General features: G+C 30.2%; 1 protein-coding gene across 1 annotated transcript; it reads right to left on the bottom strand.

The window, feature by feature from the left end:
- Nucleotides 1-21,899: 21,899 nt before the first annotated feature.
- On the bottom strand, nucleotides 21,900-57,482 carry Cap-G (Chromosome associated protein G). The gene is made up of 11 exons (XM_065510615.1): nucleotides 57,196-57,482; nucleotides 56,956-57,132; nucleotides 56,279-56,895; nucleotides 53,678-54,119; nucleotides 53,181-53,606; nucleotides 52,613-53,105; nucleotides 52,169-52,551; nucleotides 28,056-28,958; nucleotides 27,840-27,986; nucleotides 27,181-27,325; nucleotides 21,900-22,776 (listed from the first exon to the last, which is right to left on the bottom strand). Exons 1-11 carry the CDS (start codon nucleotides 57,388-57,390, stop codon nucleotides 22,109-22,111), a joined length of 4,596 nt encoding a protein of 1,531 aa, XP_065366687.1. The 5' UTR covers nucleotides 57,391-57,482; the 3' UTR covers nucleotides 21,900-22,108.
- Nucleotides 57,483-63,764: the final 6,282 nt, after the last annotated feature.

Genomic DNA, 63,764 nt, shown 5'->3' on the forward strand with positions numbered 1-63,764 from the left:
CTTCAGAAATGCTATTTGATTTTAGTGGATTGTAGTTTCCTATTTGCTTAGCATTTGCAGTGACAATTGATAAAGCTCAAGGTAAGTCTTTGCAAGTTTGTGGACTAAATCTAGAAAATCCATGTTTTTCACATAGACAGCTTTCATTTGCATTTTCGGGAGTGGGAAAACAAATAAACAATACAAAATTGTATATAGTAAACATCAGAAAATAAGAAATAAATAATATACTTTTTATTATATTAGAAACTAATTTTAGATAGACTAATGCCCTAATTTTGTAAGACGTAACGAAACGTTTTTTCCAAAAAATGTCTCATTTTTGAATTTTCATATTTTTCAAAACGTATTTTTCGGTTCTGTATATAAAACTGAACTTTATAAAACAGAACAAAACGTTCCCAAGCACTTGAAACATCAAAATCAAACGATGAAAATTTTCTTTCGTTTCAATACATTTTTCATTGATTTTTCAATTTTCAAAGAAAAAAACATTTTTTGAGAAGGTTTTTTTTTTCTTTGCATACATAAAAAATAAAACAAAAAAATGTGTTTTCCAAATAATTGTTTCAACAATGGGGATCAAAACTTGTCCTGATAAAATAGAACCCATAGAAAATTACCCAATACCGTCATCTTCATTTCTTGGCTTATGTGGATATTATAGGAGATTTGTAAGGGATTACGCGGCTATAGCGAAGCCGTTGACGAAATATCTCAGAGGCGAATATGGACACATAGGGGCTAGACAGTCGAAATATTAAAATCACTTTAGATAATGAAGCCATGGAAGCTTTTAATAAAATTAAGAAAATACTTGCCTCAGAAGAAGTTTTACTGCTCTATCCGGATTTTGAGAAGCCGTTTGATCTTACCACTGACGCGTCTGCATATGCTATTGGTGCTGTGTTATCACAGGGAGGTCGCCCAATTACAATGATATCCAGAACCTTGTCCCCTACGGAGGAAAGTTATGCAGTAAACAAAAGGGAGTTACTGGCAATTGTTTGGGCTTTAAAGAGCCTCCGAAACTATCTTACGGTGTCGATAAACTGAACATTTTCACTGACCATCAGCCGTTAATATTTTCTATATCGGAAATAAACCCTAACTCGAAATTGAAAAGATGGAAAGCATTTATTGAAGAATATGCACCGACGTTCCATTATAAACCTGGCATAGATAACGTGGTCGCGGACGCTCTTTCCAGGCAATACAACAATATGATTTTTAATCTTTCATCAAGCTCGTCTTTAACTGCTCAAAACAGCGAGGAATCTTACACCGAGGTAATACCGACCGTTAAGAATCCACTGAATTGTTTCCGAAACCAAATAATTCTTACACAAGGAATTGAAGAAAGGAAACAGACTAAAATAATTTTCAAAGATCGCGTTCGTCATAGCATAACATTTTCTAATATTGAGGATGTTTTTAGAAATTTAAAACAGGTGGTAAACTCTAATGTTGTGAATGCTATTTACTGCGAATTACCAATTCTGGCCCAGATTCAACATTTTATAGTTACAGCGTACCCATCTGTCAAATTTTTACACACGGATAAATTTGTGACAGGCGTGTTTAACACCGATGATCAGTTGGAAATCTTAAATAATGAGCATAATAGGGCCCACCGTGCGCTAAGTGAGAACGTTAAACAAATTTTACGGGACTATTTCTTCCCAAATATTCGTAAGAAATTGAAGGAACTTATTCGGAATTGTAAAATTTGTCATCAGGCTAAATATAATCGACATCCTAAGAAACATGTAATATCTGAAACCCCCATTCCGTCTTATACAGGCCAGATATTGCATATAGATATTTACTCCACGGATGGGAAGTCCTTTTTGACTTGCGTGGACAAATTTTCAAAATTTGCCATGGCCAGGCCAATAGCCTCTAGATCCATAGTCGATATTAAACCTGCTCTACAGGAAATTTTGAATACATTTAATAATACTAAGACTATAATTTGTGATAACGAAGCAGAGATTGTGGCAGTCCCACCCTTACACAGTACATCGAACGGACAGGTGGAGAAATTTCATAGCACACTTTCAGAAATAGCCAGATGCATTAAATTGGAATACTCAATGGATGATACTACAGACCTTATTCTTATAGCTGTTTTGAAATATAATGAAACCATACATTCTGTTGATAATCTCAGACCAATAGACATATTTCACGCAATACCAGACAGTCTAAAAATCTTTGTAAGGGACCAACTGATCGATAAGCAAAAAAAAGATTTAGAATTTCACAATAAAATGATGCATCTCTTTGCATCAAAAGTTTTCGTCAAGGTAAATAAACGACTGGGAAACAAATTTAGTAACGGTTATGTAGAAAAGGAAATTCAGGAAGATTTGGGAACCACAGTTCGAATTGACAACAAAATCGTTCATAAGGATAATATCCGTTAGTTTTCAATGTTTTATACCCAGCGTTTGCAATGGATTTAAACTTTCGATTTAACTATACTAATATGAAAAATACTTTCCATAAAATAGAGGACAAGAAAATTGTAATATAAGTACTCCTATAATAATCAAACAAAATATGTTAAATAGTTTAAGAATATTTAAATACAAACTACTCTTAATTTTCAAGACTCGAGGACGACTCTTTTTGAAAAGGGGGGGAAGTTAACGAATCTGTTAACTGAATAATTTGAATGAATATTTTTTTAGTAAACTGTACCGATTTAAGTGTTTATTTTATTGCTAAACTAAGAAATTGTAAAATAAAGCTATGTAACCTAACGGTTAAATATTAAAAAAATTCTTTGATGCATTATTTTTAAACTTTGATAAAAAGAGAAAAAATATTCATTCAATATTCTCTTCTTCTTCTTCTTTCTATTCTTATTCGTATTCTCTGTTTGTAACATAACTACTTAACTAACTATATTTTTTGCTCTCTTCTTCTTTCTTTTTCGTTTACTATTTTGTTTCAGTAATTGATAAATGTAAAATCTTTGATTATTCAAGTTTTTGATTTTAAAGGAATAACATCAAGTGGTCTTCTTTACAAAGAAATTTATTTAAAAAAAATGAAGCAAAATAATAAACTTAACTCTAAGAAACTAAACTAAAAGTGAAGAATTAAACTTGAACTTGAAAAAAATAAAAATAAACTTATAATTCTTTAAAAAAAAGAAACCAAAGTGAAGAATTAAACTTGAAATCATAAAAATAATTAAAAATTCAAATTTAAAAAAATAAAATAAACAAGATTTTCTTTTTAATAAAAAATTCTACATGTAGTAGAAAGATAAAATTAATGTTTAGAAATTAAAAAAAAACTCTACATAGTACAGATAAAAATAAATAATTTAGAATCTAAGAACAAAATTTGAAATTATAATAAAGAACAAAAACTTTATAAAATAAAATAGTTAAACATTTAATCTTAAAAATAAAAAAAAACCTACATTGTAGAAAACTAAAATTATAAATAAGAAAACTAAAATAAAATTTAAATTATAAATATTTATAAATATAAATTTAAATAAAACTACTTATTTTTATAAAATAGAGATTAAGAGTAAAGTACCAAATCTACATAGTAGATAAAAATATTATACTTAATAAAAAGTTTTCATAAAATAAAAATTTGTTATAAAATAAAAATAAAATTCTGTAAAAAACTTAAAAAACTTAAAAAACTTAAAAAATTAAATAAAAATTTGAATACGATTTAATTTAAAAATTTTGTCATTGGGTTTTATTTTCTCAGCAAATTAAAGAAAATAAAACTTTGTATTATCTGAAAAAGATAATAAAAAGTTAATTTATATAAATAGGCCACACGTTTTTTTGTGGTACACTTTTAAGTATGTTATTATTTTCTCTAGATTTGCAGAACATCATTTTTTTAAAAAATTCTTTTCATAAAACTGGTAAAAAGCGTTTAAAAGTGGTCGAATTTCGGCTACCGGGCGATCCTAGTTATAATTATTATTGCAATTTTTTACTACACACCACATTTTAATATTTAATTAATTTTTTTATTTATTTTTCACTATCTGTTTTGAAATTTCATATAAAAAGTAAGTATTATACATTCAAAACATAAGAAAAGGGGCACTGTTGACGTCACGAAAAAAGAGTAAAAGAGTACACTAAAATAACGGAATTGTCGATGGCGCAATCTTGTTTATTTCATTCATGGGTCGAAGTTATAAGGTGAATGCTCTTTTAAAACGAACTTCCTGTTAATGCAATTAACATAAAGCTTTATTAATTATTATTAGATTTTAATATTGACTGGGAATTAAGAGAATATTGTACCGAACATAGGGTACAACTAGAGGCGCAACTGAGAGTAAGCTGAGAGTAAAATAAATACTCTCTTCCAGCGTTGCCGCTTTGATCCAATTGGACCAAAATTGGTAGTTTTAAGTTAACAAATTGACTTTTGGTAGTTTGGTTGGTTTGTTCCGATTTTTGTCGCATTTTGGTAAGTTTTTTGAATATGTATTTTTAAGAACAAATTAACAAAAAACTTAACAAAAAAACTATGTTAATCCAAAATAATAAAATTATTTATAAAATATGAAGACAGAATTATCTTAATTTTTTAGTTTAGTCAAGTAAATGTGTACGTATTTAGTAGTGTTCAGTTCAAAAAATGCCAAAGGCCTTGCAATACTAAAACTTTTAACGTATTATAATACATTTAATTTACACATTTTAAATATTTCAAAATTATAACACATGTTATTTTAATTGTGTGTAATTATGTTAAAAGAAGAAATAAGTAGTGAGCAAAAACATTTTTCTTTTAAAATTTCAATAATTTATTTTCGTGAATGATTTTCAGAAGTGAGCAGCTATGACTAATTATGTACCGATCGCCATGAAACTTATTTGTGTTGAATTTTGTCGGGATACCAACACTTTTAGGAGTTTTATGCTCCTTAAAATAAGTTTTAGAAATGGGCCTTATGGTCAATTATAAAACCATTCACACACAATTTTTAAATGTGAAATATTTATGATTGTAGTGTAATTAAATAATTTTCATCCTCAGGGATGAAATTTTAATTTAACTATTAATTTTGAAAGGAATCCAAATAGCATTTCACAAATATTTAAAATTTGGTAGGTTTTGGTAGTTTTTAATCTGAAATTTGGTAGGAAAAATATTTTATGAGTGGCAACGCTGCTCTCTTCACACGTACTTGTGATATGTGAATTCAACATACTTGTGAGAAAATTTAAATAAATTAAAAACATTTTTATACAACTCTGTGTGTCTGGTGAAAATTAAAAAGGCACCAATACAATATCTAATACATTCTCACGACATAGGTTTTTGACAACAGACTTAGGTTTTCTCCCTCTCAGTAACGCTTCTATGGATATATTATTCTATGGTACCGAACTTCACCACGATTAGGGTTTGGGGTTTCCCGGATAATTAAATTTCCCGGGAAACGGGAATGAAAAATTTCATTTCCCGGGATTCCCGGGAATGTTTTTTCAACTAGAAAAATAAGTAAAAAAGATAATTATTTTATAAAATTGTGACATTTTATTTAAAAAAAAGAAAAACAATACATTACAATTCAATTGTACCCACATAAAACCAAAAAAAGTTTGTTAAAATATTTGGAGATCACTTGTACTATAAAATTAAATATTAGCGGTATTCATGATATAGTAGAGTAAAAGAGCAATTAAGTGTCACAAAATTTTATAAATTGTGAACGTATATGTTAATGTGATTTTTAATGCACTTTTTAGATTCTTTCTTTTGATTTTTCTGTTATATTTTTTTTATATAAAATATACATATTTTAAAATAAAATTAAATTCACTTCAAAACAAAAATATGAAATTCAAAATTACCTCATATAGTTTAACAAGAGTAAAGCAGTAAAAAAGTAGTTCTAATGTATTTTGTTTTCTGCTAAACAGCTCTTTTGCTACTTTGCTATAGAAAGTACTCTACATTGTGAATACCGCTATTATATCATAGAAATAATGTTAGATGTCCGTCATAGAACTATTTTTTAAAAAAATTGATTTGTCAAAATTACTAATGCATTCAATAAGACATTCGACGAGAAAACTCTCGCTTTAAACATGTGTTGGCTTTATCGTTATTAAAGCATTATAAAGACAATCAAAATGTATTCTCCGATTGCTACTTGCTTCAAATAAATCTAATTCCCGCTTAAAACTTTCAGCATTTGATTTTAAATGTTTAGGGCTTTCATTTTCAATATTGATTGAATATTCTAATTGGTTTTAAAAATTTTGCTCCATTTGTATTTCGGAAACCTCATCATCAACGCTTTGAACAGATGAGGGAACATTGTGGTCAAATGAACGTTGTTGTTGTTGTAGCAGCAGTGATTGCTGAGTTGACAGCCCTTGGCCGAGTGAACTCGGGTCATTCCGGTGCGTAGAACCGGCTGTCATGGGAATGTCAAATAAACGTTCATACATTTGCTGTCCATAAATTTTTAACATTGTGTTTTTATATTATAATTTATCTTATAATGTTGAAGTTTTTAGGCTTAATTTAATTGAATGAACCGTTTTTTGAGAAATCGTAGAATTTTTAGATAACTGCTGTTCATAAAGAGTTTTCATTATAGCATCACCTATCATTTCGGCTTAATGCATCTACTGTATCCTTAATGGTGTTTAAAACCTCCACTAATATTTGGAACAAGCCATGGAACAAGTATTTTTAACTAATTTTAAATATCCCGTTTTTCCCGGGAAAACAATTTAAATTTTATTGTAGGAACTATACCAGTGATCTCAAGCTACATGGCACATGACCACAGAGAACCACCACCAAATAGCAAGGTCCGCGACATAATTGAAAGGGCAAGAGTTGAGAATCTGCCGGTTATTATTGGAGCTGATGCCAATACACATCATACTGTATGGAGCAGCTCCGATACCAACGTAAGGGGTGAGTCAATTTTTGAATTCATTCTTTGCAATAATATAGACATAGTCAGTGTTGGTTCAGAACCAACATTTGTAGTTACTAACAGAAGGGAGGTTCTTGATTTAACGCTAGTTAGTTCTAGGCTAGTGTTGGTTCAGAACCTACATTTGTAGTTACTAACAGAAGGGAGGTTCTTGATTTAACGCTAGTTAGTTCTAGGCACTCGGATCTTATCAGTGGATGGAGGGTATCTAATGACTGTTCATTCTCTGATCATATGTACATTGAAGTTCGTGAAAAGGGGCAATGCCCATCCGAAACAGGAGGACTGATTGGGTCATTTAGAGATCATTAGAGATCGAAAGGATATTGAAATTGGAGTCAACAAATTGACAAATGCGTCCGACAGAGCGATTTCAGATTCATGCAGACCTAGTATCTGCAGAGGTAGGAAAAAACCACCTTGGTGGACTTCCGAGATTGCGAACACTCGTAGAGAGTGTCGTAAACTTTTTAATGAGGCCAATATACTGGGTAACTGGTCTGTTTACAAGTCCTCTGTGAACAAATTCAAAAACCTAGTAAAGAACGCGAAGCGCTAATCCTGGAGATCCTTCTGTAGCGGCGTGGAAGGATCCTCTGAGACGAGTCGCTTGCGCAGGATCTTGTCATTTTCGCCCGCTGTCCCATGTTATATTCAGACATCAAGCGACAGCTGGACTACTAGCGGAAAGGAAACCCTAGAGATTTTGATGGATGCCCATTTCCCTGGCAGTGTCCCCCCATCTGAAGGAAACATTGCGGAATCTTCTGCTGGGCCTTTTGAAGTCACAATTCTCATAAACGAGGACAGACTGAAATGGGTCATGCGTAGCTTTAACCTATGGCATCAATCCACCTGACTTGCTACGGAATGAGGATTTAATTATACCCTGGTTGATTCGTATATATTCGGCCTGCTTAGCTTGGTCATATATTCCGGAGTCTTAGACCAGATGTACCGTAGCCTTTATTCCTAAAGGAGAGAAGGCTTCTCATACTAGACCCAAGGACTTTAGGCCTATCACTCTATCATCCTTTCTCTTGAAAATCATGGAAAGGTTGATTGATCTGCACCTTCGTTCATCGATTGACCCGAACCGACTTTCTTGGTCTCAGCATGTCTACATGAAGGGCAGATCTGTTGAGACGGCTTTACATTCGCTTGTGGGATTTGTAGAAAAATCACTCGAGCACATAGAATATGCATTGGTGGCCTTCTTGGTCATTGAAGGGGCCTTTAACAATGTGACGCACAGTGGGGGATCTGAAAAAAAGTGGAAATAAATCTGTAACTTCTAAACGAATAGCACGATTTTAATAAAATTTCCCATGGCTATAGAGTAGGTGTTGATAAGTTTTTATAAGTTGTTTTAGTTTTGAATTTGGGCTTATAACACCAAGGGGGGGTATATCAAAAATTAAAAAATGATGCCAAATTTTTGTTTGCGATCCGATTTGAAAGATTTATATATAGTCTACAAAAAACATTGCTTTAGCCATATATTATCTCTTATAGTTCACGAGTTATTCGCATTTGAAAAGTTAAATTTTATTTTATTTGCCCACCTGGTCTGGTTTTTGGCTAATAACGGATCCAATTTTTTCCCGATTTTCTTGAAATATAATTTGATTTAACAAGACCTGTATTAATAATAGTAAGAAAGAATTGTTTAAAAACCTATACTGAGTCAAAAGTTATATGCATTGAAACTTAAAAAAATAAAAAATCGTTTTTCCCAATATGTTCTTCAATATTGTGCAAAGGGATTTCATAGCCCCGAGCTTGGTCCCTTCAATAAATCAATAAATCCCAATTTTGGGATTTTTGGAAAGTTTTTTTTGGGAATTGTGGGATTGTCATTAACAATTCACAAATATCTTTTTCAGTTTTGGATTTGGATCGAAAGTTTCTATATAAGTGTAAAATTTCATTAAAAACGATTCATAAAAAAAACTGTTATTGCATTTTAAAAGTTAAAATTTTCCAAAAAAAAAATCAGCTATAATTTTTTATTCCCATATTTTTGAAAAAAGTCTTTTATAATTTTTTTAATTCTTAAAAATTTTGTACATTTTTGAAAAGAGGACATAATTTCCTACACGTTGATATATAACACAGTACGACACTCAATATTAGACACGAACCGGATGATATACGTCTGAAACAATAAATTAAATGGAGAAAAACTGCGTTTTCAGTTTTTCATTTCGTGATCCTGTTTCCTTTTAAAAGGACTTCAAATTTTCAGAGGAGTACATTTTTAAAAAAATGTTTTAAAATACTTCTGATCATCCTACTATGTCAAATGATCAAGAAGAGTTGTAAAATATTTCGTATTATTTTTTTTATCCTGTAAAGCTAGGTACTCTGTTCAAAATTTCGTGCGAAATGCTGTCAAACTACATATAAAATATTTGGAATGAAATATATGCGAAATAATTTCGCAAAAGTTGTACTCTGTTTTTATTGTGGAAAACATGTGAAATACATCTATCAACCTTATTTTTCCACACGAAATAACATACGCAGCACTTCTTTCGCACGAAATTAAAAGCAACAGCGAGCTGTCAAACTGCATATAATGATTTTTCGCAAATATGAACAGAGATGTCAAAAATTTCCTTTCAAATTTTTATTCGAATTATTTGATTTTTCTCTTGTTCGAATAAAACGAATAATTCGAATAAGAGATTTTAACTTGTTTGAATAATTCGATCACACGTTTAAAATTAATCGAATTATTCTAATAATTTAAAAAAAAAAGTAAAGACTGAAGTTTTGATGTCGGTTTTTTAATATTTTATTGTTAAAGAATAACTAAAAATAATGTTAAAGTTAACAATTCAAGTATTGATAATGTTAAAAAACATTGAAATCAAAGTCCATCATTAAATTTTCATCAGAAATATTCTGATCAGATCAACTCCCGAACAATCTACAAAACAAACGTTTTGGAGCTATGCTTTAAAAAATTTGTGCTAGTTGGACATCATCCTGAATTCAAATACAATATAAACGTATTAAGAACTTTTGTATGTCGTTCATTAATTCGGGTTTTAAATTGAGTAACTAATTCTTTAGTAAATTAATTATTCACGATTTCTAAATTATTTATAACAAATTGTATTATACATCAAGCTATATCAACGTTGCCGATTCTTTGCTTAATAAAGTGGTCTTGGGGAATTACATAATAAAGGAAATCTGTCAATAGTTTGATATCATTGTCAGTGAACGTGGTTAATTTGAAGTGAGACAGTGCATGATTGACGCATTTATAAATACGCAAAAATTTTATTACCTTATTAGACAAAGATGTCCTACGACGTTTAACATCACGTATAAGACGAACTCCATGTTTTTCTTGCAACAAAATGTATGTTTGCAATATTTGTGTTTATCATTCGATTTATTTATTTATTAAATATTTTGCAACACATACGTACTCGGTTAATAACATATACATATATTTTAAGATCATGGCCTTTATCTATTTCAATGTAATCATTATAAATGTCATCCTCAATATCACTTTCGACGACCGTTTCAAAATCACATTCTTCACCACATTCAACTCCACTTTAATCTAAGTTAATATTGTTACGTTTTAACCTTTTCAAAACGTTTGTTTCTTTCCTTTAAATAAACCGGATACTTTTGACTGCAAATAAAAACCGTTTAGTAGTTTAAAAATTGTAACAACTCTTTATTTATTTAAAATGTACAACAACCACAGAATTAAATAGTCACTCAATGTTTTTTATACACGTTTATAAATTCGCAGAAATACAGACACACTTTATAATGTACACGAATTCACTTGAAAAACACAGCACACTTAGTTGATGTTTATTCGAAAAGCGTCTCTGATAAACTCACTAACGACTGTAACCTCTGCCACTATTTATAACACAGCTTTCTAATACATACACCATCTGTGGTATACTTTCTACAATGTTCTTTAACTGAATATTCGAATTCGAATATACGGTCGCAGCAAACAGCGTTGCCATACTTACGATCAATGGTCAACTGAAAGCTTTTATTCAATGTTAATAATGCCCACAGTTATGTTACAGTTTGCTATTACAGCACTGCTATTTGAAAGCATTATGCTGCTTTTAAATCAGCCATTAAAATCGTTATATTTGAATTCAAGTACAATTTCGTAACAATATTGTCACGAAATTGTACTTGAAATAATATACATAAATAGTTACATTGCAATTAATTTAAAAATATGTGTGTACTAAGGGAATTAGCAATCTTTCATTTTTGTACGGAATATTTACTAATTTTGCATATACATATTTGATCTGTTCTAAAAATTTCTTCATAAAAGGAGTCAGGACTTACAAGGTAAATTCCAAGATCCTGAGATGGAATTGGCTCGAAAAAGAAATTTTTTGGATTTTTGAAAACTTTAACTACAATACAAACATTTTCAAGGAATTTTAATATTTCGCCAGGACAATCACTACCAATAAACAACAATTATCAGGAATACTCGAACCAAAATATCCTGCTTCGGAAGAAAACGAACTTATTTCACCTTTACAATTTTCTTTATAGCCACTAAATAGATCTGGTTTTAATAATGAGACTTTAGAAAATCTGTTAAATAGTTGTTGTTCAATTTGGTGTGGTTTTCTTACCGCTTTCTTGATACCCTTCATACAGTTTTCAAAAGGATATGCATTTATATAAAAGAGATTGTCGTACTCTTCTACTGTTTAGTCCAAAAATATTGCCAAATTTCTGCACAAAGGTATTTAACATTATATGAGCACTAGCATTCTTAGGGTGCAGTGAAATAAGGCCATAGGTAATAAGGACATATGGCTCTATTGCTCAACTAGTTGGGAAATAAGACCATATGGCCTTATTTCCCAAGGTAGAAGTGAAATAAAGGCCGACTTCATAAACGCAGTAATGCAAAGCAATTACAAGGCAAAGCAATACTTTGTGACATTCATGAACGCATAAATGTTTTGTAAAGAATCATAAATAAAAACAGTTCACAAATTTGACAGATGCTGCGCATGGACAAGCATTGCCATACAATAATGAACTTGCGACATTGCCAAAACAAAATCTATTGCGTTTATGAACACTATACATTGCAGTATTGCTTTGCAAAATGCGTTTATGAAGTCAGCCAAAGCCATTATGGCATTATTGCATCTTAGAAAATTTTTTGTTTGCTTAAATGATTTATTTAATTTGACAAAAAAAGAAAGTTCAATCAAAAATTAAAGAACATCCACTCCAAAAAAAGGTATTTTTTAATAATTTATTTACAAGAAAGGCTTTATTTAGCGAAGCCGCCTGCCGCGTTACATGGAGGAGAAAGTCCCTAAGAGCGGCCGCAGGCCGCCAAGCAGAAAAACTGTATTTTGCACTCAGTAGTATGGCTTGCAACTATTCGGTTTCGCAGGAAAAGGTTTTTTTATTGGAGGCCTGCGGCCGCTCTTAGGGGCTTTCTCCTCCATGGAACGTGGCAGGCGGCTTCGCTAAATAAAGCCTTTCCTGCAAATGATTATAAAATATTTTTTTGTCGCCTGTCACGAGAAAATAAATATACATATGTATGTAATTATAACAAGCTATTTTACACTGATATGGCTTTATTTCCACTTTGACCAATAATTGAATATGACTTTATTTCACTCCCTCGGTGGTAATAAAGTCATATGGTCTTATTTCTCAACACAAGTGTAATAAGGCCATATGGCCTTATTTTTTTCATCACTCCTAAATCGATAAGGTGCATAACATCTAAGGGAAATTGAGTTATCATCTTTATACCTATCGACTCTAAAGACATTTCCCTATTTAAAAAAGATTTATGATGAAAATTTTGATCAATTCTTTGACGAAAATCTTCATTAGATCGTAATTTTCCAACATTATCAACATTAATCATTAGTTGTCCTTTCGTATGAAAGCTATTAAAATTTTGTTTTTGTTTAAATATATAAATTACCATTTCGTAAATTTTCAATTTGATGGTTTGGGGAAAAAGCTTCAGATTTTTGGTTTTTTATATAAATCATACCGTTTTTTCTTTTAAATAACTAAGAAATATTGCGTTATTTAACAAAAGTAGCGTAATGGCATAAAGTGTATTAATAGGTCTTTAGTTGGTTCTTGATGTTGTATGTTTTTTTGCTGAAATAAAAAAAATGCCAAAGTTTGATTTAATTTTGAAAAAAAAAGTGTTAATCAATTTTAATTTATCTAATGCCTAGCTCTTATTTATTATAATGTGAAATCATTATTTGTCCGTTTTGATGGCACCCATAAATAATACATTTTTACCGTAAATGTAAGTAACTCACTAATTGAATATAACCTGCATAAGATAGTAATATGAGCTTCTGCTGATGTTAGGAACAGTTAAAGTATAATCCAACATCCAGTTTCTAATATTACAGCTGAACCATAAGGCTATCAACATTTAAAAATGTCCGTCCTTCCGAATTTAGAAAATATCACGCCTGTCACAGAATTTCATTCCGATCGAAAGTGGAATTAATTCCGTATTAGTTTCTTTAGAAAAAGTAAAACGAAAATTTCTTTCGGAATGAAACCACTTTCAGTTTTCAAAGTGGAATTGATATTTGATTGTAATTATTTGGTATTCTAATATTTTTAATCAATTTCTGTACTAAAACCTTCACATTTGTTTTAATATGAAAAACGCTGTCAAATTAAAATCAAAAATACAGAATTATGAAATATTTTTGGAATTAATAAATTACACGGAATCTGAAGAACCTAAAACGAAATCGATCGGAATAAAAACTACGGAATTGAAACCATTCCGAACAAAATGTGTGACAGGCCTGTATATACATTATTTCACTATTTTTTTTTAAAAAAAGGATATATGGCAGTTATGTAAATCCTTGCTTGAATTGAAATGTTAATAACTAAATTAATGCTTGGTTTCAAAATAAAAAACTATTTTTACGATTTTTTTTAAAAAAAATTAGATGTTATACAGGATATTGAAATCTTGATGTCTTGGAATTATGAATATCCTTCCGATAAAATTTTCATAATTTTGCATGTAATATTATAAGAGAACAATAATTTCTGAAAATTAATAATTTTTTCAGGTTTATAGGTTTTTTAAGGAAACTTCGAAATGTAGTTAACGTGGATCATGGCATTCGTTATCGAAACGTATTTACTCGAAGTTGTACTCGATTGGTAATCTCTTATCGAAAAGAAACAAACACTGCCGTTTTGTGGTAAAACTAAACAAATCAACCAAAATAATGAAGTAAAATAATAAATAAATGAAAATATACGAATTTTTCTAATATTTTCTCAAAATAAGTGTAAAAAATATACATATTTTATTTTAAAATTGTAAAATTTTGGGCCACAATTAGTTTTATTTACGTTTTTCACAACATTACACATGGTAATTTGTGCTAATCAAAGTATAAAACATTCTGAAATTTGTCACTGGCCGATGATGAGGAATACAAAAAAACATTTGAATCCATTTTTATTAAATGTTTTCTCCATTTTTTTCACAATTTAACAATTTATCACAAATTTATTTATTTTGTTTTGTTTTTTTCTTATTGTCATATGCTTCAGCAATGTAAAAAATAGTAGTAGGTAATATAAATTACGATAGACTACCGTGATCCAAAACATTGCGGCCATCGAAATTTTTTTCTACACGAACGTGCACTCGATATCGAATGCCGTGATTTGCCCCCAGCTATTACATCTACTTCTGAATTAGAAACAATTTCGATATTTGGAATTTTTTCAGGACTATTTTCTGTTGCCTTCAAGAGATTAAATAAATTTTTATTTACCTCTTTTCTTTTTAATTTATTAAATTGTTCTTTTCCAACCACTTTCGGCATATTATTTAACAACACAAACTATTTCAAAAAGAAAAAAAAAACACAAAACGCCGTTAACTTTTCTACAAATCAAAACAAACACAAAACAACACAAACTGTACATGAACAAAAGCAGAAGTATTAAAAAACAGAAACAAGAAAAACCAAAAGCAAATAATTGAAAATATTTCGTACAAAAAATTATTTAAATTCTGTTGATACACTATAATAAACACACACTTTAATAAATTTTAAAAAAGATATTTCTTACATTGAAAATGTATTAATTAATTAAAATCACTTTACAGATTTATATTTATAATAAAATATTTTATATTTTCTAAGAATTTTTTCTACACTTTTATTCACGTCTTATCTGCACAAATGCAACTCGATGACTAAACATTTTATATTATGTAATATAAAATGCGTTTTTTTTGTCGGAAAAGACTCGGTAAAACTGCCGATTTCAATAGTCTTTGCAATACAACCTGCTTCCTTGTAAGGGACAAGAGTAAGCTTAAATATTATTTAAATACTTCACTTACAACCTGCTTCACTGTAAGGGATAGTAGTAAGCTTTTAATTTTCAGCTTACATAAAATTACTCCTATCATTGGTATTCCCTTATTTCCTGCTTCTCATTAAGGCTTAACAGTAAGCGAATATAGATGCAGTTAGGTCCCTTTTTAGCTTCCTCAAAATTTTTTACTGGGTAGTGAGTTTATCAGAGACGCTTTTCGAATAAACATCAACTGAGTGCTGTGTTTTTCAAGTGAATTCGTGTACATTATAAAGTGTGTCTGTATTTCTGTGAATTTATAAACGTGTATAAAAAAACATTGAGTGACTATTTAATTCTGTTGTTGTACATTTTAAGTAAATAAAGAGTTGTTACAATTTTTAAACTACTAAACGGCTTTTATTTGCAATCAAAAGTATCCGGTTTATTTAAAGGAAATAAACAAACGTTTTGAAAAGGTTAAAACGTAACAATATTTTGATTATTAATTGCGATTCTTCAAATATTTCGCCAGCTAAGTAACAAATATTTTATTCAGTACCTTTTATTTTCATTGGTTCAAGTCCTAAGTTAAACATTTTGAAAGATTTGTTTTTAGAATTGTAACTTCTTGCAGTAATATTTATGTATTTATAGAAGGAGTTATCGGAACACTCATCTACAGTGACCGAAATTCCCTTTGTCTTTAGTTATTTTTCGAATTTCAGAAACAATACAATTTTTGTGAGTCATTATTACTTATTTAAATTTGGAATTATGAAAAATTTTAAGCAATTTAATAAATTTAAATATAACATAAAATTGTTCGAATTATTCGTTATTCGAAAATGGCCATTTTTAAATTGTTCGAATAATTATTCGTAAGAAATTATTCGATTAATCGAACGATCATTAGTCGAATGAATACCCTTCTAATTATGGACCAATCGTCACAAAATTTGGTGGGAACTATGGAATATTGTTGACCGATCGTCACGAAATATGGTCGTGAGAGTTCGGCTTACATAAAACTTGTGCCGAATTTGGTTTGAATATGTTTATAATTAAGATATTTATGAGAGCTTAACTATTTTCAAATAGACCAATTGTATGGGGGCTAGGATAAATAATGGGCTGATTCTAACCAAATCAATAGCCTTTGTTTGTTCTTGGGGCAATATAAAGGTTTGTGCCAAATTTTGTCGAATTATCTTTAAACCTGCGACCTGTAGTTTGATTACAAGGTGTACATGGATGGACGGACGGACATCGCTTAGTCGTCTCAGAAAGTGATCCTGAGCAGATTGGTATACTTTAAGGTGGGTGTTGGGACAATATTTTTCTATGTTGCAAACAACAGCCAAAACTTTTTTGTATACTAATAATTTTTTTTTATATTTTAATTTGACCTTTATATATACATATAAAGGATGAAATTTTGACATTTAGTATAGATTATTTGGGACTTTGCACTATTTTTTTAAAAGGAATTTATTGGCAATCTTAAAGGATATTAAAAGATAAACATTTTAAAGGACATTTTTGACATCTTTTGATCCTTACAGGATAAAATAAAGATAATACAAAATATTTTACAACTTCATGTTCTTTTGACAAACAATTTGTCATTGTTGAAATAGCAGGAGTATTTTTAAATATTTTTTGAAAAATGTACTTCTTTGAAACTTTGAAGTCCTTAAAAAAGGACACAGGATCACGAAATGAAAAACTGAAAACACAGTTCTTCTCCATTAAATTTATAGGTTCGTGTCTAACGAATTTTTTCTTTATTTGTCGGACGGTGTAATATGTATATCTTTTCTTTTCCGCTAGTCAAATTATAGATATAAAATCAACAACAAACTGAAAATTTATAGAAAATTGCTGTCTTGTAATATATTTTTGTCCGCTGCATTGCCGATAATCTGCATTACCAAACATGAGAGACAACTACAAGATGAAGCTAATTACTGCGAGTTATGTATTTGGAAGCCATTAATTTGACTAGCGGAAAAGGAAAGATATACATATTTGGTCAATTCGCAAGGTATCTTATCAGTCATATTGTCATAATGTCCTAATATACCACGACTCGTCAGCTCGGCTTAACCGAAACTTAGGAATTCGGCGCAGGTCTCTGGTTGGTTACGATAACACAAACATAGCATACATTTTTTGCTTGAAAAACAATAAAAACCATTGTCAAATATTAGGAAATTATTACAATATGACATGATAAGAGACCTTGTGAATTGACCAATTATATATAAACGTGTAGGAAATTATGTCCTATTTTCAAAAATGTACAAAAAACATTATAAAAGACTTTTTTCAAAAATATGGGAATAAAAAATTATAGCTGATGTTTTTAAAATGCAATAAACGTTTTTTTATGAATCGTTTTTAATGAAATTTTACACTTATATAGAAACGTTCGATCCAAATCCAAAAGTGAAAAAGATATTTGTGAATTGTTAATGACAATCCCACAATTCCCAAAAAAACTTTCGAAAAATCCCAAAATTGGGATTTTTTAGATTTATTGAAGGGACCAAGCTCGGGGCTATGAAATTGCATAATATTGAAGAACATATTGGGACATACAAAACAGGTCTTCATTTTTTGAAAGCAGCTATGCGATTTGAGAAAATGACTAAATTTGAAATTTATATAATAGGTTACTTCGGAAGGCTCTGGACCACGCAATCCCGAAATGTTGTCTTTCAGAAAAATATAAATACAATATTTATGTTTTTCTTATTTTCTGTATAATTTAAAATTAATGTATGTACTTTTTTCCAAAAATGGCGAAAAAATTACTTTTTTATTATACCCTTCACCTTCGTGAGAAGGGTATATACATATAAGTTTGTCATTCCGTTTGTAATTTCTACATTTTTCATCTCCGACCCTATAAAGTATATATATTCTGGATCCTTATAGATAGCGGAGTCGATTAAGCCATGTCCGTCTGTCTGTCTGTTGAAATCAATTTTCTGAAGACCCCAGATATCTTCGGGATCCAAATCTTAAATAATTCTGTCAGACATGCTTTCGAGAAGTTTGCTATTTAAAATCAGCAAAATCGGTCCACAAATGGCTGAGATATGAGGAAAAAACCAGGACTACCTCGATTTTTGACCTATTTTTTACCTATATCTGGATTACTAAGACATTAACATAGACAATATGGATATCTAATGATAGATATTTCCAAGACATTTGCAACGACGTATATAAGACCATAGTAAGTTGGACCTACAATGGGTCAAAATCGGAAAAAAAAATTTTAAAATTTAAAAAAAAAAATTTTAAATAACAGTTAGAAATTTTTTTTTCCAAAAAATGAAAAAAACAACTTTGGATAAAAATAAATTTTGTTTACCTAAAAATATTTAAAATTTTTATTTTGAAGTGTAATTTGGTGAAGGGTATATAAGATTCGGCACAGCCGAATATAGCACTCTTACTTGTTTTTTTTAAGTTTGAATGCACATAACTTTTGACTCAGTAGAGGTATTTAAACAATTCTTTCTTACTATTATTAATACATGTCAAAATGTTAATTCAAAAAATTATATTTCAAAATCGGCCTACGACAGTTTCGTACTAGATTAAAGAAACAGTTTGCATTTTATCTTTAATCTAGTACAAAACAGTCGTAGGCGTAAGACGTTTACACCAACCACGATAAGGGTGATTATCTCTTCTATGGGAACTGCTACTATCTTTAGAGTAGCGAACCGAGACACTCCACAGGGAGGGGTTTTATCGCCACTCTTGTGGAATCTTGCCATTAATATACAACTCATGAAATTAGATTCCATGAAGTGCAAAACTGTTGCATCAGCAGATGATGTTGCTTTAGCCGTTTCTGGTAAACACTTGGACACATTATCACAATGCCTACAAACTTCACTTAGTACACTCAGCCAGTGGAGCACTGCTAGTGGACTCTGTGTGAATCTTGAGAAAACAGAGCTTGTGCTTTTCTCAAGAAGGTACGGAGTGGAACTTATGCTCTCGGATAGTGCTAAGTATCTGGGAATTGTTCTGGACTCTAGCCGAATGGGGCCCGAATATCCATGCGAGAGCGTCTAAAGCGGCTATCGCTATTTATGCCTGCAGAAGAGCCATTGGGAAGACCTGGAGAATTAGCCCCAGAAATGCGAAATGGCTTTTCGACATGGTGGTAAAGCCTATACTAATGTATGGAGCACTAGTATGGTGAAAGGCTCTAGGTAAATCCACCTTTTGTGGGATGATCGAGCGAATCCTGCGAATCTCTGCACTAATGATTACGGGTGCGCAACGGAGCACTCCATCTCGTGCTCTGTTCGTTATGATGCACTGGCTACCTGCTGATCTCATGGCCAAACAATATGACCTTCAATTCGGCGGTTAATCTAAGCACTATAGGAGCATGTAGGCCTGGTACCGGCCATACGTCTATTTTGGGAAGTGTACCTTATCTCCCTGTCAAGATTGATTACTGCACTCCCTTACCCTTTATCGACAGACGCTTCTCTGTATCGTTGGTGGGTGAGTTACCTTCTTCTAGGTACTCGTTTGTCATCTATACAGATGGCTCTAAGTCTGCGGTTGGGGTGGGTGGTGTATTCTATCTACATAGCTCATCTATCTACTGTGGATGTCAGGAAGATAGATTAGTTCATTCGTGCGTCTGGTTGGTTCGGCACTGAACCCAATTCCGACATGTGAGGATCCTATTTGGGACCTGAGCATGATCCTTAGGGTATCACAAAGGAACAATTTATGTGAACTCTTTAATACCAGCTGCCTTCATAACCTAACCTAACCATGATATAAACTTGATTTCTTCCATTTGATCACTAAACAGAATGACAAACACATTTCCAAATTAAAATTTTGCTTCTTTTTATTATTTTTTTAACTTATTCTTCATTATCTATCAAACATTTGATTTTGGTATTTTTGTCGTTACGTTATTTCGCATTTTAGTTGACGATATAAACGAGTGCAGCGTCTTCCAGACAGAGATCTTCGCGATCTGGAAAGCTACAGAGTTGATAAAGGTACACGTCAATAAGGGGTCTGCAGTGACTATATACATACGTGGACAGTCAGACGGCACTAAAGGATCTGGAATGTCATCTAATTCATTTAAGCCTAGTGGAGGACTCAATAAGATTGTATTGGGTACCAGGGGGGTTATTATGTAATTCGATTCGAAACGAAACACTTTCGAAATACAATGTATAAAGCATACAAATTCGAACGAATTTCTTTTCGGAAGGAGTTACATAATAACCCCCCAGGGCACTGTGATATACAGGGAAATGAGGTAGCAGATGAACAGCTGGCCAAAACTTAATGCAAGCGCAACCAGAACACTGATAGAGCTGGATTGGTATAATCTCAAGATTCTAGTAGGAGTGATAACCGGTCATTGCCTAATTGGAGCCTTCAAAGGTAAATGGGATAATGGCACACAGGATTTATGTAGAGTGTGTGGGGATGTAGAGGAGCTAGAGACAGTAGACATATCATGCGCAACTGCTCTAGGCTACAGGGTCACATATTTAAATGCCTAGGAAACAGATTTCTGGAAGAACTCAGTAATGTTGCTGGCTGTAAACTGAGTAACATACTACGTTTCATTAAAATAATAGGGTGGCTATTTAAAGGACGTTCTACAACGATTCCAAATCAAAATGCAAAATAACGTAACATCACTTTTCATAAGTTGACAGGAAAAGCAAAAAACGATATAAAATGAAAACTACTTGAGATATTAAAATAAATGACACCAGAATTATAATTTATACAAAAAAACTAGTTTTATCAAAATACACTTTAAGATACTTGGCTTAAGTTTTTTTTTTGGAATTGTTGTTTTCTGAAACAAAAAAACATCGTAAATATAAATTTTTATGAAAAAATAAAAACTTTTTTTATTTTAAATAAAAGCAGTTTATATATACATTTTTAAATTTTTTGTTTTTTTTATTTTAATTACTAACAACACTTTTTTAAACTAAAAAAGGTACTTCATTAAATTTTCATAAATACTGCAAAAAAATTATTTAAACAAAATTAGGATACAATCTAAAATAATGTAAAAACAATTTACTAATTAATTACTCAAAGCATATACGTTATTTTGTTTAAGAAAATCATGTACTTGATGATACTTTAGTTTCAATTTTGGTTATAACTTGGTTATTTTTGATAGTAAAAGTAATATGATGTAGTGAATCGTAATCAATAATAAAATCAATTTCGAATTATTTTGCATTTTAGGTGCCGATATGTATATCTATTGATGGGAATCACAATGGACCTCATGGATCCGAATGAATGTGCACATAATGTACACCCCTTCCAAACTAATCAATTTAATTATATATTTATTCGTTTTATACGATTATTCTACATAAAATTGTTCGAATTATTCGCTATTCGAAAATTGTAATTTTTAAATAGTACGAATAAAAATAATTATTCGTAAGAAATTATTCGATTAATCGAACGATCATTACTCGAATAAATACCCTAGTACAAATATAAACGTTAATTTTTACATATATAGATAAGCAATTGTAAATGTTTTATTAAATTTTGTATGTAAACAATAAACAATGTAAAGTATAAGATATAATTATGTATGTAAAACTAACACAAGTTGCAAAATAGATATACTTACGTAAACAATAGTAATAATAATAATGATAAGTAATTCACTACATAATTTATAACAGATTCAAACTAATTTCTTATGATTTCTTATACATTACGTCGACGTGTAGATTTCCCTATAGCCACTGATGTGATGGGTGTAGAAATTGTTGAAGTAGAGGATGGTGCTAGGGGAGTCATCCTTAAACGCAATGAACGACCCACAGGTATTTTAGCAGAGACTAATCGCGGATTTTTGGAAAATGATTTCTTTTCAATTGTGCTTTCCACTGGTTTGTCCGTCTTCGTTTTCGATCTAACAGGAATGCGACTCTTTCCAATTTCTGATTTTGTGTTTGGTTTTGCATATGTTGATTGAATAGATAGATTTTCTTGAGAAAGCCTTTTTCTTGTCATAATCATTTTAGATCTAAGTTCCTTTTTCGCTGAATTCCTTGTGGACACACTTTTATTTAGTTTCGGTTGTTCTTTCGATGGTGTCTTCTTGGGGTCATTTTGGATAATACTGGTGTCTGATTTACTATTATTAGATATTGATTTTCTTTTATCTACAACATTTTCTTTATTTGCTGTAGGGCTTGTAACACAATGACTTGTAGTTGTTGTGATTGGAGTAGCATTTTCCTCCTCCAGACTGCACTGCTTTAATACTGGCGATGTCGCTTGTAAGTCGATTGATATTGATGGAATTTTTTTAAATCTACGTTTTCGGGTGCTGCATGGAGTAGATGTAACGCTTGATGTATCGGTCGTATCTAAAAAAAATTTACATAATTAAAGAGAAAACAAAAAACAAGTAATAAAAACAACGTTTCAAAACACCACACTCAAGACACAAATGGACAGGCTCTAATTTACAAAATTGTTACTTACTCTAATTCAATGAATTATACTCGTTTAATGTTTACCTCTTTCTTTCGCAGAACATATGACTGTGTTTTGGAGTATATATTTACATAAGACATATTTTTGATAAACATTGCATAAATAAATATGTTAATTTTGAGAACCATTTTTACACTTACAAGTAAGTTGCTTTTAACAATTTGAAATTTGATTTCAAAATGGTTTACAAAATATTCAAGGGGATATTTCATTGTACTTTTTCTTTATTTTTTGTACCAATGAAAACAGAAACTTGAAATCAGAGAATGGGAATCCACAAGTTGGTTTATGGTATTTTTTATTTATTCTAATGGTACTTTTTTAATACATTTATAGTAATGAAGAATCATGAAATTAGACAAAAATTATCTTGAATGAGTTAGAATCCGCAAAAGGTGGATTTTTCTTCCTTCTAACGCTTCTTATTGAATTTTTTATAATAATGGCCCTAGAAACATGAAATGAAGCATATGTGGTTCTGATTGAGTGAGAATCAAAATCGGAAATTTTATGCTACTTTTTCCTATTCGAATGATATTTTTGATTCTTAATTAAACAAATAAATAAGAAGCCACAAAGGGGCAACTAATGGTCCTTTATCCTACTTCTAATCGTAATTTTTTTTAACAATGAATCTAGAAACATAAGGACTGAGTTCGAAAAATTCTTAACATGCATATCTATATATTAGAGTGACAATCAGTTGTATGGAAAAAATTTTTTGTTAAAATTTTGAAGAGTGCCGGGTGGAATATTGTAACACTAGTCCTAAATGTTAAGTGCTGAAAATTTAAGCCAAATCGGGCAACGATTTCTGGACGCGCATCGAGGTCAAAGTTCAGATATATGCAAAACTTTACTATTTATATGGAATAAATAGGTGAAACTCGTTAAATGTCTGCATTGTTTTCTAGAAATGTATAGATTTATTTATATTAATGAATATTACATTAATATATTTACATTTTGGAAGTTAACCCTGCATCTCCTTTTGGTCAAAATGACCCAAAAACTGTATTATCGCCAAAATTCGGAAAAATGCAAATTTTTCAAATATTTTAAAAATTTTGCTACTAAATAAATAATTTTGCAATTGAATGCAAAAGAATCGAAATATGTACGTAATTATCGTTGTAATGAGATATAATGACAAAATTTGGTTAAAAAATGTTAAAGTTATTACAAATTCGCCAGACCATTAACGTGTTTCAGGCCACTTGAACAAAAAATTTAGGAAAAAAAATTAATATATTTCGAGAAAAATGAAAATAAAAGCTAATTTTCATTTAAAATATATCCGTATTTACTTGAGCCGATTTTAATGAAAATCGTAACATTTCACTATCTTTTCATTAGAAATTCCACATATTGAAAAATTTGACCTTTGACCTTCACGATTCTAAGGTTATCGTTTTCCGATTTTAGTGAAACTTTCAGACCATAATTCAAATTACCAGGATTATAATATTATGAATAAGTTTTATTTAAAATTTATAACAGTAAGGAAATTGGGCACATTCGCCTAAATATGGGCAAAAAATTTGTTTTTCTTGAAAATCGCAAAATTTAAATCGCAGGTACGGAAAACTGTAAGAGGTATTGACATAATTTTTATTCCCTATTTTGATCTCAATAAATGCCAATGTGATGATCAAAAAGAAAATTTTTAAAAATTTTAAAATGCCGTTAAAAAAAATAATTTTTTTGGCCATACCTGTGAATAGGTTAACGGTATCCTACGAAGACAAAAACTCATACACAAGTAAATACGGATATATTTTAAATAAAAATTAGCTTTTATTTTAATTTTTTTCCTAAATTTTTTGTTCAAGTGGCCTGAAACACGTTAATGGTAATAACTTTAACATTTTTTAACCAAATTTAGTCATTTATATCTCATTACAACGATAATTACGTACATATTTCGATTATTTTGCATTCAAATGCAAAAGTATTTATTTAGTAGCAAAATTTTTTCAAAAACTGAAAAATTTGCATTTTGCTCTAATTTTGGCGATAATACAGTTTTTGGGTAATTTTGACCCAAAGGAGATACAGGGTTAATTTCCAAAAAAAAAATTTAATGTAATATTCATTAATATAAATAAATCTACATATTTATATAAAACAATGCAGAAAGTTAACGAGTTTCACCTATTTATTCCATATAAATAGTATAATTTTGCATATATCTGAACTTTGACCTCGATGCGCGTCCAGAAATCGTTGCCCGATTTGGCTCAAATTTTCAGCACTTAACATATAGGCCTAGTGTCACAATATTCCACCCGGCACTCTTTGAAATATAAAAAAAAAATCGGCTGTCACTCTACTATATATATAAAAGTATGTTAATAAAAATTAAACCACTAAACTTACAGTTTTGCTTTTTTATGGAAATTATTACTACAATTTACAAAAAAAAAAATATTTTTATAGTTCTAATCACTAGTGATGAAATTTTTAACCTTTTTCGGAAACTCTTCCATTTATAGTGCTTTCTGTCACTTTGTTCGAACAGGTTGTCCATCTCCGTTTAAAATCTACCACAGTTTTGGACACCTTTTTTGTGCTCTTCAATTCTCTTTTAACAATAGACCAATATCTCTCCATTGGCCTTAGCTTCAGGCAGTTTGGAGGATTTGCCTCTCTTGATACAAATAGATTATTGTTCTTTTACCACTCAAGACCTTTCTTACCATAGTGACAGGATGTCAAATCCGGTCAAAAATAAGTGGACACATTAAGAAGTCTTATGAATGAAGCATACTTTTTTGCAAACATTCCTTGATGTAAATTTCGGTGTTTATAGAGCCCTTTGTAACAAATGTTTGGCTTCTTGCCAAACTGCATATTGCTTGCCATACCAAGAACTTTTTGAAAAAATAAGCAACATAAAAATATTGACCTGGAACCTGCGAAAAATTATTCGTACGTACGTTTCGTCATCCTCGAGCATAAGCAACATAAAAATATTGACCTGGAAGGTGCGAAAAATTATTCGTACGTACGTTTAGTCATCCATTATGCAGAAGGTATATTTTTTATAAAACTAAAAACTTAAAAATTAAAATTATTGTGTTATTATACACGTACTTATATAGTGCTGATTGTGTGAAAATCTCAATTTCTGTAAGAAAATAGAAAAATATAATTTTAAGCTCAAATGATTTAGAATGAAGTGAGAACACGTAACTGGTTCCTTTTCGTCCTTCTAATGGAACTTTTTAATTTTCTATAATATTAATACATGAAGTTAAACATCAATGGTCCTGAATAATAAAGAAAGCACAAAATAGTACCTTTTAATTTTTTAATAGTGTTTTTCGTTTTTTCTGTTTTAAAGGACTTTCAAATATGAAATTAGATAAAAAATTTCCTTAATATGTGAGAATGCAGAAGGAGGACTATGTGAAACTTTATTTCTTATGTTTCTTGAATTTTCTAAATTAATGATCTTACGACATATGTATAATATAAAGGAGAAATTAGCGTCATATTTTGTTTATTCTAAACAAATTAATATTAAATTAATAAAGTTAGAAACAAAAGTGTTTACACATATGAATCTGAATAAAGTAAGAATTGACAAAAGTGAAATTAATTTAATGAAGCTTGAAACATAAAAAAGGAACCAACGAAAGCATTTTAATCATGCTACTTTAATATTGTCAAAGTCGTGCTTTAGGAAAGAGAACATAAAATTTGTCAATTGCAGTTTTTTGCTTTATTTTGTTTTATACTTACAATTCCGCTAACGAAGTAGCGGGTGTAATGCTAGTATTAAATATTATTTTGTATAACTTATTAAGTGAATTTTTCCTATGCAGATTTGGATTCTTCTTCAAGGGAATCGCAATGAACACACCCCTTCCAAACTAAACTATTAGGTGTAGTTATACACATGCATATATACATATGAAAGCGTTCTATGTATGAATGTATGTTTTAGCATTACTTTTATTTTGCGTATTATTTTTCTCTTCAATAGTAATAACAAAATTATACAAATTATACGTAGATTTGAATTTTTACAAAAAAAAAAATACAAGAGATCGAATTAATTTGGATAAAATACAATAAATTACAATCCCTTATAAAGTAGTATGAATAAAGATAGATAGATTGATAGTATAAATAAAATGTACAAAATGTAACAAAATCAAATATATATGTAATTATGTATGTAAGTGTGAGTATAATCTAACAGTTGGTGTTTTGTAGTGTTTGTTTTTTAATAAAATTTTTTTATAGGAATATATTCTCTTAATTACCTATTTCAATACACGGCTGCTTTCTAACAGGCGAGGACATGGCTGTAGAAGCATATAATTTAGGCGACGTTCGCAAAACACGCTTGCGTCCATTTCGTAATGGTGTGGATGCTACCGTAATAAGTGAGGATGATGTATCCATTTTCTAAATAAGATAAAGTACAGAAATTAGAGTGCTATTTTTAAAAACAATATGATTTTTTTGTATTTCGTGTTCACTGTCCCCTCCTCCGCCCTTCAGTTAATATTCATTTTGATCCAAAAATACTGAAAATGCATTTTAAAATTGCTAAATTTGTTTTAACTATTAATGTCCACTTTTAATGTGCACTGTATATGGTGGTTGTAATTATCATATTGATATCGTTGATAAAATGATACACAGTTTTTAATTATTTTCAAATTCGTATTTTTTTAGGTATTAATAAGAAAAATATTGCCACAAGTTTTACAAACAATATTGATTGATTGAGATAAAACAATTGAATGATAAGGATGTCGTTAAATAGTGTTAATTATGATCTTATATGTATGTATAATAATGATATGCATGCAATCTAATGATGTTTGAGAACTGGATCTTGAATATTATACGTGAACACATGTTAAAGTTGGAGTCTTGTTCGTCTGGTAGAGGAGGTAGATGGTGTCGTACTCACTTTGCCAATGGGTTGGGAAACATTGCGAAATGTACGACTGCGCATAGGGCGCATTGTTGAATTTACCCGCAAACGGGATGATGTTCCCGAAATAGCCTTCGGAGATTTAGCTGTCGGAGATTCCGGTATTACTTCAGATATATCCAGCTAATTAAAAAAAATACTTGGGTTTAGCAACAATTATTTATTATTATATATTTTTGTTTTTGTAATTACCTCTTCCTCAGATGTAACATCGGACTTATCATGGGTACTTTCTTTATCAGTACGAATTTCATGTCGTAAAAATGAAGTTTCTGTGAAGCTTTTTCCTTTAGCTACCGTGTTACTTTCGGGTAGCGCATCTTTCCCCGGTGTTAAAGTATTTTCAGCCTGTTTTTCCGGTGTTTGGTTTGCAGATGAGAGGCGTAATTCATTTTGAGATTTTGAAGATATTTTAGATTTTGTAGGGCTATGTAAAATCTTTTCAATTATTTCCGGTTCTCGAGGTTTAGGTTGGGATAGTTCTGTATCGTCCTTTTCATTATTATTTTGATTTTTATTTCGCTTGCTATATCGTAGACTTCGCCTGACTGAGGAATTGTCTGGTCCAGAATTTTTTTTAGGTTCTTTTAACTTCTTGTCAGAGTCAATTCGGGCTTCAATTCTTATTTTATTAGGTCTAACTATGTTATCATTACCAGGAGTGCCATTGCTATCAATTGAATTGTTTCGAGAAAGGTTGAGAGATTTCCTTAAAAACCGATGGTTTGTAATATTCTCACTCCCAAATGTTGTAGGCATGCTTGATGCTGAGGGCGAAACAACTGTAATTTGGCTATCTACTAGTGTACTATGGTTATTGCTTTCATTTTGCGAATTTGTCGTTTCTTCTGATATTACTGTATTTTCTATACAATCTGATACGAGAGCAGTCGCTGATGTTTCAGTATTGACTTCGGACAATGTATCGGTTGCTTCAGTTTCCATATTCTTCTCAGACGGATTTATTTCGGGTTCATCATCTTCATCATCTGATTCCACTTCTTCATTTATTCCTTTTGCAGGTGGATTAAAAACTCCATCGAGCATGTCTTTGAAGTCAATGATACATTTCACAGTTCTGGGATCAAATTTGTTCTGCAAAGCATTAAAAGCATCATTAGGATTTTTAAAATATCAAATAAAATAGTACGCAGGGTGTAAACAAAACTTAAGATATACAAAATAATATTGCCAATATGTGGTGTTTTTAAACAAAATAAAGTCATACAATCAAATGTACGCGTAAAATAAAAAAAAAAACATCAAAATCGCCAAAAATTATTAATAGTGGACATGGAACTTCACATACAAAATAATTAGATATCGAATATTTGGTGAACTGTATTACAGACTTCTTTATATGACTTCTTTCATATAAAAAAAATAGTTATAATTTATATCTGGAGAATTATAATAGTTTAAATAATGCTTCAAGGGACTTGCCCCCTTCCATACAAAGTAAATATTTATTATCGAATATCTGGAGAACTCTAATAATACAATTCTCAATACTTTGCATGAGTTATTTTGGTACCTTGACTTATTGCAAATGGATGGTATCAGATCATGTTAAGTAAATAGTTCTTTTCGACAACTGTTATAGGTAGAGTATTCTAACTTTTTATAAATTGCTTTCATATTATTTATATTTTGTATACATTCAAAGGCATGGTATGCAAATAAACACAAACAAGAAATTCCGGTATTAATTATATTCATTTATTTTTTTTATAAAATCCTTTCATATTTTTCTATTATTTTACTACGACAAGGGTATCGAAGCCCAATTATGAATAAAAATTCACCAGGAGTATTTTTCCCTTTTCCCATTCTTCCTATTCAAATTCAATGTTAAATAAATCAAATTGTTAAGCCTTAATTAATAAATTTGTAAAATACTGCAATATATTACACAGTACAACACATGATTTTGGGACTCAATTCTGACAATTGCACGTGAAAGTAGCCCCAAAAATAAGAACTTCTGCATCATTAGTTTTGTCAAGTTGGCTGCCGTAATAATTTAATGGCCATACGAATTTTTTTCCCTCAAGGTGGATTTTTATCACTTTTTCTATATTTTAGCATGGTTATATCTCTTATACCGTACGGAATATCTCTTTTGTGGCTGAAGCAAAGTTGTAGATATTGAATAGTAGAAAAAAAGTACGGAACATACCTATCCGAAAAAGGTGCATCCAGTGCCTTAAAAATCGCAAAAATGCCCATTTTTTAAAATTTGTACCAATTTTTCACATTTTTTGCTCAATAACTGAACATTGCTTCAGTCACAAAAGTGATATTCCGTACGGTATACGAGATATAGCCGTGCTAAAATATAGAAAAAGTGATAAAAATCCACCTTGAGGAAAAAAAATTCGTATGGCCATTAAATTATTACGGCAGCCAACTTGACAAAACTAATGATGCAGAAGTTCTTATTTTTGGGGCTACTTTCACGTGCAATTGTCAGAATTGAGTCCCAAAGCAATGAACTGAAAAATGTTGTACTGTGTTATAAAAGTTGTGCTTTACGTTTTATATATACTGTAAAAAAGAAAAGACTATATCGAAGGCTTTTATTCGAAATGGTCTATCTACTCGTTTACTATTAAAATAAAAATTAAAAATTACTATTAGAAATCTTGACTTTTTTATTTTCCGATTATTTTTTGACATTTGTTAAGACCATGTTGTTGTTGTTTTTGTAGAACTGCCAACACCTTGTATAAATTCACATTGGATTATGTCATAAACTTCTATATTGCTCTCAAATAACTGTTGTAACCATAGAGAATATACATAGAGCGGAAACTCTCCTGTCAAAGACCTTACTCTGTCGTCAAAAACTGTAACTGGTGAGAATCCTATTAGTAATAAAAACTATGTGAAAACCACTTTCGTATCAACATGTGCAACTTTTTTGAGTAATTTTTTTGTTTGAGTTTTTTGATTTGAAAGTTGAGTTGATGTAAATATATTTATAATGTGCTGTTTTTCTATAGCGAATGAGCGTTTTGAGTGGACGTTTTACATGAATTTTGTTTTTGTTACAATAACAAAACACATGCACATTAATGTGCTGTTTTTCTATAGCGAACGAGTACTTTGAGTGGAAATTTAACATGTGTTTTGTTATTGTAACAAAAACAAAATACATGTAAAACGTCCACTCAAAGCACTCGTTCGCTATAGAAAAACAGCTCATAATACTGATTAAATTTGTGTTTAAAAATAAATAACAGTGAAATAAAAGAAAAACAATGTCTAATATATACAAAATCATTGAAAAGGAAGGGCGAAGCACGATATGAGATTGCTTTAAAATTCAAATATAAAATTTAAAAAAAAAACAACAAAATTAAACGTAAAAGAGTTGATGATGTTGTTGCCTCTTTTAGGCAGAACAGGAATAAAAACAAATAACAAACGGAACTGACAACCATAACTATTATACACCTCTACAAGCAATCGTTGACGGCGATATTGAGGATGAAGTTATCGTTGAAACAGCTGTTAAGGAACCACCAATAACAATATTAAAATGTAAAACTGAACAATTACATGAAATGTGTAGAATAATGGAAGTAAAAGAATATTCTATACGTAGAATATCTATTGGCCTCAAACTTTTTTGAGAATGATTTTGATAAAGTTCGTGTGGCATTAACAAACAATTTCAAGTTAGAACATTTTACATATGCCTCTAAAAATGAAAAACCGTATAAAGCGATTTTACTTGGTTTAGATAAAACCGATCCATCTATCATTAAAAATCGTCTCACTAGTCTGGGTCTAAAGTGTACTGACGTTAAAATTGTCACTAAAACCAGAGATAATGATGATTAAATCATTTTTATAATATATTTCAAAAGGAAATCAATAACTTTAAAGGAGTTCAAAATTACTCCTCCATAAATTACATTAAAGTTAGATGGAAATACCAAAAACCCAATAAAGCTAAAGTAACCCAATGCTATAACTGCCAAATGTTTGGACACGGTTCCAGCTGATGTATGGTCAAAACATTTTGTGCCCATTGCGCTGGTAATCATAAAACCGCCGATTGTAATGCATATTTCGAGAAGTGTGCAAACTGTAATGGATCCCATGAAGCTATGTCACCCGATTGCCCTAATAGGGAATCTTATAAAAAAAATTAGACAAAGGTCTCAACCAAATCGCGTAAGACAAAATACTCAAAACCATAACAATAACAATAACACAAACTACAGTGCTAACTTTCCCAATTCATTAAATCAAAATGAATTTTTTGTCTATATGCAGTTTTGACTCTCATTAGTATTTTTATACCACATAAACTAAGTTTCATTATTTTTTTACACACATTTTTTATACAACACCGTTATTTCTGTTTTGGTTTTTCTGAGATTTTTGACTTTTTTTTAACCTACTATTTTTATTGCTTTATAAACCCAAAAAATCTTTCTATAAAAGTTGAGCTAGAAATAATTAAAGATATGGACAATGGAGTGGGAGTTACAGGTCTAACAAATAAATTTGGTGTAGCGAAGTCCACAATATGGGGCATTAAAAAAATACAAAGTGGAATTCTATGCCACAATAAAAGCGGAATATCCCAGCGTCGAAAAAATACTCCATAACTGACTTTTAAAGCAGCGATGTAAAAATTTGCCTGTTAGCTTAAGACAAAAAAAAATACACGAGCAGTTACACGATCAGGAGATTTCAATGCAAGCGCAGGCTGGCTTCAAGGGTACAAAGCAGCAACTCAAGCTGTTCAAATTTTTGAAAAAGCCATTGACTGGGCTGAGAACAATACTAAAGATTATGAAAATATCTTAGTTTTACAAATTTCGTGATTTAGCAGTACAAAAAGCCAAAAGTACATGTACAAAACAAGCAACCATTAATGATTTATTTGTTCCTTTATAAAAATATAATAAAATGTACATTTTTGACATAAAATTTTATGATTTTTTATTATTTTTTCAGTCTCGATAAAGTGAATTTATTGGATAAAGTGAACAGGCCTTGCATTAATTAGATCACTCTATCCCGACTCCACTGTACTACTGAATCATACTCATATAGTTTTACCTCATGAAAGCACCTATATTCCTTCTGATCCATCTAGGCAAGCATCTACGTTGAATTTTTTCTTAACAAATGTAGCACATAACTTGGCAGCTGTAAAAGTAATAAATGAGCTCAGTTCTGATCATCTTCCAATCTCTAGTGTTATAAATCACAGAGTAGATTTTGTAAACAACATACATACAATACGTACATAAGAAAACAAATTGGCATCGGTTTCAAACATCAATAAATAGAAGCCTATCTAGTACTATTGGCATGACAGAAATAACAAATACAAACCAAATTGATGAAATGGTCGAAATTTTTAACGATGTTGTTAAGAAGGGAATTGATGAAAGTACACCCAAGTATATCGACGAAATTGGAAACGGTACGTGGATATTAATGATCATCGCCAAATGACGCGGTTAAACAAAGAAATCAGGGGCTGAATTACCGCATTCGATATCGATTAAATTCGATCGTAATTTTCTGATTTGAGATTACGGCATTCGATATCGAGCATGAAATTTAGTACATTTTGTTATAATTACAATATCGAAATCATTTGTCGATGCAAGAAATGCTTAAGATGCAATCAATGTTATTGCAGGCTGTGCTTAACAGACCATGAACTGTCTAAGAGCTAGTTTCTTACTTGTCAGTTAAACTCAGCTTAACACGCTGTTATATTAATCCTGAAACATATTTTGCCGGAATTTAACCACTGATTGTGTTTCTCACTAGTGGATAAATTTTGTTAGCATTGCCATACTTTTCAGTCAAATCACATGTTTATTCTTCAAATTTTTTCATATAAATATGGCAATACTATACATTTTATAAGAAAAAGCAACAGCGTTACATAACTTTTTTTGTAAATTTTAACATTCTAAAAGAAAAAGCGACATAAAAGTATATAAAATGTATATTAAAAATTATATTGATGTTAATAAAGCAAATAAAAACAAAGAGCTGCTGTGCTGAATTGTTTATTTTATTTTCCATCTGTTTGTGCTTTGGCATTTTATACTTAGGTTTAACTCACCAATGATGCTCAGTTAAACCTAGATTATATAGCATATAAACAATAAGTGAGAAACACAATTTTTAGTTTAATTTAGGTTTAAGCGAAGAATGTAGATTATCTCTATCCCAGAAACTAGCTCTAAGAATATGTTTTTGGAATGCAAACGGCATACGCCAACACAAAAACGAACTCGAATATTTTTTAAGAAACCAACAAATTGATATAATGCTGGTTTCTGAAACTCATTTGACGTCCAGAAGTTCCTTTCGAATAAATGGATATGTAATATATGACACCAAAGATCCCAGAGGTAGAGCATGCGGAGGCTTGGCAACTTTAATAAAAGCTCGAATAAAACACTACTTAATGTGTGATTTTTGTGAAGATTATCTACAAGCTACTACAATCTGTCTTGAAGATTTTCATCGAAACTTAGTGATTTCATCGATATACTCACCCCCAAGATTCTCAATTACAGAAAGTCAATATAATAGATTTTTTAAATCACTAGGGCCCCGTTTCCTGGCTGCTGGCGATTATAATGCTAAGCACACATTCTGGGGATCACGACTGATTACCCCTAAAGGTCGTGTTTTGTTCGACTCAATTTCTAAAATGGGTTTGCATGTGCTTTCGAGCGGTCAACCTACTTACTGGCCTACTGACCCACGAAAAATACCGGATGTTATTGATTTTAGCGTGATGAAAAATATCCCTAGAGAAATGATTCAAATTGAATCCTCGCTGGAACTATCAGCACCCTAGAAATTGTATCCCCGACTGGTAATTTAGCGATGGCAGGCACAAGAATAAATTGGCTCAAATATAAAAAATACCTCAGTACACATTGCTCGGAAAACATACCGCTAAGAACACCAGAAAACATCGATCACTCTCTTATCAATTTCGATAAAAATCTCAAACTGGCTGCTCAACATGCTACCCAAACCCCCCGACAATTCAGATATAATAGAATTAATTCTGCAGATGTCGAACGGCTCTTAAATGAAAAAAGATTTCGAAGAGAGTGGCAATTGCACAGATCCCCCCAACTAAAATCGAAGCTTAAAGATTGTATAAAAAGACTTAAAAAGCTCTTGGAATTTCGAGAAATGGAATCATTGAATAAATATTTAGAAAGCCTGGACGCAACCCCGCAATCGGATTACTCATTATGGCGAGCAACAAAAAGTCTTAAAAGACCCGTTATATGTAAGTCCCCCTTGCGAAATTCAAGTGGCGGTTGGGCAAGAGATGATACTGAAAAATGGAATCTGTTTGTTAATCATTTAAAAAAAGTATTTACACCGAACACATCAAACGAAGCAATTGAGTTGCCACCTGTTGCACCCTATTTTGGAGCAGCCGTACCTCTACGTTTTGAGATTCGAGAGATCGAAAATGCTATTGCTGATTTAAATCCCAAGAAAGCGCCTGGTATGGACAAGATCAGCAACAAGATGCTTATGGAGCTACCCCGGATAGCAATAAAAATAATTATTTTTATTTTTAATGCTATATTACGACTTGAATATTATCCTCCAGAATGGAAGATTTCACTGGTTACCATGATACCCAAGCCGGGAAAAAATCACACAAAAGTAGAATCATATAGACCCATCAGCCTATTGTCTAATATATCAAAGCTATTTGAGAAGATACTTATGAACAAGTTGTACCCGATGTTAACTGAAAACAATTGTATTCCGAATCATCAATTTGGATTTAGAAGAAAACACAGTACTATCGAACAAACCCATAGACTTGTAAATATGGTGAGAAAAGCGTTTGAAGAAAAGAAATACTGTTCCGCACTCTTTATCGACATCTCTCAAGCGTTTGATAAGGTATGGCATGCTGGATTAATATACAAATTGAGTCAAAATTTACCGGCAAACACACATAAGCTGTTGGAAAGCTATTTAACTGGTCGAACATTTAAGGTTAAAGAGGGAAACTTTTTAAGTACTGCACAACCCATTGAAGCTGGAGTCCCTCAAGGCAGTATCCTGGGACCTTTTTTATATTTGATATATTCGTCTGATATGCCAACTAACAATCGCACTCATACATCAACATTTGCTGATGATACTGCTATTCTAAGCATCCATGAAAACCCTCAACAAGCGTCTCGTTACTTACAAAACCACATATTTGAATTAGAAAAATGGTTAAAACAATGGAAAATTAAAGTCAACGAGCAAAAATGTACACACATAACATTTACATTGCGTAGAGAATCATGCCCCCTATTCATATCAATAACCAAACAATAATTCAACAATCGGAAGTGAAATACCTCGGAATACATCTCGATCGTCGCCTTACATGGAAAAGTCATATAGATGCAAAGTTGACTCAAATGAAATTAAAATCAATTCAAATTAATTGGCTTATTGGCAGAAACTCCACGCTTAGTTTAGATTGTAAACTTCTACTTTATAACATGTTCATAAAACCGATATGGTGTTATGGCATACAGTTATGGGGCACGGCCTCAGCGTCAAATGTAGAAAAGATCCAAAGACGCCAAAACAAGTTTCTAAGAATGATCACAGTTGCCCCCTGGTATATAAAAAACGCGAATATACACAGAGATCTAAACGTGCCCATTGTAAAAACTGAAATCTCGAAAAATGTACAAAAATATTTAAAAAAAAACTTGAAGTTCACCCAAACCCGCTGGCTCGCAACATATTAGATAACCGTGCCACATTAAGAAGATTAAGAAGGAGGGACACAGCAGACCTAATCTAGAAGGAAGAATGCCAATTTAACCAACACAACCATAAACACAAAATTTTTTCGTCCGGCACTGGCTGGACTAATTAAATAATAATATTAGATTGTATATTAAATAATTACTAAAAGCTCACAAAATTCAGATTAAGTTCAGAAATCTGACATGGAATAATAGTATGCTACCTTTTTGGAAGGTTTCTAAAGTTTTAAAACGAAAAATAAATAATATCCCTATTTTGAAAGAAAATAATGAAGTCAGTTTTACACAGCAAGAGAAAGCAGATGCGTTAGTCAAATATTTTATGTCAAACCACAACATTTCATCTCGCATAAGTGATGCAAACACAATGGATGAGGTTGATAATGTAGCAAACCAAATTCGAAGTTGTAATGTAAATCCACCAGACAACTATTTTGTAAATTGCCATAAAATTAAACAAATTATCAAAACACTAAAAAAAACAAGAAATCGCCTCGAGTTGACAAAATAAATAACAAATGTTTAAAAAATCTTTCAAATAAAGTCATAAAATACTTCACAAACGTGTTTAATAGCTGCCTGAAATTGATCTACTTTCCCAAATACTGGAAAATATATAAAACCTCATTCTAAAACCTAGTAAACCACCAGATTCTCCACAATCATATAGGCCCATTAGCTTACTGCCTTCCACCAATAAAATTCTTGAAAAAGTTTTAAAAGAAAAATTAAACAGTTTCATTGATTTGCATAATATTTTTCCTCCACAACAGTATGGTTTCCAGGGACATAACTGTTATAACAAATATTGGAAAAAATCCTGAAATAATTGTTTATCAAGAATTTTTGAAAAATGGTCTCTGAATAACAGTTAAAAATAACCAATATTATTTTGGTCTTTGATAACCATTATAAACGATATTTATTTTATTTGGTCTTATCTTGGATTTTTATATTTTTTGGTCTTCAGTAACCATTATGAAAGATTTTTATTTTTTTAGGTCTTTAATAACCATTATAAAAGATTTTATTTTTTTGGTCTTAATAACCATTATAAAATATTTTTATTTTTTTAGGTCTTTGATAACTATTATTAAAGATTTTTATTTTTTGGTCTTCCGTACACATTATGAGTACCAACAAAGTTTTTTGATCGCATGGACCCGGTTTTCTTGTATTTTAAAATAGACAGAGAAAGATAAATCGATTCAGAATTTCATAAGAATCAAGAATATTTGTGATTATAAACAGTTTTCTTTTAAAATGAGCAATATGTGGGAGCTATGACTAATTATGGACCAATCGCCATAAAATTAAGTGACATGTCTTCTGTATATATGAAACTTATTTGTGCTAAATTTTATTTGAATACCAACTTTTTAAGAAATCTATACTCGTTAAAATGGTTTTCGGAAGTGGGCCTTGTATGGGAGCTACGACTTATTATGGACCAATCGTCTCAAAATTAAGTAGTGAGAGTTCGACTTATATAAGACTTATTTGTGCTGAATTTGATTTGGATATCTATTACTAAGATATTTATGAGAGATTATCTATTTTCAGATAGGACAATCGTAGGGGGGCTAGGAGAAATAATAGACCGATTCTAACCAAATTCAATAGACTTCGTCCTTGGGGCACTATACGCTATATCACTATCGTGGTGTAGTTTATATTAGACTATCGAAGACCAAAAAAATAAAAAAATTTTATAACCAAAAAAATAAAAATCATTCATAATGGTTACTGAAGACCAAAAAATATAAAAATCTTTCATAATGGTTATCAGCATAGCTGTAACTTGTGGATAAAATGCAAAATATAAATATTTTTTATATTATTTTAGTTTTTGTTTCCAATTATAAATATTTATTTTCCAAATTATTTATTAGTTAAATAAAGTATTTGTCTAATTTATTAATAATATTTACAGTTAAATTTATGCATATTTATAACTTTTAAAACCAAATAAATTATAAATAAAATCATTTTATATTAGTTTAATGAAATTATATTGATATTTTTTTAGAAAATATTAAAATTTTATATATTCAAATAAAATAAAGTTGAATAAAATTTAAATTTCTTTCATTTAGATACAAACAAAATCAAGTAATTTATTTAGAATATTTTTTCAAACAAAATACAAAAAACTAAAATTATTCAAACAAAAAATTATTGAATAGAAATAATTCTAATAAAACTTTAGAAATATTTTTATTTCTCACAAATTTGAAACAAATAAATTTATTTTTCCAAAAATTAATGAATAGAAATACACATCTGCTCAAAATAATAGATACACCTAATTGGAAAAAATTTAAATGGCGGTAACATTGAAAATTTCCTCGCAAGCGTTAAGAATACATCATATTATTAAAATTTCTATCTGGCAATGTCATGTCAGTCAAAAATCTGGCAACTATTTGCTTTCATGTTGATTTTTAAAAACGAATTTATTTGAATTACAAAAAATTATTTGCTCATAAAAATAGATACACATCAGTAATTTGTAATTTGTTTATATACAATTTTTTTTTTGTGCAATTTTTTGTTCCTATTTACGTGAAACAGTAAGTATAATTTAAATTTTAGCAACAATTTTATAAAAAATAGGACTCTTTTGAAGAAAATGGGACGAAATCATCATTGTACCGAAGATGAGAAAAAAATTGTTCAAACGATGAGAAATCAAGGAAAATCATTACGGGAAATAGCAAAGAGCATAGGAAGATCTTTACATTTTGTCCAAAATGCTTTATCTAAAAAAAAAAAAAGAGAAACTCGCGGTAGACCAAAGAAAACCAGTCCAGAAACAGATAGGCGGATCGTCCTTATGGTTAAAAAAGACCCTTTCATATCATCGAAAGCTATTTCTGCGGAGCTATGTAACGAAATCAGTCCACAAACAGTTCGTCGTCGTCTTTTACAAGCTAAATTGCCGGGAAGAATTGCCAGAAAAGTGCCACTAATGCGCCAAAAAAATATCAAGACAAGATTAGAATTTGCTAAAGAGCACTGACAATGGTCCGGGTGTGAAGGCGAAAAAAAATGGAGAAATATTTTATGGAGCGACGAAACAAAAATAAATTTGTTTGGAAACGACTGCCAAAGAAATGTACGCCGACCAAAAGGAAAAGAATTCCACGTTAAATTTACAAAAAAGACGGTAAAACATGGCGGGGGAAACATAATGGTTTGGGGTTGCTTTTCATGGAATGGTGTTGGTCCGATATTCCGAATAGAAGATACCATGAATGCTAGTGGGTATAGAGACATATTGGAAAACGTAATGCTTCCATATGCATCGGAAAATATGCCATTAATATGGACATTCCAGCAGGACAACGACCCAAAACATAGTTCAAGATTAGTTAAAAACTGGTTCTTGGAGAATAACGTACCTGTTTTAAGCTGGCCCAGCCAATCCCCTGATTTAAACCCAATAGAAAACTTGTGGAGTGAATTAAAGATAAGGCTTTCGAAAGAAGTTTTCAAAAATAAAGACGATTTATGGGAGAAAACGCAAAAAATATGGTACGAGATTCCATTGGAGAAGTGTCAGAACTTGATATCCAGTATGCCCAGAAGAGTGGAGAAAGTTTTACAAAACAAAGGTGGATATACTGGATACTAGCTTTACTTTAATAATAAACTAATTTTTTTAAGATAAAATTTATTAGCTTTTGTTTAATAAGAATTTTTAAAAATGTATCTATTATTATGAGCACCAAATTTTTCGAAATTTAAGAAATTTAATTTACTTTATAATATTTATTATTAATTATGAAATATTTTGTTTTTGTTTTTTACTCTCCTTTTAACTATAAATAAAAATCGACTGAATTTTTTTTATAATTTTACAATATACCATTATTTTTTTTCGTTTTTAAAAAATAAATTTTGGTGTATCTATTATTTTGAGCAGATGTGTAATTCTAATAAATATTACGGAATATTTTTATTTCATAATAATACTGATGTAAATTGTCTTCTGATGGCATTCTGAGTTGAAAAAGTTATTTTCGAAACGAATTAGAATTTTTTTCAGATTTAACTTGTTTTTTTCTTAGTTTGGGAATGGAAAAATTCCGGGAAATTCGGAACCCAAATTCTCTGATATCTATTATTCTATTTTTAGAAACTACTACTAAATCATTGATTACCACTAGAATATGAAAAGAGATTTATGGTTTAAATTGTGAAGAACAAAATACATGAATTATTTTTAAAAACTGTTTTTAAAGTAACTAGTTGTTAAAAATGATCCTCTGACATGTCATTCCTCATAGGGCTCTTTAATAACCCCGCAAGTGAAAATAGGCATTCAAAATATGGTTGAATTATTTTTGAGCATTGTGTTTGTTTTTCCATAGCAAACGAAGGATCTTTTTCATAATCATCGGAAGAAAAATCTTCGTCCGATCTCATTTTCACACACAAAAATATTTTTCTAATTGATCAAAAATTTGTTGTTAAATATTTGACTTTATTTTCACAAATAAAATTATTCAAAGAAAATTTCTATGAATAAAAGCAGGGCACACTTAGAAAGGTGACTGCATCACTACAACAATACAAAAACAACAGGTACTTTGTTTTTGTTAAAAAGTAGGTGAACTGTCAAAGTTGCCTGTTGTTGTTTTTGCTTTTGGGTTTGTTGTATTTTTCGCTACAACAACCACAAGTGAATTGACAATTTAAACTGAATAAAAAAATAATCAGCTGTTTCATCGCAGTCACCTTTCTAAGTGTGTCCTGAATAAAAGTATTCAAACATTTTTTGTTGAATATTTAAATATCTTTCTTTTTTTGGAGAAATAAAGTTATTCAAAGAAAATTGCTTTGAATAAAATCTATCAACAAATTTTCGAATAAGTAAAATAATATTTACCCCCATTAACACGAAGTCTGGTTATGCCTTAACTAATAGTTATATTGTCAGTTAAAATTATTTTTGTATGAAAACTGTCAGTATAACTATTAGTTAAAACATAACCAGACTTCGTGTTACTGGGGGTTAATATTTAATTTTAACTATAAAAATAAAATTTGAAAATAATTACATGTTTTCATATAGATTAGAATTTTTTAAAATCTATTCATTACATAATAAATAAAATACAACTTATTGTTACTATAATACAAATACTATTAGTATAATTTTATAAATGTTTATTCAAAACTTTTAAGCAGAGTACCAAATATTCATTCACTTTTCACTCATGTTCATGAAAAAAAAATTTTGATTTTTGTTGTGTTATGTTCTATTCGTGTATGAAGAGACACGAAATATTTTGCTTTATTCAATCATGTAATATAGGATTTGTAATGTTTTTTTCTTGCAAAATCGAGAAAATAAGAGAAAAATTTTTTACTTTGGTTTTTGGATTTTTGAATGTTAGGTTTTACTTTGCACTAACATTAAAAAATCAGAAGCAAAAAATGTTTTTATTTTAAACCGCATACATGAAGAAAATAAGAATGCGTTTAATTTTGTTTTGCATTGTTGTGGTATGATTTATTGAGGTCAGTGCAGATTACTAGGTCATTATTATAGACAATATGGATATCTAATGATAGATATTTCAATGTCCATTGCAACGATGTATATAAGGCTATAGTAAGTTGGACCTACAATGGGTCAAAATCGGGAAAAATATTTTTTTACCCGAATTTTTTTTTCACCAAAAAAATTTTTTTTTTGTCATAAATTGTTTTTTCAAAAACATTTTTTTTAAAAACTAAAAAAAAAATTTAAAAAAAAAAATTGGAAAGAACTTTTTTAAAAAACAATATTGGAAAAAAAATTTAAAAATAATTTTGTTTAAATAAAAATATTTAAAGAAAAAATATTTTTAAGTATAATTTGGTGAAGGGTATATAATATTCGGCACAGCCGAATATAGCTCTCTTGTTTTTATTTCAATGTTCCATATTTTTTATTTAAGGACCACTTGCTTGCAGTACATGAAATGGTTAAATACAATATTGACAAAATTAAGATCAAAACTATCCAAAAAGTGACTTTCTAATATACTAATAAAAAAACTTAATTATGAACTCTTAAATTTTGATATTGAAAATAACATAATAGCAAATCTTTTTACTTCTGTAAATGTTTTAATAAAAATTGGTATGAAACCTACTCAATTCATTTTGAAGTTTTTTTTATATTTACTAAATATTATTTAGGCACCTACACAATTTAATAAATATAACACAAAATAGAAGATCATTAAAGTAAACCGTTATAACATAAACACATGCACAAGTTGTGCCTGACAACTAAAAATATTGGTCTATAATCATAGTCAAACACTAAAGTCGGTTCTTTTTAAAAACAACTTTAAAATAAAAACCAGCTTTTTATTAATTTGCAACCATAGTCAAAATTAAAGTATGTTTTAAATTGAACCGACTTTAACTGGGTGCCACCGCAAATGTAGAAAATGTTTTCATACAATATACAACAAAAAACAGACAAGTGGCAACGCTGAACAGCTGACATACAAAATTAAAAAAAATCCAAAAAACGTAAACAATAAAAGTAACCGGGACATCTAAATAAAGAAAGTTGTTTGTTGTGGAAAAATGGAAAAGATAAGATTAATATCATAATTACGATATTTTTTTTATTGACAACTGTTCAATAATTGCAAAATCTCTACCAATATCTTGTAACTTAAACATTTTTTACTTTGTGACGAACTTTTTTACTCGGCGAAGAACAGCTATGCTGTTGTTAAACGAGTTAAAAACAACTTCAGCTAGTTTTATATTTAGAGTCGACTTCAGCGTCAGAAGTATACTTTAACTTGACTATGATAGACCTAAAGTCCACTCTTAAGTAAAATCGAGTTTAATTCTCTTAAAATGTACTTTATTTTTGACTATGATTATGGGCCATTATACTTTAGTTGAAACAAAATTAATGTGAATGGACATCTCAAATGTATGTAGGTATGTATGTATAATACACAACAGTAAACGCATTGTTAACAATTTTTTTGTTTCTTTTGTATAGTAACAAATAAAACAAACCAAATGAGCGCGATGAGAAAGCCTCTTAATTTTGAACATTGGACATTTTTTACTCACTATTCACATACGTATATGTACTCTAAATAAAAAACTAGTGTATTTATTTATGTATGCTGAAAAGTCAAAAAATTCTTAGCTACTCATTTTCAAATGGAAACGTAAAACAAAACATTTGCAAATTTCATTCATGACAATTTATTATGAATGCATAATTTTAAGTGTTCATTCATGAATTCTTCTGAACCCTGCTTTTAAGTATAATTTATTTAATATCGTATTCTATTGAAATCGAATAATATTTAATGCTTTATATTCTAAATAGATATATGTATGTTAATTAGTATCCTATTTTGAAAAATATAGAATGATATCAATATAAATTTATTTTTTCAAATATAACTAAAATTCAAAAATAATAAGTTTTTGGAAATATTTCGAATAGAAATATTCACAATTTACAGCTATGGTTATCAGCAGGGCATCCAAAAATATGCAATATCATATTTTTTTCTGTGCGTCGTATAAACATACGAGTTAGTTATATATCCGTTTCAGACAATTTTAAGAATTTTGGCATCGATTTGTTAGTGCATATTTTTTCATATTTTGCTCTTTACTGCATATTTTATCATATTTTGCGTTTTATAGCATATTTATATATTCTTTGGTTTAACTGACAAGTAAGAAACTAGCTCTTAGTTATTGAATATTATAGTGCAAACAACAAAGTTTTTTTGGTTTGAATATCGAATTTTGTACCAACCAACAAAGCGTCATATAGGGGAAGTATTACTTTACTTCTTTAATTTGAAAAAAGTAACGCTGAAGCACACCGACTGCTCATCAAAGCTTATGGTAAATGTGTTCCATCGGTTTCAAAGTATGAAAGATGGTTTGTGTGGTTCAGGAGTGGTGATTTTGACACGGAAGTCAAAGATTGAATTGGAGACATTACTCCATGAATATTGTTGTAAAAATCAACAAGAGCTTGCAAAATCATTCGGAGCTACTCAAACAGCAATTTCAAGCAGCAGGATTAATCCAAAAGCAGGGAAATTAGATATATTCATGCAGCTGAAATCTGGCCATATAATCAAAGGGAACCTGTACCGAAAGCAACTGATTCGTTCATTGGCCGAAAAACGCCAGAATATTCGTCCAGAAATGAAACCGTAATATTCCATCATGACTTAACTCGACCACATGTTGCAATACCCATTAAAACTATTTAGAAATAACGGTTTGGGAAGTTTTGCCTCACCCGCCTTATAGTCCAGACATTGGCCCGACATTGGTCTCAAAAGTTGAAGAATCCATATGTTGACACAAAGATGGGAAAAGGTCGTATTTTTCAAGTTATACACCCAATAGTATTTGCTTGTGCGAAGTATAGGAAAACAAATATATTACACTCATTCTCTCTCTTTATACTCTCACACCCAAACTGCTACAAATCAGAGTATGAAAACAAACAAAAGCAAACGTTTGCAAAATGTACAAAACAAATCAAAATTTTTATATTGTAAAACAAATCAAAATTTTTATATTGTATTGTACATGAGCAAAAACAAAACAAAAACATTTGAGTACAAAACAGTTAGAGAAACGTATTTTTTATTCGTTTTTTTTTTTTTTTTTTTTGTACTGTGTTCTCTATTATAATGAGTAAATCAATTACCAAACATTTGTTAAACGTTTTTTATCAGAATGTTTCAATATTGTTCTTACTCTTTTCTTTTCTAGCTGCGTACGTTTATATTAATGTACAGTTTGCGCTCATGAGCAAAAACAATACAAAACAAAATGGGACTGCAAAAGAACAAAACAAAACGATAGCAAACGTTTCGATTTGTTTATTTCCGTACTCTGCTACAAATACTAACAATACCAACTAGGGTATTCAATCGATTAACCGTTAATCTGTTAACTGTTCGAATAATTCAAAATTTCCGATTTTCAAATAACAAATAAACCGATTAATTCGTGTCGATTAACCGAAATTTATTATTTTTGCACTTTAACATATTTTATTGCATTTATTTTTCCGTTTTAATTCAAATGCAAATGTAAATGTCAAAGTAAAATTACATATTTATTCGAACATATAACAACTGACATATTTAATTTACATGTATTTGTCGGATAAGAACATGATAATAGACGAAACTGGAGACATACATGACTGAAACGAGTCTTTTATCAGAACTTATCGAAATTATTAAAAATATTCAAAATCTAAAAAAATCCATAAAGGTGTAATGGAGGATTTTAGTTTATTTTCATGTATTGTAATATTAAAAGTCACATTTATATGCTTAAAAAAACCCAAAAAAAATAACAGATATTGGATATTCTTTATCATGACTTACTTTCGATTTCTCCAACATCTACAATCAGCGAGAGATTTTTCCAAGTCGCGTTTTATTAAAACTAAAGAAAATTATTTATTTTTTGGGTGAATTGTTATGTTTTGTTTATTTTTTATGTTTTTGTCCTTTTTCGGAAATTATTCGGTTAATCGAATAATTTAAAATTAACCGATTATTAACCAGAAACTCGATTAATTGAATACCCTAATACCAACTTATAACAGAAACACTAAAGTTTTGTACAGGTACAGTATTGCGTACAGGTACAATGCACAGTGGAGGATCTGAAAAAAAAGTGGAAATAAATCTGTAACTTCTAAACGAATAGCCCGATTTTAATAAAATTTCCCATGGCGATAATTTGGGCTTATAACACCGTGCCACAATGCCCCAAAGTGGAGCACCTCGGGTATATCAAAAATTAAAAATTATGCCAAATTTTTGTTTGCCATCCGATTTGAAAGATTTTTATATATATGGAATCTACTAGACGAGATATACAAAAAACATTGCTTTAGCAATGTTTTTTTCAAAAATGTACAAAATTTTTAAGAATTAAAAAAATTATAGAAGACTTTTTTCAAAAATATGCGAATAAAAAATTATAGCTGATTTTTTTTTAAATTTTTTATTTTTTTATTTTAATTATTTACATCAATACATACAAAACCTTCTTGGCCAATAATACATGTATCGTTAGATCTATATTCATGTCATTAACTGTATAATTATATATAATAAATGTAATTACAAATTAAAAATAAATTCTATTTACATATGCATACATAATTAAGAGGCCCCCCAGCCGAATAAATTATTACCAAATATAATTAAAGAAAAAAAATTATTCTTAACACTACTCAAACCCATTAAATTTTAAAATGCAATAAAAGATTGTTTATGAATCGTTTTTAATGAAATTTTACACTTATATAGAAACGTTCGACCCAAATACAAAAGTGAAAAAGATATTTGTGAATTGTTAATGACAATCCCACAATTCCCAAAAAACTTTCCAAAAATCTCAAAATTGGGATTTTTTAGATTTTTTGATTTATTGAAGGCACAAAGCAAGGAGCTATGAAATCGCTTTGCACAATATTGAAAAACATATTGGGACACACAAAACAGGTCTTAATTTTTTGAAAGCAGCTATGCGATTTGAGAAAATGTTGTCTTATAAAAATATAGGTTTTTAAACAATTCTTTCCTACTATTATTACTACATGTCTTGTTAATTCAAAAAATTATATTTCAAGAAAATCGGGAACAAATTGGATCCGTTATTAGTAAAAAACCAGACCAAGGTAGGTAAATAAAATAAAATTTGACTTTTCAAATGCGAATAACTCGTAAACTATAAGAGATAAAATATGGCTAAAGCAATGTTTTTTGTAGATCTCGTCTAGTAGATTCCATATATATAAAATCAAATTTCATATCGGATCGCAAACAAAAATTTGGCATCATTTTTAATTTTTGATATACCCGAGGTGCTCCACTTTGGGGCATTGTGGCTCGGACCATCCTTGGTGTTATAAGCCAAAATTCAAAACTTAATCTCAACACCTCCTCTATGGCCATGGGACATTTTATTAAAATCGGGCTATTCGTTTAGAAGTTACAGATTTACTTCCACTGTGCAATGTTCGTATTGATGAATGATTTAGTGACTAAACCATTCATCAATACGCACTCATTTCAAAACACACAGAAACATGTACGAACAGTTGTAACTGTGCACGTCTTTAATATAAATTCAATAATGTAATAGTTTGATTTAATTTAGAACACGTTTACTATGCAAATGGATTTATGCAGACCTCTTAATAGCAAAATAAATTGTGAAAAAAACAAGTAAGAGAGCTATATTCGGCTGTGCCGAATCTTATATACCCTTCACCAAATTATACTTTAAAATACATTTTTAGGTAAACAAAATTGAATTTTTTTTTTAATTGTTTTTGAAATTGTTTTTTAATTTTTTCCAAATTTTTTTAAAATTGTAAGACAAAAAAAAATTTTTGATAAAAAAAAATTCGGGTTAAAAAATATGTTTCCCGATTTTGACCCATTGTAGGTCCAACTTACTACAGCCTTATCTACATCGTTGCAATGGACTTTGAAATATCTATCATTAGATATCCATATTGTCTATATCAGGGGTGCCCACAAGTTCCTTATGGAAGAGTAAACACCAATACATTTAAAGAAAAACTACTATTTATTCAATATTTTTTGTTGTTAAAACCAATTCATACAAAAAAAACTCACTTTCAAAACACACATTTTTAAAATATCATACGATAAACAAAATCTACATTGATGATCGCAGTCGTCAATGTTTACCAGCAAAGCATACGAAAGTGTTGTTGCTTTGAAGAACGACAAAAAAATAATCACCCCTATCGTGAAAAACATGTGAAATTTATGTTCCCATGAAATATTTATTTCCCTCAAAGGGAAAATTGCTATCGTGATATTCCCTTAAACTTTTCAATCACAATAGTTGATTTTGTTAGTAGCAGCTGTTTATTGTTTACAAAATTTCATCTAAAAATTTCACAACATGGGGAATTTTTTCACGTGAACAAAGTTTATGAACGAAAAATGGGAAATGGGTACATATTTCATGTGAAATATTCACCCCTATCATGAAAAACATGTGAAATTTATGTTCCCATGAAATATCCATTTCCCTCGAAGGGAAAATTGCTATCGTGAAATTCCCCTGAACTTTTCATTCACAATAGTTGATTTTGTTCGTAACAGATGTTTATTGTTTATAAAATTCCATCTAAAAATTTACCAACATGGGGAATTTTTTCACATGAACAAAGTTTATGAACGAAAAATGGGAAAAGGGAACATATTTCATGTGAAATATTGATTCGCGATAAGGGTGATTGATTCGCGATAGGGGTGAATAAGACAAAGTTGTTTGTGTATTTTGTATTGCTAGTGCTGAGTGCTCTAGTGAGTATACAAAACACACAGCCAATAGCTAAGAGCATTTACAAAAACAAATGAGCACCAAGAGTATAGGGCTTGGGCATGACTGGTCTATATTAATGACTTAGTAATCCAGATATAGATCAAAAATAGGTCAAAAATCGAGGTTGTCCCGGTTTTTTGCTCATATCTCCGTTATTTATGGACCTGCTGATTTTAAATAGCAAACTTCTCGAAAGCATGTCTGACAGAATTATTGAAGATTTAGATCCCGAAGATATCTGGGGTCTTCAGAAAATTGATTTCAACAGACAGACGGACATGGCTTAATCGACTCCGCTATCTATAAGGATCCAGAATATATATACTTTATAGGGTCGGAAATGAAAAATTTAGAAATTACAAACGGAATGACAAACTTATATATACCCTTCTCCCGAAGGTGAAGGGTATAATAAACTACATTTTCAATTTTGCTGATTTTCTATACCAAACTGCTTAACACAATATTACATATTTTTCTTGAAATCCTGCTACGTTTTTTTTTGTGTATTTTGGACGTTGAGTGCTCAATCGATTAAAAGCTAGTTTCTTACTTGTAACTTAAACGTTGCTTAACACGCTGTTATATTAAACCTGAAACATAAAGAACTGGCCACTTAAAATCCGTACGCACTATAGTAATCATAACAGCGCCCCCTGTTATCAAAATGGAAAAAGATTTACAAACGTTTTTAACAACAAACCTACCATTATTCTACAATGAATTGTAAGTCATTATGTTTAGTTTTAAAAAGTATAGACACAATGGAAAATGAAGCTAGAGATAAAATTGTGCACAAATACGTAGAATATTCGACTTTGTTGGTTTTATATATTATTTTGTCATAATTAAAATCATTTTTATAATTTTAAATGTATTATTGTTGAGTAGAATATAAGCCATATTTGGCCCAATGGGCTTGGTTTTGAATTTAAATAAATAAAAATCTGATTTTCGGCATATATCAGGTCAAAATTTCTACATCTCGGCAGCTCGAGGTTAAATATGTGTAAGTAAAATTGAACAAAAATATTAATATGGCAGGCAATCCGCAGCTGCGGTTTGAAGAGTCAAGCTTTTCAGACATGTTTTTAAAGAATTTTCAGAATTATATATAAAAAGAGAGTTTGGAAAAGCAATTGCTGTCATTTATAAGACATCACACATCTGATACAAAGTTTCAGCCAAGTTGTCATTACTCAATGACAAGTTGTCATTACTTAAATACTACTAAAGCTACGTTTCCGCATACACCGTAATCGGCACCGAAAACGAAATTCCATACATTTGCACCGAAAAAAAGTTCGTTTCAGATCATTTTTTCGGTGCAAATGTATGGAATTTCGTTTTCGGTGCCGATTATGGTGTATGTGGAAACGTAGCTTAAGAAGTGGTATAATCAGAATAATATTGATATTATACCGAAACACATCAATTAAAAAACGTAAATTGAAAAAGACTGCAGGTACAGTAAATAACAAGATTTTGATGAGAAAAAAGAGGAATAAATATGCTGGAATAACGGTAGAAGTGGGAAGAAAAGTTGTGCAGCTATTAATGGGAGGCATAAGAAGAAAAGCCAGAAAATTTATTCGCAATAAAGACACATAAGCTCACAGTTATATTTTTTTAAAGCTTCATAAATTACCTTTAATTTCATGTATAAAATATTCACCCCTATCGTGAAAAACATGTGAAATTTATGTTCCCATGAAATATCCATTTCCCTCGAAAATTGCTATCGTGATATTCCCCTAAACTTTTCATTCACAATAGTTGATTTTGTTCGTAACAGCAGTTTATTGTTTACAAAATTCCATCTAAAAATTTCACAACATGGGGAATTTTTTCACGTGAACAAAGTTAATGAACGAAAAATGGGAAAAGGAAGCATATTTCATGTGAAATATTCACCCCTATCGCGAATCATTATTTCACATGAAATATGTTCCCATTTCCCATTTTTCGTTCATAAACTTTGTTCATGTGAAAAAATTTCCCATGTTGTGAAATTTGTAGATGAAATTTTGTAAACAATAAACAGCTGCTACGAACAAAATCAACTATTGTGAATGAAAAGTTTAGGGGAATATCACGATAGCAATTTTCCCTTCGAGGGAAATGGATATTTCATGGGAACATAAATTTCACATGTTTTTCACGATAGGGGTGATTGATTCGCGATAGGGGTGATTAACATACGTTGTTTCATTTTAAAGTTATCGTCGCTTTAATCCGTACGGATTTTAAGTGGCCACTTCTTTATTTAGACGGAATTTAACCAATGATTATGTTTCTCTCTAATGGATTAATTTTGTCAGCATTGCCTTATCTTTTAGTGAAATCAATATGGCAATACCTTAATATCTTTTTTTTGTAAATATTTTACTTAGTAAAAGAAAAAGTAATTATATTGATGTTAATAAAGCAAATAAGTTTGTCATTCCGTTTGTAATTTCCACAATATAATTTTCCGACCCTATAAAGTATATATATTCTGGATATAGCGGAGTCGATTAAGCCATGTCTGTCTGTCCGTCTGTTGAAATCAATTTTCTGAAGACCCCAGATATCTTCTGGATCCAAATCTTCAATAATTCTGTCGAACATGCTTTCGGGAAGTTTGCTATTTAAAATCAGCAAAATCGGTCCACAAATGGCTGAGATATGATGAAAAAACCAGGACAACCGCGATTTTTGACCTATTTTTGATCTGTATTACTAAGTCATATGGATATCTAATGAAAGATATTTCGAAGACCTTTGCAACGACGTATATAAGACCATAGTTAGTTGGACCTACAATGGGTCAAAATCGGAAAAAATATTTTTTAACCTGATTTTTTTCAACAAAAAAAAATTTTTAAATTTAAAAAAAAAAATTAAATTTAAAAAAATTTAAATAACAATTCGTAATGAAAAAAACAACTTTGGAAAAAAAATTTGTTTACCTAAAAAATATTTAAAATTTGGATTTTGAAGTATTATTTGGTGAAGGGTATATAAGATTCGGCACAGCTGAATATAGAGAGCTATATTCGTTTTTGCTGGGTTATATATTTAGAAAGATATAAAAACACTTACCAATAGTAATTTATCAGATAGCTCTTTCATTTCTTTTTTAAGTTCCTCTTGTTGCATTACATTGACTTCTAGTGTTGTTAATTCTTTAGCCAAAAGTTTACAAAGATCTTTGTTATTGGAGTTATTGACCATTTCATTTAAAAATATCGACGCCAAGTTATTGTGCGAATTCTCACAATTATTTCCTGAGATGGCATCTGGGCGGGTGGCATCTATTATAAAGCGAGTAATAGTTTCGGGTCTAATATCGTGCAATGGACTGTCGTATGGTGCCGAGAGGACTGAATTTACAGTTATCATTAGACATGGTTGCAGAAGGTTTTGTTTTCTGTGTTGAATGAGATTCTCCAGAAAAACGCCCAATATTTGATTTATTTCTGGTTCTAAATTTGATTGTGTAATAATATTATATACATAAAATGTTTAAAAGTTGAGGGCACTTACCTGTTGCTGGATTGAAATAACGCAACAGTAATTTTTCAATAATGTCACGATTATCGATGTGACCGTGTAGAACTAATCGACAGAAACCATTTATAATGGCACGCACAATGCACATATCATCACAAGAACCGAGAAAATGTGACATCATATAAATAACTCCAACACCTTGTCCCAATGTTGTGGACTGTCGAGTGTCATCGTCGGCATCGATAAACTCGAGCGTATTATAAAGTTGTCGACCGGTTTTCTTTGCTTTATTTTGTTCCTCTTGAACAGCAAAATTGTCGACACCATAACGGTCAAGCAGTTCGAATATGCTCGTTATGGCAGTTTCCCATATTCGAATATTATGATTTTTGAAGAACTGAGCATAAAGTTCATCAAACACATCTTTTGCCAAAGGCTCATAAAGCATACTGAAAGCCGCCCCACACTTCAAAGCCCAATCTCGAATTGCAATTTGATTCGAGGCAATATGGCGAAAAATAAATTCCTGTAGGGAACAAATTTTATTAAAATGAATTTTCGTTATGTATTATGGGTTTTATATTTCAATATTTCCACTTACATTGTATAATCGGCAAATGTTGTGGCCTAATACCTTAACACGTTTTGACACCACCATGTAATAAGTAATTTGTAAACTACGTAATATGTAATCGTGCTTTACAACTTTAGAAAATTGTGGTTGCGCTGAATCGCCAGAATTGCTATTGCGTTTTTCTAATAATGGTCTCAACAGATTTGTGAATTCCTCAGTTGCAATATTTTTTTCTTCTATTATTTGTTGTGCTCTCACATAGTCCTTCATTTGCACATAATCCATCTCTTGCTCTTCTAAATCTAATATCTTTACCTTGAGTGATGACAGCTTTAAATTTAGATCGGCATCAGTTGAGTTGGCCAGCAACTCACTAATCAGATTTCTATCGTGCACCAAGTCATGTTGCTTTGCATTTAGACCACATATGTCATGAATTATATCTAAAAAGAACTACACAAAGATCCAGAACATAAACAAATTAATGTAGGTAGTACTACTTTTATTAATTCAATCATTCATACCTGATGTCGCGTGTTTTGATCAGTTATTAAATTCTCTGCACATTTTACAATAACTTCAATGACTTTTTCATCTAATGCACAATTTTTGAGGAGATGTTGTAAAAGTTTCTGCAAATTACCACGTCCAATTTCATCTCCCAAATCAAAGGTGTACAGAATCTCCATAAGCGAGAGGAGAATATACTGAAACTCCATTGCTTCAAATTTATCCATTTCAACTTTACGAGTTTGACAGTAGGACTCAACATAAGAGCAGAATATACTTAATTCTGGTATGACCTGGTCCAACTCTTCAGCCATCTCATTTTGCAAATATTCCGTCAGACATTGCCAATAAAAAGACATCTCCAAATTGAGTCTCTCATGAGGTACACAACGATAGAATTCACCACCATCCTCGTCAAGACACAAGCAAGCAACAATATCAGCCTTGTATTGTCGCCTGAAATAAAAAAATATTTATTAATACAATGTCGTTTTTAATGTACACGTATTTATGTAATTTTAAAATACCTACTGTTTCTAATTATAAATAGTTACACTAAATAAAAAAAATATTATTTGCTCAATAAAAAATTAGTATAATAAAATTAAACAGCTGAGAACACGAAAGAAGCTGTGCCACTTTAAATAGTTTGAAAAGGCGCACCGCGTAGTACGTTTTTAAAAATTAAAATGTAGTAATGTGGTTAAAGTATTGTAGAGCCCAAACTGTCATAACCCATCACATGCGCTAAATGCCATTTTATCCTTATCTTTGCCAGAAATTTCAACTTGTCAAAAATTATATCCAACGTCCAAGGGTATTTCAACATCCTACTAAATCATAAACTTTTTGTCCCATATATGGAGACTATTCCGTGACTAATGATGAAATCTGCGACAATGTTGGCCACAATAAATACATGTTTGACAATTGTTTCCTGTGAGAATAGCGAATTATTTCTCTGTGAGAATAGCGAATTATTTCTCAGTCTAATATTTTTCGTTTAAAAATTTTGGATTTTTGAATACATACTGATATATTATACATTTTGGACTATATTTTTTTTTATTTTTTTTTTATTTTATTTATTTCAATTAAAGTAATATAACAAGCCTTCAAGGCCAATAAACTTATATTACAAAAGTAAATTCCTGAGTAAAAGTTATTTAAGTAAATCTAGAAAAAAAATATAAAATTACATACATAACATAAGTTACGAGTTGGCCCAGCCAGTGAATAATCTAATAAGAAAATTAAATAAATTAATTATAAGCGTCCCAGAAGTAGTGACCAAGATTTAAACAAAAAATAAAAATTGTATATGTAGAGTTTGAGTGTTTAGTAGCATTAATGAGAATTCAGAAAAAGTTGCAATAGTTTTAAACGAAATGCATTGTTAGAGTGAGAAAAAACACGAAGTTCCAAAGGCAAATAATTCCAGCTTCTAGCGACTCTAACAATAAAGGAACGCTCAAACAAACTGCATCTTATCCTAGGAATAATAATTTGAGGATTTCTTGTAGAGTGACAAAAGGAAAACTCGGCACAGAGACGAACAGGCATACCAGCAGTTCTAATAACCTTGTAGAAAAGTAATAATTTACGAATATCTACAAATTGCCTAAAATTACATCCCAAAAATGTACTAACATATTCAGATATATGCATCCATCTTCGAATATTATAAATATAGCGAACAATAATATTAAATATACGATTTAGTTTAGCCGATATATAAGCCACAGTACCAGACACAACCTCAAGTCCGTAGAATATATGAGGCATCAAGAGAGCATATGCTAGTTTAAATCTCATCTGACAAGGCAGATATATTCGATTGGAGTAAATACGTCGTAATATTCCCAATACTTTACCAATATACAAATTATGTACTTTCTGCAATAAATTCACTTTTTTTAAACAAAATAAAAGTTTGATTAAAATATTATGAAATATTGATTTAAATAAAATCAATAGTTAAAACAAAGTTTAACTATGCTTTAAAAGATTATTGTAATAAAAAACAAAAAAAGTATGAGATCCATTTAAAGTCTTTGGATGACTAAATCAAACACAAGATAGATATCAGTATCTAAATCGAATATAAATTGCGAAAGAATTTAAAAGAATTCTGTAATCCTAGATTGTTTTAAAAAAAAAAAAAAAAAAAATTTACCAATAAATGATTCTATTTTTCCAAAGCCACATCTTCCAAAATATCACCATCACTCAAGATTCCAAGACAAATAGACAAATAAGTTCATCAGAGTGGACTATATTTTTTTCTATATAATATCAGTTATGCATGCAAAGAAAATTTGGCCTTTAGACGAAAATGGACTATAGGCGAAATGGACTTTAGAACAAATAATTTGTATGAAATTTGAAAAAAAACATCTGCAAGTGAATAGGACTGTTTTGGCTTACATCCGTTTTTGGCGTTTAATCGGAATGGACTATAAGCGAAAAGTACTGTATTTGCTATTTTATGTATGATACTTTTATTATATTGTTTCACTTTAGGTGTTATTACTATATAATATACATACATATGCATATTACAGAAATAAATGAATTAATGAAATGATTTGTTTACAAAATTGTATCACACTTACTTGAAAATTTCACGCAGAACTTGTTTTCCAATTTTACGATAACGATTTATTTCTACCTCGTTTGCATCAAGTTTGAGGGCGCCTATCAGAGCTACCAGATCCTTTTGATATGATTCTATCCATTGTTGCAACAAAACGTTTGTTACAACTTTTCGCACTGATTCAGAGCGGTCATTAAGGCCCTGTTCGAGCAGAGTTAAACGTTGCGATACCTTGTATGATCGAACTGGATAACTACTCATATGAAGATATGTATGTCGACGAACTTTTTCATCAATATCCCAAAGACGGTCTAGAATATAAGGTATAGTGTGGTAGTTTCTACCCATGCAAGTAATAACAGCTTGTCGGACACGAGGGGAAGGATCTGAACAGAGGTGATATTGATATGAACGCAACACAGGATCATCTGGGTTGTCGGGGACTTGTAGACGTTGCATTGCTAATATAGCCTGTACACGTACACTCGGTGAAACGTCAACTAAACGCCCCACCATATATTCCATGATGCTGTCACAAATAATATCATCTAAAGTTGCTTCGTTCCCAAGAGCATTTAGAATCATATTAACAAATTGACAGAGACGAAAGCGGATGTGTGGATTATTTGAAATAGTCTGCAAACAAAAGTTATTTATGAATAAAAAATGTTGTATTTAACATAAAATAAAACTTACGGTTAACAGCCAACGACATATATCGGCCAGTAGAGCATGGGTCTCATTGCCTTCAAATGAACTTACAAATTTAGCACAGAATAAGAGAGTTGTGTGTGCAAACTCGTTTGTTTCTTCGGCCACCATTGCTGTTTTTATCATTTTCACAAAAGTAAAAATAAAGGCATCATGATTCGTCTAGAAATATAATAGCATTTTTTCACAAATTTTCTTCTAAACAATTTTTAATTAGTATTCTACCTTTTCGTACAGTTGCTTCAGTTCCTTGATATATTTTTTGTGAAATGTTTCGTTTAATTGCACCTTGGACATAATTGTATAAATTGGACCATTACTCAACATTGCCATTTGATTTGTTGATGTATTATTAAGTTGTTGTTCCTCCTCATTCTCTTTTTCCTCATTAGCCACGGGAACTTTTCGCTTTCTCCCCATTTTAATTAAATAATTTTAATTTTCAAATTATTTACACAATTGTTTTTATTTTTCGATACTATAAGAAATTAGTCTAGGAATATCACTGTTTCATATATGCATCAAGCCGAAGTGATGCCAAACAAATGACGCCTGTTTAAATGCTATGGTGAATAAGCAAAAATGGTGGAATTATTTAAAATAACAGTAAAAACTTGGTATCACCAAAAAGTAATGTTCACCACCAGTCAGTGATGGCACTTTAGTGGTTTTACCTGAAAATCAAGCGATTTTTAGAATGTTAGGAATAACACCAAGGTGCATTTAAATCAGGGACTGTCATTTCATAGCACAATTGTGCAGACGAACAACCAGTGTTGCCACCAAAAAAATTATAAACTACACATGCCTCATGCCTAAATTACACATACGAGAAAAAATTACACATGTAAATAAATTTTCATGATTTCAATAGGAGAAATTGTCTAAAATTGCCACAGTGGACTCTGGGATGTTTGGACCAAATACGATCACTTTATTGTCAATGGACAATTTTCACTTGCGGTGATTTAAATTTATCCAGGAATTGTATATATGAGGGGTATTAAAGCAAGGTTAGCAATCTCTTTTTTTAGTGAACTTTTCTAATTTAATGAATTCTTGAGATCAGTCAAATATGTCAATCCCAAATACGCTTTTAACAAATATTAATCAATGTCCATTCGGAGATTGTTCCATTGGAAATTGTTACATTTCTATTAAAAATTTAACAATACATATTTAAAAAAAATAGCACACTGTTTGCTTAGTCGACTCAGAAAGTGATCCTGAGCAGATTGATATACTTTGATCTTATAGAATATTTGGGTCTTTAACGCACTATTTTTTTAAAAGGAATTTATTGGCAATCTTAAAGGATATTAAAGGATTTTAAAGGACATTTTTGACATCTTTTGATCCTTACAGGATAAAATAAAGATAATACAAAATATTTTACAACTCTTCTTGTTCTTTTAACATACAATTTGGCATTGTTGGAATAGCAGGAGTATTTTTAAATATTTTTTGAAAAATGTACTTCTTTGAAACTTTGAAGTCCTTAAAAAGGACACAGGATCACGAAATGAAAAACTGAAAACACAGTTTTTCTCCATTTATAGTTTCAGACGTATGTATATCATCCGGTTCGTGTCTAATGAATTTTTTCTCTATTTGTCGGACGGTGTATTAAGTGCTTCGAAATCAGTTTTGTTTTCAGTTTCAAAGATAAATATTGTTTACTATTTGTTTAAAAATTATAGCTCTGATCATTTTCCTTCCCAGTAAATACTTTACCAGTAAAATCTTGTAACGTTTACATTTTTAAAATTTGTAGTTAGAAATTTGAAATAAAGCTTCCAAAATAGTAAGTCAATTTTATTGTTTATTAAACACAAAACAGTTTTTACGGGTATAAAAAATAACTAGTAACAATTTGTAAATAAATTTTTCTCACACAAATTCCTACGTTCTTGTTTTTTTCTCTTAAGATTGGCTAACGTTACCCAGAAATAACTGCAATTACCGTTACCGATATAATAGTTTATACCGTTATCTGTAAATACCGTTACCCTTATTCTATAAACAATTTAAAATTATAAAAATACAAATTTTCGATTTTGGGTTAGCTTGAAAATTAACGTTTTTCCAATAACAATTTGTAATAACTTGTAAAAATGTATAGTTATTGAATAGTATTTGTTGTTTTATATTTTTTTCATGTTGGAATTAAAAGTCTTATATATAAACTAAAATTTAGTTTCTATTACCAATATTACGCAAACAAAACTATCACAAACGGCGAAATGTCCACTTGGAAAACCAAACATAGCAATCTCCAAATTACTTATCGTATTTTTCTGCAAACCTTAATGTTAATTTAGTACAAACTTGATTCATATCCTCATCTTATATATAAATAGGCCACACGTTTTTTGTGGTACACTTTTAAGTATGTTATTGTTCACCAATATTAATAAAACATATATGGTTTTCGAATTTCGGCCACCGGGCGATCCTAGTACATCCTAGTACATTATACTGAGTAACAAACGAGTACAATATAATAAATATGAATACATTTAGAGATACTGGATATTTATTTATCAACTAAAATAGAGGATATAGCTACTTTTCCTCATATAAATGTACATATTTATTTCAGTCGGTTTTGAAATCTGAACAATCCATAATTCATTCATTCAATTAAAATCCAAAATATAAATAAAATACATACATTGACAATATATTTTGGATATAATTGGAATTTAAAATTACACATGAATTACACATTCACTCAATTACACATGGGCTACACATCCAAGTTAAAATTACACACAATATGTGTAATTACACATGAAGTGGCAACACTGCGAACAACACAAATATTCTTATTCTCTTTAAAAGAGCATAACAATTGTCTCATTTTTTTCAGAAATTCATTAAGCATTGTTGTTGGTTGGTTTTTGGACGAAGCATAGCAAACACGCGTTTCAATTACAATTCAACACAAAACAACAAAGTCAGAAATAAATAAAAAAATTTAGAGCCGTATAATGTATATTCTTATATTTCCTTAAAATTTAAATTACATTCATTTAATAAATTGGTTATATCTGGCAAAAATTCTAAATCTAAACATTCTTTATTTTGTTCTTATTTTAATTGTTTGACACGATATTTGATGGGTAGCTCTCTCACCAATACAATGACAGTTTTAGTTTTGGCAATCTCTGATTTAAATACGCCTTGGCATAAAGACCTAATTAGTTTGTACATTCCGTTCCGTAACGAATCAGCTGTTTTGTTTTTAGCTTACTTGGGGGTTACACGATCAAGTTTTGCCTTTCAAGTTTTAATACACTCACACTTTTTTACTAATACACTCACACTTTTAAGAATTGAAACGAACTTGCATTCAATTTCACATTCAAGTTGGTGTTCAATTTTTCATTCAAGAAAACAGCTGATTACATTTTTATGTCCAATTTGTACTAAAATTGTTTTCAAGTTGCGTGCTGCCTACGTCACCGCTTTCAATTTTTATAAATTTTGACAAACAGTATATGTAAAAGACTATCAAGAAAAACTTGATCGTGTGGCTGCAGTGTTAGGGAAAGTTGTGTATGTCGTTAGTTTTTCTGTAACGTTGCCGTTCTGTTGCGGATGAATCTGTTGAAAACAGAATTTTGTCCGCAACGTTAAGTGACAGCTAAAACAACTGATATCATATATACACAAAAATGCGAGCAATATGAAAGCAGTGGTGCCAACATTTTTGAAAGGCAAATATTTATTATTAACAAAAGAATAAAAAATATAATATTTTCAAAAAAACATTGAAATTTAATAAAATAAATATAAATTTCTTTATTTATGTACTATGTATGTAAAAAAATTAGTGTAAATTAAATCATTAACAAAAAATATATGTATGTATTTATAAAAATGTTCACAATGTTCTGTAACGTTTCTGTTCTGTGCCGTTCTTAATGGTGTTATATTGTAGTTAGTTTTTCCGTAAGATCGTATCAGCTGTTTTTAAAATAATAACCAAAAAACCATCTTGGTGATTTTGTTACAATTTTTAGTGTTTTTTGTATTTAGACCTTCAACATATTATTGTGAACATTTTTATAAATACATACATATATTTTTTGTTAATGATTTCATTTAAACTAATTTTTTTACATACAAGAAATTTATATTTATTTTATTAAATTTCAATGTTTTTTTGAAAATATTATATTTTTTATTCTTTTGTTAATAATAAATATTTCCCTTTCAAAAATGTTGGCACCACTGTTCTCATATTGTTGGCATTTTTGTGTATATATGATATCAGCTGTTTTAGCTGTCACTTAACGTTTCGGACAAAATTCTGTTTTCAACAGATTCATCCGCAACAGAACGGCAACGTTACAGAAAAACTAACGACATACACAACTTTCCCTATGCTAAAAACAAAACAGCTGATTCGGAACGGAACGTACAAACTAACTAGGCCTTAAGACTGATAACCAGTGCTGCCAACTTTTTTTTTTGGAGAAATCGTCAATTTTAAAAAAAAATCGTCAAGTTAAAAAGAAAAATATCGTCAAGAAATCGCCAAGACAAAAATACGTTAAAAATACCAAAAACATTTTTTTTATTAACTTTTTAAACATTTTTATTTTATTTACATGTAAATAAAGTTATGCATTGAACACATTGAAGACAGCAGGCTACACGACTACACGAACACAAATTCTGCTGGCTGGAGTTGTAGTCGTGTGGCAGCTACTGAATTATTTTAAAGACGACAGATACAAAGTAAACAGCTGATTTATAATTCAGTGGTGCCACTTTAATAAAAAATAACCGTACAAATATATATGGTTATAATTAATTATGTTGCATTAAACACATTCAAGACAACAGGCTACACGACTACACGAACTGCTGGTTACAGTTGTAGTCGTGTGGCAGCTACTGAATTATTTTAAAGACGACAGCTACAAAGTAAACAGCTGATTAATAATTCAGTGGTGCCACTTTAATAAAAAATAACCGTACAACATTCCAAAGTATTTAAGACTGAAACAATTATTTTTAGTAAAAATATATATATGGTTATAATTAATTATGTACCTGTTATTAATTTATTTCAATATGGTTATCAGAAACTTCTCTTAATTAAGTAAAAAATATATATTTTTTTAAGCACTAATTTGATTTACATTTTTTTATTATATTAGCAACACTATTTCTGTTTTGTAGTTGATAAAATTAGAAATTATGCATTAAACACATTCAAGACAGCAGGCTACCAACTTCAATCTGTCAAAAATAAAATGCACACGTTTATATGGAGACGATTATTTTAACGACAGCACAGCTACACGGCCACACGACTACTCATGCCGATGTAGCCGAATTAGGCTAATTTCTATTTTTGTCAACTACAAAACAGAAATAGTGTTGCTAATATAATAAAAAAATGTAAATCAAATTAGTGCTTAAAAAAATATATTTTTTTACTTAATTAAGAGAAGTTTCTGATAACCATATTGAAATAAATTAATAACAAGTACATAATTGATTATAACCATATATATATTTTTACTCAAAATAATTGTTTCAATCTTAATTACTTTGGAATTTTGTACGGTTATTTTTTATTAAAGTGGCACCACTGAATTATAAATCAGCTGTTTAATTGTAGCTGTCGTCTTTAAAATAATTCAGTAGCTGACACACGACTACAACTGTAACCAGCAGAATTTGTGTTCGTGTAGTCGTGTAGCCTGTTGTCTTGAATGTGTTTAATGCATTAGCCTAATTCGGCTACATCGGCATGAGTAGTCGTGTGGCCGTGTAGCTGTGCTGTCGTTAAAATAATCGTCTCCATATAAACGTGTGCATTTTATTTTTGACAGATTGAAGTTGGTAGCCTGCTGTCTTGAATGTGTTTAATGCATGTACCTGTTATTAATTTACATCAATATGGTTATCAAAAACTTCTCTTAATTAAGTAAAAAAAATATATTTTTTTTATGCACTCATTTGATTTACATTTTTTATTATATTAGCAACACTATTTCTGCTTTGTAGTTGACAGAAATAGAAATTAGTTTAATTCGGCTACAGCGGCAAAAGCAATCGTGTGGTCGTGTAGCTGTGCTGTCGTCAAAAGAATCGTCTTCATATAAACGTGTGTATTCTAATTTTGACAGATTGTAGTTGGTAACCTGCTGTATTCAATGTGTTCCATGCATTATTATTTAATAAAAAAAATAATTTAATTTTGGTATTATGTGACTTTACTCTGGTACATTTCTGTTTGACATTTTTTTAATAAGTCATTTTTAATTGCTTTATTAAAACACTGAGAATTATTTAACTTAAGATAATCTTTTGAAAACAATATTCCTTGTAATGTGGAAGAATCCAAAGCATTTCTGATTTTTGTTTTATTTAAATTTACAATATTAAAAATTCTTTCAATGTTCGCCGACGAATGTGGTAGTGCCATTAAACTCGAAACAAATTGTGTTAAAATTGGGAAGGCCTTTGCATTATTGACTCTCTTTAAAATAGAAATATTTTTCCAATGTTTGGAGTTCGATGAATTTCATATTACGTAATTCTCGAACTTCATTATCAAGTTCTTTTCCATTTAATAAATTTGGACTAAGTTTGGCCAATTGGAAAATTGAATATTTTTTTTGTTCAATGGAGTTTAATCCTTCTAAAAGTTTATCGCCAAAATCAAAACGTTTTAAAATTTGTGAAACCAATTCAATATAAAATTGGACGCTGTCTGGCTTTCAATTTGTACATTGCAAAAGGGGACTTACAATATTTTAATTTTAGGA

This window comes from Calliphora vicina, chromosome 5 (genome assembly GCF_958450345.1).
Source record: "Calliphora vicina chromosome 5, idCalVici1.1, whole genome shotgun sequence".
NCBI lineage: Eukaryota > Metazoa > Arthropoda > Insecta > Diptera > Calliphoridae > Calliphora > Calliphora vicina.

Coding starts and splice junctions, on each gene's coding strand:
- Cap-G (XM_065510615.1), bottom strand. CDS start 57,390: ATGGGGAGAAAGCGAAAAGTTCCCGTGGCTAATGAGGAAAAAGAGAAT. Junction 28,959..52,168: donor TATCTGATAAATTACTATTG/GTAAGTGTTTTT, acceptor AATGCTTTGCAG/AACAAATTTGATCCCAGAAC. Junction 22,777..27,180: donor GCAGCCGTGTATTGAAATAG/GTAATTAAGAGA, acceptor AATTTTTTTTAG/ATACGACCGATACATCAAGC.